This window comes from Haliotis rufescens, unplaced genomic scaffold (genome assembly GCF_023055435.1).
Source record: "Haliotis rufescens isolate VD_foot unplaced genomic scaffold, xgHalRufe1.0.p SCAF_1, whole genome shotgun sequence".
Classification (NCBI taxonomy): Eukaryota; Metazoa; Mollusca; class Gastropoda; order Lepetellida; family Haliotidae; genus Haliotis; species Haliotis rufescens.
In genome coordinates, this window is record NW_025963779.1 from 74,080,521 (window position 1) to 74,152,609 (window position 72,089).

A 72,089-nucleotide genomic window follows, 5' to 3' on the forward strand; every position below is an offset into this window, starting at 1 on the left:
ATTGCTGATATTTCGAAGGATGAGTGAATGAAAAACTCAAATTCTGCTTTTTGCCAGAAGGTGATGTCTTCAACAATAGAATGTGTATCAGCAGTTGGAATTAAAAAGAAGCACCATAAAATCACACGTTGTTACAAATATCCCCGCAGACTTCATGATCGGTAACGTACACACTGGGTTGTTATGAGACTGGAATTTAAATATAGAACAGGGACAGATACAACAGATTGTCTTGGATGGAATATCTGACAGTTTTGTTTCAACACTATCAGATGACATGGGTAACGGACTACCACAAAGAACTTTCGGAAGAAAACCACATTGGTGAGAAGAACTGCAAAATCTGTGGAACATTGTCTGTGCAAAAGAGAAAATATGGACTACAACTAAAACTGTTCCAATTTAGAAAAGAAGAAATAAAGAGAGATTTATTGTGATGTAAGAAATGAGTTTGACAGATAACGTAGAAGACACAAGAGAGTTTTTTCAAAACGAGAAACAGGATGAACCTACAAGTTCATCAACAACCATATCTATATTCTGGAAGGACAAAGGTAAATTGGGTATAAATAGAATAAAAGAAAAGTTTGTATTCTAGATGAAGTGATCCTTGATAATATTGATATCAATACAAAACATTCACTTGTTATGAAGAAGTGGAAAATGATTTTTATAAATTTTATAATCCTATCCATGAAAAGAACAGCCAGAGTACTTCCTCCATAAATGTAAAAGACTCAAGTGAAAGTCAAGTCAACTGTGATATCTTGAATCAATCCTTTAGCAAGTCAGAAGTATTAAATGCTATTTATTCATAGGAACTGAACAAAATACCAGGTGTAGACTGCATTAACTCTGAAGTAATAAAAAAACACTCCATGTGTAGATATTTTATGTAGGATGTTCACTGTCATGTTCAAACCAAGATTAGTCTGAAACATGTGGTAGAAGGTGTGAGTTATAAACCCGATACCAAAGTCTAGTGGAGATGTTACTGGAATCCATTCAAATTATATAGGTATTTTTTTTCTCTGTGTGCCCTACACAGCATATGCTAAAGTCCTCAATACAAGGATATCCAGACTGGATTATTTACAGACCGCCGTCATATAGCCGGAATATTGCTGAGTGCGGCGTTAAACAAAAAAACAAAAAAACAAACAAACAATACTAGGATACGTAGCTGTCAGGGAGCAAGTAACTACCTGACTCTGAAAATTACATGTAATCGCAAGATGGCATATTTATCTACCTGTACATGTTTTGTGGACATTCGTAAAGCCTTCGACTCTATGGTGGAAACTGTAACAGTTTGGATTACATGGAAATACCTTGACAGCGATTCAGTCTTCATGTCAGGATGTTAAATGTCGCGTTAAGGTGAATACAGAGAAATCACAGTGGTTTGATATCACTGTAGGCGTCAAGCAGGGATGCTGTTTATCGCCAACCCTGTTTTCTATGTACATTAATGACTTGGCTGATAACTTAAGTGACCTTCAATGTGGTATAGGTATTGATTCATTCAATATCTCACTCCTTTACGCCGATGTCATTGTTCTCATTGCACCGGGCGAAGAGAATCGACGAAAAGTACTTGACAATCTTCATGAATGGTCTGATAAGTGGATGTTAACAGTGAACAAAGATAGAACCACAGTACAGCATTGAGACCAGTATACATTCCTGGAGGACATTTCCAGTTTCAACGTGGCAACGTAAGTACTGATTTGTACAGAATATAAATATCTTGGCATGTGGTTGAACGAACACTGTGACTTTAAGAAAACCGTTAAAGAAATATCTAAAGCAGCTGATAGAGCGCTAGGAGTCAATATGAGGATGTTCAACAACCTCGGCGGCATAAGGCATTCAATTTTTACTCAAAACTATGTACAACCTGTTCTCAGTTACAGTGCTTGTGTGTGGGGCATCACTATGTACAACACAACTATATACAGAACAAAGCATCAAGATTCTCTTTGGGGGTACATCGCTGTAAGAGGCTAGATGAGCTAGCGATGTCAAGACACAAAGGTAAAGATTGAAGTTTTGAGAAGTTTTCATAAAATCATAGCTACAGATGACAACTCACTATGTGCTGTAGTCCAGAAATGGTCATATATTAGACACTCTTTGTGGGATTACAAAGTGTGTGAATTTGTGAAAAGTGTAATATTCAAGGTAATTGTGATCCTTTAGAGTATTGTGTAAGCGTGAACCGTGTCTTGAAGCATTGGATACTAAGAACAAGGAACAGTGATACTCTGAATTCTTCAACGACAAAGACGACCAAACAGGAAATGCATTCAGAACTTATAGGACTTATGAACAGGATAGTTAAACGTCTCACAATTTAAAATGTCTCTCCCCAGACAACGCAGAAGCATCAGTATTATGCTTAGCTTCACTATACTGTGGAGGAAACCTTCCCTTAAGTAAAGGAAGGAGCAGATATACAAGTATGTGACCCCCTTGGAATACAGATATCCGGAAACCTCGGTTCCCGGACGATTTTCATTCAAAACGAAATAATTACTATATAAATTTAACCGTATATACGGTAATTCAGTTTCCGGAACCGGACGGTCATTTTCATACACAAAACACTGAAATGCACACAAAATTGTCTCACTTACCCGGACAATACACTTCCGCTGGTGGTAATCCAAATGTATAAAAGTTATTTCTTACAGCTCGTCCACAACCATTTGTGTGTAATCATTTAAATCGTGTGGAGTTGAGGTGTGTGTGTGTGTGTGTGTGTGTGTGTGTGTGTGTGTGTGTGTGTGTGTGTGTGTGTGTGTGTGTGTGTGTGTGTGGTCGCAGAGCGGTATTCTATACATATGATAAAGAGTTACTCAAACCTATTAGTCGACAGTATATATTTTTGAACTCTGTGGTGACTTTTAGCTATAGATTCATCACCGTAGAGACTATTTTGTATTGTACATGTACATCCAGCTGTTATAATGTTAGCGAACAAGATATTTCTGGGAATAGTGTAATTAGGACGATCAAGAAAGAAGTGTATATTGTTTTCCCATTGATTCCCACAAGAGCAGGCCAAAGTATCCGACAAATTTACTTTGAAAATATCTGCATTTAGGAACTTTAAGAGTGTCTTATACGCGTATATAAAATCTTCGGAGGTGGAGCTGCAGTTTTTGTTTTAATCATCTGTTTAAAATTTGACAATGATGTTGCACTTGTGTATTCAGGGGGTAACTCATTCCATAGTTTGATTGAAGAAGGTATGAATGAATGCTGGTATGTAGCATGCGGCATATTGATATTGTTCTCATTTCGTAACTCATATCTACTAATGGTTGATACTTTGGGTGTAAATGTAAAATACGATGGACAGAAAGTATTAACAATATTGTAATCTGACAAAAGAAAGCATATATGTTTCTATGGAACTGATCTAGAATTTGCTGTCGAGTATAAGTATTTTGGGTTTTATTTCCAGAAAAAAACAATATCACAAAGTCATTAAAAGGCCTATGTGATCAAGCTACCAAAGCCATGTTCTACATTAATCACGCATACATAGCCTTTCACTTCAACGTCAACTTTATCTATGATACAATGGTAAAACCTATTCTCTTGTGGATGTGAAGTTTGGAGTTTTGAAAATATAAAAGATGATTAGAAAAAAGTCCATTTATACATTTTCTAAGAACCCTGATCCTAGTTAAAAAATAAACCCCGCTTAATGTTTTATGGCGAGCTTGGTAGAACTTCCCTTCTTATAGATATTAAAACTTTGGTCGAATGTTTTGTCTGCAAAATGCAGTAAACTGTCTCATATTTAATAAATGTTCATGTATAAAGATACAATTACCAATAGTAGAATGTACAAAGGCCCATGTTTGTTCAAACTATCTTAGATCAAACTGGCCTGAGCTATGTTTGGTTGACACAGAGTTTCGTATCATCCTCCTGGTTAAAAGTAACCCTTTAACAACATAATATAAATTGGCAAACTTGGAACGCGGGTATTGCAAATTCATCTAAATGTTCAACATATCCAATCTTAAAAATTGACAATAAGCTTGAATCGTATTTGATAAATATTCCTTTTCTTTTAGCCCTAAAATTAATTACTCTTCTATCGAACATCAGTCACCCCTTGCCATCTGAACCAGAAGGAAGGAATAACACATCAGTAAGTGATCATGTTTGTAAAGTGTGAGGTATGAAAGATGTTGGTGATTAATACCATTTTATTTTTAAATGTAATATTTTAACGATGCTCGTAACTTGTATATCCCATGTAAATATGGGAACCAACCAAATATGCTAAAGTTCATAAAATTGTTTAACTCCTCAAAAGTGTCTGTCCAGAAGAAACTTTGTAGACATACTGACATCATGGTGAAAGCTGTTAAAGCTCCGGGCTGATCCTCTGTTCACCTCACTATGTTGTCTCTGTTTGCACTTCATGTGACGAGGTCCTCGGCCTGAATGAAATAAACGTTTGTTCTGATTTGGAGACTGACAGAGAGTTACCAAACTATAAAGGATGTAAGTAAGTTTGTGTCTCTTGGCGAGGAGGAACAGTAACGTTTGTCATGGCATCAACTTCATCTGGATCAAATGACTTGTTTTGTTTGGTGTGTAAAGCCGCACTCGGAAAAGTTCCCGTTAATGAAGGTTAGACAGTGAACGTCAGGGAGCTGTGCGTTATGGCTTCCTGATTTTGCCGCTTAAGTTTGTCCCCTTTACGACGCCATTGGTGATCTACAGGGTATCAGTGAGTATAGTGTCAGTGTGGCTGTATTGGTTAGGAATAGGTAAAGAGTGAGTGAGGGGATGTTGCAGTCAGTAATACTCCAGCTACATCACCGCGGCTTGTACATACTGGAGATTGAGCAAAGCAATGGATGACAGTAGGTTAGTGTACACGTACCTGAGGGATGTGTGTTAAAGTGTTTCATATGACGTCTTTGGCGTGTGAATGTGTTTCATCTGAAGAGGGTGATGTGTGTCTGTGTGAAAGTGTTTCATGTGAAGCCGTTGGTGTGTGTCTGTGTGAAAGTGTTTCATATGAAGAGGTTGATGTGTGTCTGTGTGAAAAGTGTTTCATGTGAAGTCGTTGGTATGTGTCTGTGTGAATGTGTTTCATATGAAGAGGTTGGTGTGTGTCTATGTGAATGTGTTTCATATGAAGAGGTTGATGTGTGTCTGTGTCAATGTGTTTCATATGAGGCCGTTGGCGTGTGTCTGTGTGAATGTGTTTCATATGAAGTCGTTGGCGTGTGTCCGTGTGAATGTGTTTCATATGAAGAGGTTGATGTGTGTCTGTGTGAATGTGTTTCATATAAAGTGGTTGGTGTGTGTCTGTGTGAAAGTGTTTCATATAAAGGACCCGTGAGGGTCCGGGGTAGAATAGGTCTACAGCAACCCATGCTTGCCGTAAAAGGCGACTATGCTTGTCGTATGAGGAGACTAACGGGATCGGGTGGCCAGGCTCGTTGACTTGGTTGATGCATGTCATCGACCCTAATTGCTTGGATCGATGCTCATGATATTAATCACTGGATTGTTCGGTCCAGACTCGATTATTTAGAGACCGCCGTCATATAGCTGGAATATTGCTGAGGGCGGCGTTAAACAAAAACCAACCAACCAAATCATATGAAGAAGTTAATGTATGTCTGTGTGAATGTGTTTCATATGAAGAGGTTGATGTGTGTCTGTGTCAAAAGTGTTTCATAGGAAGTCGTTGGTCTGTGTCTGTGTGAATGTGTTTCATATGAAGAGGTTGATGTGTGTCTGTGTGAATGTGTTTCATACAGAGAGGTTGGTGTGTGTGTAAAAGTATGACGTATGAACAGGGTGGTGTGTGTAAAAGTGTGTCATATAAACAGGGTGGTGTGTGTGTGTAAAAGTGTGTCATAGGAAGAGGATGGTGTGTGTCTTTGAAGGAGCGTCACAAATAGAGACAACTTCATGTCAGCGTGACAGTGTATGTATGTAGCACATATATGGAAGTGTGTGCCAGCATATAAACCGGTGCTTAAAATGCCAGTAACATATTAAATTTATGTTAACAGTGAAATTAACGTGTTATCTGATATATGTGGGTTGGAGAATATCTTTGTTCCCTGTGCACCATACGTTACAGTCTGACAGATATCTTGACCCCACTTTCTGATCCCCACACAAATTAGATGTAACACAAGCTGTCCGACGCATCTCACTGTGCCAGTTTTTGAACACCGGCGGCCGTCATTCAGATGTGTCTGTCACGTGATGCCGGAGTGATGTCTGCTTCAAGGAACCCGACTTCCATTTTTACTTAAACTCCATCAGGTGAGTTCGTATCTCATATCTCGCATTTTGAGCGTCAAATACTGTCAATTCATCATCGAAAGATTTTGTCTATGATGTACACTGTAAACATTATTTTTCAAGACATACCATTCAACACATATCAATGCATATAAGAGCGCCTCCGTGGTCTAGTGGTAGAGCGTCCGCCCGGAGACCAAAAGACGTTAAAAAATGGTACGTGTTGCTACCATCGGCTCGGCATTAATGGGCTAAAACAAGGACTGGTCGGCTCGGAGTCGTATACTGTGTGTGAGTGGGGTATTCATGTTAAAGTGCGGCATGGTATCTCAGTGGGCTAGCACTATAAATCGGCATCAGCCCGGACTAGTACAAGCAGCCACACACAAACGTACGCACATGTGCATGCACGTCGCCATATAAGTGCAATAATCTTGGACGCGACGTTAAACCCCATTTCGCCTCACCTCAGTGCATATAACTGATATTGACACCTGGGGTATACAATATGATGGGTATCAGCACATATATCTAGGGGTTTGAACCATGCTTATAATCTGTATTTGATGAAATATTAGAGATAATGGTAACATGTAACTCGTGTACAATTAGGTTCTAATACTCGTAGAACGTCCAATGGCTTACGAAACACCTTCATTTCCATGTTATGTTGTATCACTATACATGTTAATATACGTTCTGCCGTGTGTTGCTTTTTGCAATTGTCCTAGATTGTGCCCTGTTCTTGAAAGCAGGATCTATCCATTAAAGAAAGATATTATTACATCTTAAGAAATATTTTTCTAAAATATTCACGTATCCTCTTTGATGTGTTGACGCCAGTCTGCTGTAAGCTGTAGGACAACACGCCAAGCCACTGAAGTGATATTCAAAATGTCACTAAAAACTCCACGTGTGCTTCCAAGCGAAATATCCTTGCAACGAATACTCAGAAATATTTCATAAACCGACGGGCAAAATAAGTAAACATTTGAAAATTGGATTTGACAAAAACATTACTAACGGAGGTCTTTGAAAGGCATTTAGAAGTGCTACTCATAAGGAAGAGAATTTATGGATGTCAACTTCTTTATTATGAGGAACACAACGTTTCGGAGTATATGCTTACTCCTTCATTAAGTTCACCTGTATATGCTTACACCTTCATTAGGTTCACCTGTATATGCTTACTCCTTCATTAGGTTCACCTGTATATGCTTACTCCTTCATTAGGTTCACCTGTATATGCTTACTCCTTCATTAGGTTCACCTGTATATGCTTACTCCTTCATTAGGTTCACCTGTATATGCTTACTCCTTCATTAGGTTCACCTGTATGTGCTTACTCCTTCATTAGGTTCACCTGTATGTGCTTACTCCTTCATTAGGTTCACCTGTATATGCTTACACCTTCATTAGGTTCACCTGTATATGCTTACTCCTTCATTAGGTTCACCTGTATATGCTTACTCCTTCATTAGGTTCACCTGTATATGCTTACTCCTTCATTAGGTTCACCTGTATGTGCTTACTCCTTCATTAGGTTCACCTGTATATGCTTACTCCTTCATTAGGTTCACCTGTATATGCTTACTCCTTCATTAGGTTCACCTGTATATGCTTACACCTTCATTAGGTTCACCTGTATATGCTTACACCTTCATTAGGTTCACCTGTATATGATAACTCCTTCATTAGGTTCACCTGTATATGCTTACTCCTTCATTAGGTTCACCTGTATATGCTTACACCTTCATTAGGTTCACCTGTATATGCTTACTCCTTCATTAGGTTCACCTGTATATGATAACTCCTTCATTAGGTTCACCTGTATATGCTTACTCCTTCATTAGGTTCACCTGTATATGCTTACACCTTCATTAGGTTCACCTGTATATGCTTACACCTTCATTAGGTTCACCTGTATATGATAACTCCTTCATTAGGTTCACCTGTATATGCTTACTCCTTCATTAGGTTCACCTGTATGTGCTTACTCCTTCATTAGGTTCACCTGTATATGCTTACACCTTCATTAGGTTCACCTGTATATGATAACTCCTTCATTAGGTTCACCTGTATATGCTTACTCCTTCATTAGGTTCACCTGTATATGCTTACACCTTCATTAGGTTCACCTGTATATGCTTACACCTTCATTAGGTTCACCTGTATATGCTTACTCCTTCATTAGGTTCACCTGTATATGCTTACACCTTCATTAGGTTCACCTGTATATGCTTACACCTTCATTAGGTTCACCTGTATATGCTTACTCCTTCATTAGGTTCACCTGTATATGATAACTCCTTCATTAGGTTCACCTGTATATGCTTACTCCTTCATTAGGTTTACCTGTATGTGCTTACACCTTCATTAGGTTCACCTGTATATGCTTACACCTTCATTAGGTTCACCTGTATATGATAACTCCTTCATTAGGTTCACCTGTATATGCTTACTCCTTCATTAGGTTCACCTGTATATGCTTACACCTTCATTAGGTTCACCTGTATATGCTTACACCTTCATTAGGTTCACCTGTATATGCTTACTCCTTCATTAGGTTCACCTGTATATGCTTACACCTTCATTAGGTTCACCTGTATATGATAACTCCTTCATTAGGTTCACCTGTATATGCTTACACCTTCATTAGGTTCACCTGTATATGCTTACACCTTCATTAGGTTCACCTGTATATGCTTACACCTTCATTAGGTTCACCTGTATATGCTTACACCTTCATTAGGTTCACCTGTATATGCTTACTCCTTCATTAGGTTCACCTGTATATGCTTACTCCCTCATTAGGTTCACCTGTATATGCTTACACCTTCATTAGGTTCACCTGTATATGCTTACACCTTCATTAGGTTCACCTGTATATGCTTACTCCTTCATTAAGTTCACCTGTATATGCTTACACCTTCATTAGGTTCACCTGTATATGCTTACACCTTCATTAGGTTCACCTGTATATGCTTACACCTTCATTAGGTTCACCTGTATATGATAACTCCTTCATTAGGTTCACCTGTATATGCTTACACCTTCATTAGGTTCACCTGTATATGCTTACACCTTCATTAGGTTCACCTGTATATGCTTACACCTTCATTAGGTTCACCTGTATATGCTTACACCTTCATTAGGTTCACCTGTATATGCTTACACCTTCATTAGGTTCACCTGTATATGCTTACTCCTTCATTAGGTTCACCTGTATATGCTTACACCTTCATTAGGTTCACTAACGCAATCAAAGTGTTGTAAGGATGAAAACAGTCGCCGAAACATTGAAAACTAAAAGAAACACAACCATGGCTCCGTTTTTGGCGCCATCAAACTGTCGTTTGTCCAACAGTTTATATTCATGAATATTGCAGACATTGACTGGCTTCTCTCTGTCTCCATGTACTCAAACAGCTGCTGATGTGACGGCAAGCTAGAATATACGACGTCATTATACAATCTATGATCATAAGCATTCCGCGACAACTCAATTGTCTGTACCAAGCTTTTCCGCAAGAGGGGTGATTTCAATTTTCAAATCGCTAATTCCCCCTTATGTCGAGCAGTACACCGTTAGCCCCAGGTTATGGCGTCTACATTTCCCAGTTATTTCTAGAGCATGTACATATTATTTAATTTCAAGGAAAGAGACGTTTTGCTTACAACAAATCTTGCCAATCAAGTTTCACCTTTAATGGCCGGGTTGAGTACTTCCAGAAATGTTATGGCAGACATTGATGGGTATTTCCCTTATTTAGCAAGTCGCTTGTCAACGTGATGCGCGATCCTATCCTATGCTAAGTCCGTTACAGGGAGTTTCAGTACCTCCTAACTCAGGGATTACCTTTTCAGTGCAACCGGTTGAGCAGGAATAATAAGTTAAACCCTTTTCTCGAACACCTCGTGCCATCATTTGCCATTTTTTGCCAATATTTATATAAAATTGGATATGTTGATTCTCCTATGTGTACTTTCTGTACAAATCAACCTGAAACTATAATCCATATGTTGTGTCATTGTGAACATGTAAGAAAGATTTGGGAGAGACTGTATATCTGGTTCAAATCCGTTGTGGAAGGAACCATTGATTTAAACAGAGAAAATGTTTTGTTTGGATTTCAAGGCAAACACAACAACCCATTGAATATTGTACTTTTAATAACAAAACAAGTAATGTACAGACAATGTAGGAAAGGATTAAGGCCACATTTTGAACACATACAGCATGAGATAAAAAGTTATAACAATGTTACAAAGGTAATTTCATTCACAAATTGTAACTATGCAAACTTTTTTAGTTTTTGGTCTTCCTTCCACACTTTGTTAAAAACTGAACATAGATACACTGATACAGTACGTGGACTTTACAGGCTAGAATTCATTGTATGGAAAGATGTACATTTTTTGAAAACCATGTACCACAACTGTATTGGCATGATATGTATATATAGATGCTGTACCTGCTGAGTTGAATAAAGAGGGAAAATAAAAAATAAATAAAAATCATTTGCCATTTTCGTCAAATATCTGCAGATAGTCGAGGCCGAGACTTGATTCTCTGGCTTTGACGTTTTGAATTTGCAGAATAAAGATACAAACGAAATTGTTCAGACAAAGTAGTAGTCATGTCGTCATATCGAGTGTTACTTGTTTTCAAATTTGGAATAGAAAACAATAAAAAGTATTCATGCACAGTCTAGTAGGATCGAAACATGTTTCATCGAATGAGATTGCACGAGGTACAGATGTTTCCAATATGCTTTGCAGGCGCTATGTCCGACAGCAGAGAACCGACCAGTCTCGACCACAGTGGCGAGACCTACTGCGGCGTGGGGAGCTTCAGGCCACGTATTCTGCAGCCATGCAAGCATATCCTGTCGTTCTCTTTGGTTTATGGCTTCGCCGGACTTATCTCCCAGAGTCTCAATTTCTACATCAACTCTCAGGTCACAGCCCTTGAGAAGCAGTTCCAACTGGACAGCACCACCACCGGCATCATCCTCAGCTGCAACGACATCGGCTTCCTCTGCACGGTCCTACTAGTCAGCCATTTTGGAAGCAGTCGCCACATTCCCAGAATTCTGTCTGCGGCCTGCTTCCTGTTTGGTATTTCCGGTATTCTTGTGAGTCTGTGTCAGTTTGTCGACCCGTTCTACTTACCACAGCTATCAGATTCTGCTGTTGCCAATTCCTCTACGAAAGTGTTCACTGCTCCGTTGTGTCGGCATGGCAACGTGTCCGAGATGGAAGAATGCGGAGCCGATGTGATCCAGTCATCGTTGGGTCCTCGCTGGGTGGTGTGGATGCTGGGGGCGGGGATGGTGCTTCAGGGGATCGGAAAGTCACCCCGGACGTCCCTCTCTACAGCCTACATCGACAACAACAACCCTATCAAGACCAAAACAGGACTGTATCTGGGTATGTTCTATATCTTGAGTGAGTGAATGGTTGCGGAGATGTTATTTTACGCCGCAGTCGGAATTGTCTAGGTGGTGGCATGAGGAACAACATCCTTGGGACACGATGGCAAACAATCAGCCAGGTCATAGTATGTGGTTACCCGATTCTCAGTGGTAGTAGCCGAAATCCCCTTGGAAATTCAGACGTAGAGACATAATCACATTGTCGTCACCATTATATGTAACCATGGAAATATCAGATACAACTCGGGTACATGCAGCTCGTAGAATTATATCAAATCACCTGGTGTCATCACTATTTAATTATGATTCATAGACACATGCTCATCATACAGTCGGAATCTTAGAATCGCAGAGATTTCTTATGAATAAGAAATGAGTTTTGTCGCTTTTTTCTATTAATGATGCACATTAAACTGATTGTGAGCAAGTTATCACAACTTATATCCCATATATTGCATGCATGCTTATTGACATGTGATACATAAGAGAAAGAAGAGAACAAGAGAAACCTGAACCTTTTTATGTTTCATTCCTGAATATGTTTTGTTTGTGTTTTTACCTAGGTATAAGCACAACGATGATTGTGTTCGGACCGGCGCTTGCAACAGCACTAGGAGGTGTATTCCGACAGATTCCCGTGGATCTACAAGGTAAAGTATCAGTCATCAGTACAGCTCGACTAGAGCTCTGCCTACGAACAGGTTTCATTCATCGCAAAGGTTATCGGGTGTGGTTAGCACCACGCTTAGGTTCTTTTCCCGAAGATAGCACATAACATGTAGCGTATTTAACCATCTCTTAACCTTATAAGGCTCCCAAATAAAAGAAGCATAAAAACTCACTCGCCACACCATGCCTTATTCTAGAGACCTCTATGGCCCCAACACACCCGAAATGGATAGGCGCTTGGTGGATAGGGTTCCTGCTGTTTGGATGTCTGGGAGTTATTCTTGGACTTCCTCTGCTGTTATTTCCTAAACGCCTACAACCATCGTCAAGCACGGCTACTGCCGAGGACGCAAACAACTCAGTTATCCACAGCATCAAAGGTATGTCATATGCGCATATTGACCATTTTGACCAATGCACTAGGTACACACATTGTAAAACTAAATAGCGACATATTGGTATTGCTTGCAAAGAAATGCAAGATTCGTGTGGCGTTCGTATACACTTCTTTCAAAGTATTCATACTCTGGACCCGTTTGACACAGCGATCATTTAGACGATAGTGAGTGAGTGAGTGAGTGAGTTGGGTTTAACGCCTTTTAACAGGTCAGTATTCCAGATAGTGTCAACTTAATGTGGGGGAAAACCCGAAGTGGTGCAAGTCTCAGACGTTTATCACTTCACACACATTCAGCACGGGTATGCTGCTGACAAACCGGGATTCAAACCCACAGCCATAGGTTTCTGACGTGCCCAAGGGACGCAACTTCGCACAGCGAACTGCGGCACCTTAGACGACTGGGCCACCCGTTGCCCCTACAACGATAGTACTTTAACATAGGATTACTGTAGTGGCAATGCTACGATCGCTTTGTTAAACGGCCCTAAGAGCCATACAATTATGTACATTGACGTAATGCTTTTTCTACTACACCCCCTGTCACCGCTGTGCAGATCTGCCCCGGTCCGTGTTGCGAGTGGTGCGGAGGCCCGTGTACACGCTTTGCGTCACTGGGCTCATGTTCCTCATCTTCGTTGTGGCCGGAACAGAGTCCTTCAGCTCCAAGTACGTGGAGAAGCAGTTCATGGTGCCGGGATACAAGACCAACATAATACTGGGTAGGCCAACATCATTCCAGGTAGGTGAACATCATACTGGTTAGGCGAACACCATACTGGGTAGGTCAACATCATACTGGGTACGTTAACATCATACTGGGTAGGTCAACATCATACTGGTTAGGCAAACATCATAGTGAGTAGGTTAACATCTTATGGCGGTAGGTCAACATCATACTGGGTAGGTTAACATCACACTGGGTAGGTCAACATCATACAGGATAGGTTAACATCATGCTGGCTAGGTTAACATCATACTTGGTAGATCAACATCATACTCGGTAGGTTAACATCATACTGGGTTGGTTAACACCACGCTGGGTATGTCAACATCATACAGGATAGGTCAACATCATACTGAGTTGGTCAACATCATGCTGGGTATGTCAACATCATACTGGTTACGTTAACATCATACTGGGTTGGTCAACATCATACTGGGTAGGTCAACACCATAGTGGCTAGGCTAACATTACACTGTGTAGGCCAACATTATACTGGGTAGGTCAACATTATACTGAGTAGGTCAACATCATACTGGGTATTTCAACACCATACTGGATAGGTTAACATCATACTTGGTTGGTCAACATCACACTGGGTAGGTCAACATCATACAGGATAGGTTAACATCATGCTGGCTAGGTTAACATCATACTTGGTAGATCAACATCATACTCGGTAGGTTAACATCATACTGGGTTGGTTAACACCACGCTGGGTATGTCAACATCATACAGGATAGGTCAACATCATACTGAGTTGGTCAACATCATGCTGGGTATGTCAACATCATACTGGTTACGTTAACATCATACTGGGTTGGTCAACATCATACTGGGTAGGTCAACACCATAGTGGCTAGGCTAACATTACACTGTGTAGGCCAACATTATACTGAGTAGGTCAACATCATACTGGGTATTTCAACACCATACTGGATAGGTTAACATCATACTTGGTTGGTCAACATCATACTGGGTTGGTCAACATCATACTGGGTAGGTCAACATTATACTGAGTAGGTCAACATCATACTGGGTATTTCAACACCATACTGGATAGGTTAACATCATACTTGGTTGGTCAAACATCATACTGGGTTGGTCAACATCATACTGGGTAGGTCAACACCATAGTGGCCAGGCTAACATTACACTGTGTAGGCCAACATTACACTGTGTAGGCCAACATTATACTGGGTAGGTCAACATTATACTGAGTAGGTCAACATCATACTGGGTATTTCAACACCATACTTGATAGGTTAACATCATACTGGGTAGGTCAACATTATACTGAGTAGGTCAACATCATACTGGGTATTTCAACACCATACTGGATAGGTTAACATCATACTTGGTTGGTCAACATCATACTGGGTAGGTCAACATCATACTGGATACGTTAACACCATGCTTGGTAGGTCAACATCATACTGAGTAGGCTAACATCATACTGGGTAGATCGACGTCATAGTGGGTATACAACGTTACACAGCTACCCACATGAACTTTCATCTACACAACAGCATACACAGTGGTTACATTAGCAGCCGCCACGAGTTATCAACACTACAGCTATATGGCGGCGGCCATGGGGTAGTCGGGCAAGGACCAAGCAAACGATCCATGCGATACGCTGACACACATTCGGTTGGCCAGGCTACTAGGTCTGTGTGTCAAAAGTACGTTTATATAACACCATTCGCCTTCGTGAATTATCCTACACAATTGACATTTACATTTAAACCTACTAAAACTGTGTTTGAACGTCACACGTGCTTCCCGTTGAATATACGTCATCATCTACCCTAGGTGTGCAGAAGTTGGTGTCGGTGACGATAGGGACGTTTACAGGGGGATTCCTGACATCACGGCTCAAGTTGACCCGGCTTGGGTGCAGCAGGATGATCCTGACATCGGTGTGTCTTTCGTGTTTCTTCAACTGTCTGGACTTCTTCCTTGGATGTGAAACTCCCCACATACGTGGCTTCAGTTCTGGAGAAGAGTAAGACTGATGTTAATGTCCTCATCACCTTCATTCAGACTTCACGATTGGAATAGGTCTTCACCAACCCATGCTTGCCGTAAAAGGCGACTATGCGTGCCGTAAAAGGCGACTATGCTTGTCGTAAAAGGCGACTAACGAGATCGGATGGTCAGGCTCGCTGACTTGGTTCATGCGTGTCATCGTAACCCGGTCACCTAGATCGATGCTCATGATGTCAATCACTGGATTGTCTGGTCCAGAATCGATTATTTACAGACCGCCGTCATACAGCTGCAATATTGCTGAGTGCGGCGTTAAACAAAAAAAGAGAGGAAAAGTTCATTGAGAAGGATGAGAAACTGATGCTAATGTCCTCTTTCCTACGATGTTGTTTATACTGTTTAGGGACGTTGTGTTTGAGGACGGCATCACTGCATGCACGTGCGACACCACCAACTACTTCCCAGTGTGTGGAGACAACATCACCTACTTCTCCCCCTGCTTTGCCGGTTGTACCAACCAGTCCCAGTCGGTGAGATCATAGCCGTGTTCCATGCATTAGATTCGCTGTAATAAACCCTTCTACTATGACACTCAAGAACCATGTTATGTCCTTCTAAGTAGTGCCCATGAAGATCCGGGGTAGAATAGGTCTTCAGCAATCCATGCTTGCCTTAAAAGGTGAGTATGCTTGTCGTAAAAGGCGACTAACGGGATCGGGTGGTCAGGCTCGTTGACTTGGTTGATGCATGTCATCGATCCCAATTGCGTGGATCGATGCTCATGATGTTAATCACTGGATTGTCTGGTCCAGACTCGATTATTTAGAGACCGCCGTCATATAGCTGGAATATTGCTGAGTGCGGCGTTAAACAACCAACCAACCAACCAACCAACCAACCTTCCAAGTATACCAGTGGAAACACTAGGAATGTGGGTTACTCAAAGCTTACATATGACTCTTCTTTCCTTTCTTTTCACTTACAGATACGGGGCGGTCGGGTAGCCTAGTGGTTAAAGCGTTCGCTCGTCACGCCGAAGACCCGGGTTCGATTCCCGACATGGGCACAATGTGTGAAGCCCATTTCTGGTGTCCCCCGCCGTGATATTGCTGGAATAGTGCTAAAAGCGGCGTAAAACCATACTCACTCACTCACTTACAGATACAAATCTTTACGATATGCCTTATTAGGCGAGGTGAGATAGAGTTTAAAGTCGCGTTCAAGATTACTGCACTTATATAGCGATGTGCATGCACGTGTGTGTGAAGCTGCCTGTACCTGTCCTGACCCCACTCAGACACATTATACTCCGAGCCGACTATTCCTTGTATTATCCGCTTGATATCGAACGCCAGGCATGGTAACAACAAGTACCTTCGTCAATTGGTGTGACGCGGTCGAGTATCGAACCACAGACCTTCAGCTCTCCGGGTAAACGCTCTATCCACTACACCACGGACGCCTCCCTGAGGCGCTGACGGTAGTAATTGGACGCCCATGAGTTGTTGGTTTATACAAACTGGCATCCAACCTGCATCATTTTCGGTTTCCCTCCACCGTTAGGTCGATACGCTGTGGTATTCCTGTTCAGGGTGGCGTTAGCCCCTACTCCTTCAATCCTGTGAAGGAACTTTTAGATAAAAGATATCAAGTAAGGTTCGCGTTAATGTAATTTATTATAGGTAAATTTAGAATGTAACTCTAATTTCTTCTGCACCAGCTTTATGGTGGCTGTAGCAAGGTGACCAGTGGTCAGACGACAGCTGGGATGTGTGCTACCGACTGCCCCTACCTCTACTACTACATCGCCGTCGACATGGCCATGAGACTGTGCGGCACGCTGTCTATTATGCCAATGTATATGCTGCAGATCAGGTAATCTACATAAATGATGCGCCGGAGTCTTCACGTTTCCACGGGAGTGGAGGGCTAGCCTAGTGGTTAAAGCGTTCGCTCGTCACGCCGAAGACCCGGGTTCGAGTCCCGACATGGGTACAATGTGTGAAGCCCATTTCTGGTGTTCCCCGCCGTGATATTGCTGGAATATTGCTAAAAGCGGCGTAAGACCATACTATCCCAGACGAGTATCAGACATCATGCTGAACGGCAGTTACAGCATGACAAGTACTGTCATGTTTTTTGTCACGACTCATGGCCAAACGCCATACTGATTGCACTAAGTCTGGACGCCAGGACTGGGTTCCTGGCACTTGTGTGTGATTACCAATATCGGAAGAGTAACTATGTCTGGTTAGTATGCCTGTCCAGTCAAGATGACGTCATTTATGGCTAAATGAGTATGTAATAATGCAATATTTGTTCTTTTCTTCAGGAGTGTTGACGAGCGAGACAAAGCTATGGCGGTTGGCCTGCTGTCCTTCCTGGCGTCTCTCTTAGGTTGGTAATGAACACACCCGTTGCAGCTCCTGTCAATCACGTACATTGTTTTAGAAGGCGGCCGAGCATGCAGGGGTACTGGATAATGGGAACCTTTTCAAAATTGTTTGAATCCGTATCAGATGTTAAAAATTAAAATGACAAAACATCAATAATCCCTTACATTACATGCATACGCGGATCCTGAGGGGTGAGCAGATGTGTAGTGAGTGAGTGAGTGGGTGAGTATGGTTTACGCCGCGTTTAACAATATTCCAGCAATATCCCTGCGGGGGAAACGAGAATTGGGCTTTACACCTTGTACCCATATCGGGAATTGAACCCGGGTCTTCGGCATGACGAGCGAACGCTTTAACCACTGGGCTAAACGACCGCCCCTAGAGGTGTAGAGACAGGCGGGGTTGCGCATCCCCGGTTTTCTGTAGTATGATCATGTAAGGGTATAACATATATAATATATACAATGTAATAAACCGAATTTACCATTTAAGTAACCCCTCTGTTTTAAGAAAACTGCATGTTTCCGCGCTTGACATCTGCACCATTTTTCAATTTTGAAATTATGTATTTGTTACCCACTTTTAAATTATGAAGGTATGTACTTGTTGCAGGGTTCTTGCCTGCACCCATCATCGCTGGCAATGTGATCGATAGCACCTGCCTCATCTGGGATGTCACGTGCGGCGTGAGGGGGTCATGTGCACAGTATGACCTGACATCACTGAGATTGAGGCTCAAGGCTCTAGAGGTCAGCGGTAAGGTCATGGCGATCACCTTCTTCCTGATCACCCTGCTTGTACTGAGACGCGAGGAAAGGAACGCTGAAACATATGGTACAAAAGAAGAGAAACCACAGAACTCGAACAACACGATACAAGCAACCAAATTTTGACATACACTGTGAAAAGGAATATTAATAAAATATGATTCAAGCTTATTGTCAATTTTTAAGATTCGATATGTTGAACATTTAGATGAATTTGCAATACCCGCGTTTCAAGTTTGCCAATTTATATTATGTTGTTAAAGGGTTACTTTTAACCAGGAGGATGATACGAAACTCTGTGTCAACCAAACATAGCTCAGGCCAGTTTGATCTAAGATAGTTTGAACAAACATGGGCCTTTGTACATTCTACTATTGGTAATTGTATCTTTATACATGAACATGTATAAAATATGAGACAGTTTACTGCATTTTGCAGACAAAATATTCGACCAAAGTTTTAATATCTATAAGAAGGGAAGTTCTACCAAGCTCGCCATAAAACATTAAGAGTGGTGTATTTTTTAACTGGGATCAGGGTTCTTAGACAATGTATATATGGACTTTTTTCTAATCATCTTTTAAATTTATATTTTCAAAACTCCAAACTTCACATCCACAAGAGAATAGGTTTACCATTGTATCATAGATAAAGTTGACGTTGAAGTGAAAGGTTATGTATGCGTGATTAATGTAGAACATGGCTTTGGTAGCTTGATCACATAGGCCTTTTAATGACTTTGTGATATTGTTTTTTTTCTGGAAATGAAACCCAAAATACTTATACTCGACAGCAAATTCTAGATCAGTTCCATAGAAACATATATGCTTTCTTTTGTCAGATTACAATATTGTTAATACTTTCTGTCCATCGTATTTAACATTAACACCCAAAATATCAACCATTAATAGATATGAGTTACGAAATGAGAACAATATCAATATGCCGCATGCTACATACCAGCATTCATTTATACCTTCTTCATTCAAACTATGGAATGAGTTACCCCCTGAATACACAAGTGCAACATCATTGTCAAATTTTAAACAGATGATTAAAACAACAACTGCAGCTCCACCTCCGAAGATTTTATATACGCGTATAAGACACTCTTAAAGTTCCTAAATGCAGATATTTTCAAAGTACATTTGTCGGATACTTTGGCCTGCTCTTGTGGAAATCAATGGGAAAACAATATACACTTCTTTCTTGATTGTCCCAATTACACTATTCCCAGAAATATCATGTTCGCTAACATTATAACAGCTGGATGTACATGTACAATACAAAATAGTCTCTACGGTGATGAATCTCTAGCTAAAAGTCACCACAGCGTTCAAAAATATATACTGTCGACTAATAGGTTTGAGTAACTCTTTATCATAAGTATAGAATACCGCTCTGCGACCACATACACACACACGCACGCACGCACGCACGCACACACACACACACACACGGGCCTGCAGGTCGCTGTAAGTGTAATAATCTTGAGCACGACGTTAAACCCCATTTCACCTCGCCTCGACAACGAGAGAGGTTTTCGACAAGGAGATCCAAATTCCCCATATTTGTTTCTTTTGAAGGCTGAAATACTAGGGATAATGGTAAGAAATATTAAGAACTATTTCTAGATGGGATTCGAACCTACAATCATAGGTTTCTGGCGTAGCCAAGTAATGCAACTCTGCACAGCGAATTGCGGCCCCTTAGACGACTGGGCCACCCGTACACACTGGAGTACGTAGTAGTAAATGTGTACAAGTTCTTTACACTTGAAAGAGAAAGTGGGAAACCATTTATTAGTTTAGATGGGGTGTATTACCGAACTGCACAAGCCCTGGGGGCTTTCATACCGACAGGTCTACGGTATTATAAATAAAAAAAGAAGGTAAAGGGTGGTCTAAAAAAAAATACCAGGACGTAAAAAAATACTAGACAGCTTTGATACAGGGGTGGTTAGGCGTACAGTGTGGGCATTTATGAGCAGAAGGTATCCCCGACATGTAGTAGAATTTTGGAGGAAAATAAGGACACAATTTATGTTCCCCGGACTACATTAATGTTTGCTGTTCGCGACATACACTGCTCCTGGCCATGACCGAGCATTTGTCAGGGGAAAATAATCCACCCTGTCTATGAGGTCACATTATCTCTGCACCATTCATGACTATCGCAGTCAGGGCTTCCAGATAATTTACCTTGATGAAACCTTGGTGAATAAGAATCATTCCACTGACTACATGTGGCTACCGTCAGATGGACGAAATGCACCCATGGTTCCATCGGGTGAAGGTTAATGTGTCATTGTTGTGTACGCCGGAACCTGTGATCTGGGTCTTGTTAGTGGATGTAAGCTAGTTTTCGAGGTAAAAAGCAAACTGGTGATTATCATTAGGAAATGAATGTTGATAATAATAATAGGCCATTTATTTTGCGCATCTTTCCACACCACTCCCTGGAGAGTATACAAATCAATCTGCCTGTGAGGCGCTAGAATGTAAACAACCACCATCTCATCCTACCGGGTACCCATTCACTGCTGGATGAACAGAGGCACATTTCGAAAAAAGTCACTTGCCCAAGGAGAGTGCTTCAGTGTGGGGCAGGACCGAAGCCCTAGAAACTCTCAGGAGCCGGGCTGCCGAAACGCGGTCACCCATGCAAGGACTCGCTGAGACCGACGTTGCTTAACTTCACCTGGGGCGGTCGGGTAGCCTAGTGGTTAAAGCGTTCGCTCGTCACGCCGAAGACCCGTGTTCGATTCCCGACATGGGTACAATGTGTGAAGCCCATTTCTGGTGTCCCCCGCCGTGATATTGCTGGAATATTGCTAAAAGCGGCGTAAAACCATACTCACTCACTCACTCACTTAACTTAACCTGATTTGTGGCCTATGCCCTGGGCACAGGACCACTTGCCACCATGTGTTTATAGACACGTGGTCACACATGCAAGGACTCTCCGCGACCGACGTTGCTTTACTTCACCTGATTTGTGACCTATGCGCTGTGCACATGACCACGTGCCACCATGTGACTGGATGGAACATCAGCTACTGCCCAGTCTAAACAACCCCAGTTTCATTGTCATGGATAACGCCAGTTATCATAACGTCTTGGAACCAGATACTGTCGCGCCTACCATGAGTAGTCTGAAGGCGACCATGCAGTAATATCTGCCGTCATACCTTCTGAAACCAAAGTTCATCTAATTGAGACAATTCACTTAAACAAGAAACCGCTAAGTAGAGTACATCCTAAAAAAAACAATAATGTTTTCGTAAAAACAACACTTTGGTTATATCAATGTTTATTCTGTTTGCGGAGTAGATGTCATCAAAGTCCTCACCCAAGCAATGGTAATACTACCGGATCTCCATTATGTGATTTCTAGTTTTTGGATGACATAGTGTTCTCAGTAACCGTAATGTGGAAATATATAGTTGATTGGTTTTATATTCAAGTTCGTATTTCCGCTATTCAAAGTGTGCAGTGAGGCCGTCTTATCGACAGTCATTTCTGAGACATAAATGCAAAGTTTAATTAATTAAGTCTACTCTAATTTTTTGCATTTATAAGTTATAGAACACCCACAATTATAAGATTGAATTTCTACAAAACAATCAGCCATGACTAATTAATTAAGTATATACTTCGATTTTAACCTGATTTATTGAGAGCGTATTGCCATGATCTGCTCGCGCTTTCGGCGTGATGGTCACATACAACTGAATAGGGCAGTAAATCAATCAATTACACTTTATGCAAAACTCTGTGGATTGTTTTAAAATCGCCTACGTCTGTACAGTTAAATTATGTTTTAAGTACATAGTGAGAAAAATTCAACATTCCCTCCCATTTGCAGCAGATATCACATGCGGCCCCTATAGTGGTCAAGAGGGGATATTGCTTAAGGGCGAGAAAGCGAGAAAGCGATGCCCCCTCTCGGCCACCATACAGTCGTCGTTTCGGCACCAGAACCGCCAGGGACCGGCTGAAAGCAGCAGGACTGAGGGCTAGACGATAGGTGTTTTGCGGTAGGTATTCCGTCCCCTCTGAAAGAAGATACGTCGCAAGTCAAGTCAAAGTCGGAAGGCCTGAAAACGCCCTCATGTTGCTCTCATATGGGTTCCGTCAGCCGTCTAGAAAATGCTGCCTTGAAGCGTCTCGAATATTGTTCTCGGAAGTTCATAACTGTTAACAAACCTCAAATACTGCGATACAATACTGCCACATAACAAATGTGAATCGTTGCTGAACCGCAGCTCTCCATTGCATGTTGACATGGAACCAAGTGGAGGATTATGGTCCGTCAAACTGACGCCTCAACAGGTTGTCTGGCGCGAAGACCTGCAACATGAGGAACTGATATTCTCGCAATCTGGACTGATATCCTCTCAATTTGGACTGATATCGTCGCAGTCTGGACTGAGATCCTCGCAGTTTGGACTAATATCCTCGCGGTCTGGACTGACATCCCCGCAGTCTGGACTGATATTCCCGCAGTCTGGACTGATTTCCCCGCAATCTGGATTGATATTCTCGCCGTTTGGACTGATATCCTCGCAGTCTGGACTGATATCCTACGCAAAAACCGGGTATGGCGGATGCCGTAGAGGTTACCATGATGGTCCTTCGTGGTAGGTGATGAACCCGTGTGTTGCCGTCTTTGTTTGTTTGTTGTTTTTGCTGTTCTCAGCAATTTCCAGCTATATGACGGCAGTCTGCACATAATCGAATCTTGACCAGACAATCCAGGTCGAGAATCGATCTACGCAATTGGGATACGATGACGACTTTACTGTGGAGGTCAAACATGGCCTTACCGATCTTGGAAACTCCCGTGTTGCCTCCCGTGTTGTTGTTGAGATACATGAAATGCTCTGGCTGAGGCTGAGCTGCATGTGTTTGCTGTTGTGCAATCGACCAGATAAAGAGGGCAGGTAAGTGAAAGTCCTGCACGTATAGATCGCGCACATGCAATGGTCACTTGGATGCGTTTTGGCGAATTTGCACGTTTATGATCAGATGTGTGTGAAAGACGCAAGGAGTATAAATGAATTTAACATACACACGCACGCACGCTCGTGCACACGCGCACACAGATCTACAAACATTCATTTCTGAAATTCAACTGTCAGGTCGTATACAAAGAATAAAACCTTTGAGTAGAATGAATCCATTTACTGGCAAGAACCTTCAGCTCAGTTCAGTTGGTAAGACTTCCGCCCGTAACCATTGCCTCGAATTAAAAAAAAATGATAAACCCTAAATAGAAGTATCAATAACCCATCTAAGTAGGGTTAGTGCTTGGATTGGGTTGCTCTAACACAGGCCAACTTCCCGAGGCAAGGGAGATAACTGACATTAAAAGTCAAGTTTCCACCCTTGCAAAACTTGACTGGAGGCTCTACTACATCAAATCAGAATCAATCGTTCGACAAGCACTGAGTCTTCAGTGCAGATTGAATCATCCGGAAGCGGTGGTTGTATGATTTTGTGTAAGATTTTAATGTTTTTGAATGTACATACATCCAGTAATTAAAACTGACCATTTTTTTCAAGATATATAGTGCTGTCGTTTTTAACGAGATGACTTGTGCTGAATGTGACCACAGATGTTTACAAGCAAGTGACATTTGGTGCGAAACTGGGGGTGATGTGTTTAGCTTCCTGTACTCGGAAAGGGGGTGGCTAAGCTAAGTCAACATTTTTGTTTTATTGCTGCTTTAAGGCCAGACTGAGCGCACATTTACATGTAATAGTTGTTGAATGCTTAACAGTTTAAAATATATATATAACGTTACTATAGAAGCCCATGGGAAAACATTTGATTGTGTGTAACCTGGAATTTCTGGGTTCGATTGTAGCGCCACCAGTGGCTATTTCGAGTTATGTCTCTTCTATGTCCCCGCTACTGAGCAATCAGATTCCACCTCTCATATCTCTTGTAATTTCTTCAAACTAAATGGCGGCGATAATAAAGATCGTTATTGTTTTCATGAAGTTCATCAAATTACTTGAGCACATTGATTAAAAACATAAAAAGAATTGGAAAATATCTGTCGACACCCAGTTATTGGTATTCATGCTCTGCAAATCCTGCAATCGAACGAATTCGTCACGGCGGTTGTAATGTTGTTTATGAACCGGATGTCGATTTCGTTACGGGGTTTTGATTGGACTATTGGACTATATCGTTAGTCCTCGCTCGGGAAGACGACCCAGACAAAAATTTGGAGCAGGAAATATTTCCGGTCAGGTTTTTTTCTCACAATTTTGTACCTCTCTCTGTTACCCGCCTTTAGTAAGGTAGGGAGTGGAGCGATTTGCGAAGACTTTCCCCGTTTGAAGGACTGTGTTCATGGTATTTCAACTTTAGAAAATTATCTTGAAAAGTAATCATAAACATCATCTTTTCTAAGATACTGATTGTTTTATGCATGCTCCGAAATGCTCTTTAATCCATTCAATGACTTTTCAATGTATTCCTTTCCAATTAATCCAAGGTTTCAATTCGTAATAACATACCTGTAACATGGCAAATTTAACACGTAGAAATTCGTGTAAAACAGCATCAGTGTTGTTTTATACTGTTTCAAATGCTATAATATTTCTGGTTCCCGCTGGTGCAGGAGAGATGATTTAATTCGACTGTTGATTGTGTGGGAGGGAGACTATACAACGGCTAATATTAGCATAGACTGCCTGATAATAAAATCATTGTTTAAGCGAGAAGATAGTGAGGCAGTATATCTAAACATATACGTGTGCACGGGTGACTGACGCAATCGACACAATTTGCTGAACAGATTTGTCTCCCTTACACGTGCCAGGATCTTTCCCGACCAAGGTCCTTGGTCTATCAATACAACGCACCTGCTCATGGCTTAAGTCTACTTACTTCTTAACATTGGACTTTCCTCCTACACTTAGGTCTCGTGCCGTGATAGACTTGACATAATGTTAAAAAAGGTGGGAAAAGGGAATCGCATTAAGTGAATGAAAAATCAGTCTCAGATTTTGTATTTGTAACAGGTATTGATGTGCCATGGGGTGTGAAGTTGAAAAACGTTTTGGGACGCCTCCGAAATCGACTTGACATCGGCATAGCATCCTCTGGATCAAGGTTTTGACGGTAGCTCTCGTGATCCGGAGAGTTAAACCTCTAGCAAGCTGTAAATAGCTGGTCCACATTGGCCTGCAGTCCGATATCACCCACAATTCTTCCTACAGATATTTAATGGGTTTGTGTCAGCACTTGAGGCTGCCTAGGCAGAACCCTTTCGAAATTAAAAATATCAATCTTTTGTCTGAAGAGTACCACGACTGGCGTCAAACCCTGTTCATCCGACCATCCTGACGACTGTCCTGTGCTGGTCTTATCAGGCAACACTACCACTGTATCACAACCATATCAGACCCGTGACGATTCCGGGGTATAATAGGTTTTCAACAACCCATGCTTGCCGTAAAAGGCGACTAACGGGATCGGGTGGTCAGGCTCTCTAATTTGGTTGATGAATGTCATCCATCCCAATTGCGTGGATCGATGCTCGTGATGTCAATCACTGGATTGTCTGGTCCAGACTCGATTATTTACAGACCGCCGTCATATAGCTGGAATATATTGCTGAGTGCGGCGTTAAACAAAAAAACCAAACAAACAAACAACCAACCAACCATATCAGTCGGGCTGTGCGATGGTATGCTGCTGAAGACACAAAAATGACTCCGACTATCTGTCGTGAAGCAATCTTAATTCGTCACTTAACATGCAGTGACGCCAAAGACGCCGTGGGCATTTTGGGATAATATACGTCCTCACAAACCTATGTCTGTCGCAAGATACACCATGGATCAGGTAGTCACGCTTTGGTGACTTGGTTGATTGCTTGTCTTTTCCTGGGGACAACTGTCAAATGTAAGCTAGATTATACAGAGGCCGCCATCATATAACTGAAATATTGCATCATTGAATGTGACCACCATATGAACTGTTGCTTTTCCATAAGTATATATCCATCTTTAAGAGGTGATTTTAGTAGTATTAATTTGTAGTCTTTGCTTGTGCGAATAATCATTAAAATGGTATCTGTACCACACCTCTCATTTTGATAATTAGCAGTTTTGTACTGTAGATGGAGTGAGTATGGTTTTACGCCGCCTTTCGCAATATTCCAGCAATATCAAGGCGGGGGAGGCCAGAAATGGACTTCCCACGTTGTTCCTATCACGGGAATCGAACCCAGGTCTTCGGCGTGACTAGCCAACACATTAACCACTAGGCTACCCTACCACCCCTGGGAAAATATAAAAAACACATCTGTACAGATATTATCATATTACTTATCATGGCATAATTTCTCTTCCATGTTCTAATGTAAAGTTGAAAGTAAACGTCTTTTCAATTGTTTCTTATGCACCATGGGATACGAAAGGTCCTGAGGAAATATTTTCCCTGAAAGGTGAATGGCGTCTGAGCGGATCAAAACGTGCATAAAATGATCCTGACTAAGTTTGACCAAACCATATTTCTCTGTGTTGATCCCCGGTGAAAATTTTGTAAAGCAATCTAGCCGAGGAAGGCAGTGGTGACGCCAAACATGTCACGTCATAGTCAAACTTTAAAAACATAACAATGGATATATGTAGAATATAAACGTATGTGGTTATACTGTCATATATGTACATGGCATTATAAAAAACAGATCATTCCAGGAATAGTTAAATAGTCTTACAAAAACACCTTTGATGCTCTGAATACAAGATATATTTTCATTTCGCTGGTGGCCATTACTTAACGAAAAACGAGGTGAGTGTGGTCCAGCTTAATACATACATGCAGTCAGACGTATTGTTAGTGAGATATTTGTACAGTAGTATATTGTCACAGGTAGGTAGAGCTTGTTTCCTTGTTGAGGTGCTGTGAATGTCTCTGTCTGATGGCGAGTGCGCAGAAAGCGAGGCCACATGAGGCCATGGCGGCCATAGTACTGACCACTACCCCATCGTATGTGTTGGTGATATCCTTCACAGTACCTGGAACATGGAGGGAACTGTTTTAGGCATTTAGGTTGGTTGGTTTGTTGTTTTACGCCGCACTCAGCAATATTCCAGCTATATGACGGCGGTCTGTAAATAATCGAGTCTGGCCCAGACAATCCAGTGATTGACATCATGAGCATCGATCCACGCCATCGATCCACGCCGATCACGGGTCTAGGCATTTAGGCTTTACAGCAGATAGATTCTCTAGGTTTAGGGAATTTGAAGATATCCCAAGTTTGTGGTAAGTGACATAATGAATGCTTACTACTGCTTCTAGAAAGGATAAAGCGAATATTTGTGATGAAACTTTAACAGTTTCATAGTGTAAAAACCAAGACACAAGCGTTGACGGATATCCTTCAAATTTGAGAATTTCAATTTCAAGAACAGCATAAACTATAACTTCATAACAATTCCACAAATCAATTATTAAACCACATCATGACAATATCCCACATGCCTTACCTGCTATAGGGCCTCCCAAGAACGCCCCCAAACCGCATATCGTCTCACCATAGCCTACAGCTGATGCGTAGCGTTTGGGTCCTGCTATTTCGAACATGAGGGAAGGGTAGGCCACTGAGCAACACCCAAGGGGGATGCCATAGCACACGACAGCGGCGACCAGGCTAGGGTAGGTGTTCGCCCATACTAGGGGTAGCAGGCTTACGGAGAGTACTATGCACATAGTGGCAAACAAAGTCACTTGTGATACCTTCACCAATGGTCTGACGAAGAGGTAGAGGAATCGCCCTCCCAAACTGCTCAGCCCAATAAGGGAGAGCAGATAGGACCCGGTTTTGGCGTCAAGTCCTTTAGAAATAGTCATATCCACAAAGAAAAAGTTTATTGACGGCAGAAGACTCATTAGAATAAACAGGCATATTCCTAACACAACGAACCCAAAGTCTTTAAATAACCCTAAGTTAAGGGTTTCTATGAAAGGCTGTTTCTTCGGTTTTATGTCTTTTATTTCAGAAGCGGTGGTGATTTTCCGCTGGCATTCTTCAGTATTGGTCATATGTAAACTACTCATTACTTCTCCATTGTGGTCTTGTTGGCTGTTGCTATTGTTCCCATGGTCATCAACGTATGTCACATTGTCATAGGCTAGCGAATTGTTCTCTGTCTGTGGTGGTACCCGTGTATCAGTGACAACGGTGTTCCCGTCCCTTATGTCACTAATGTTGCTATTTTCAATCTTGAGTTCCTTGTCCTGTTTGATGTCCCTGCTAAGCATGGTCAGGACCATTCCAATAGGACATGCTTGGAGCATGATGCCGCCCAGGATGAGGAAGCTGCCTCTCCATCCAAACATATCCATCAGAGCTGAGTTGAGGAAGGGGAAGATGAGAGAGCCAAAGCCTGGACCTATACTGACAACAGTGAGCACCTGGTGCCGTCTTTTGTCAAACATCAGTCCTGTCACTGTGTAGGGTACCACAGTGAACGTACACAGACCACATCCTGCAAAAGGTGAGAGGGCGAGTGAGTGAGTATTCCATTTATATTATCAAGTGTCAGCTTAATATGGGAGTAAAGCCCGAACTGAGGCAGGTCCAAGACGCTTACCACTTTGATGAATCATACGAACACGGGTATGGTGCTGACAAACATATAGTCCGTCAACCATCATTTTGGAACCCGTTTTTTTTACCATTTTCCCCATTAAACACAAAATCATGGTCGGTTATTATCGAATAATAACCACTGACCTAACTTGAAATACCATTTTTTATAGAAACATCATCAATCGAAACGGGATTCGCACACCCGATCATCGGGTTCTGGCATGATCAAGGGGCGCAACTCTGCACAGCGAATTGCGGCGCCTGAGACGACGGGGCTACACGTGTCACCGGTAGGGCGATTGGAGTGAAAGAGGTAGTATTATAGCTATGACACGGTGACTGAACAAACTACGGCTTGATAAAGCAAAGCATCAGCCAAGAGACTATTAATCGACCTCAAAATTACAAAAAAAGGAACAATTGTTTTAATCAACCCTTCAGTTCAATCAGTTATGTTCTTAAATGTTATTGTAAAGTAATTGTTTGAGATACGGGCATTCCAAGTTGCTGTGAAAATATTCGAATTTGTATAACACGATGTTTTCTTTGTTTGTTGTTACGCCGCACACAGCAATATTTCAGCTATATGACGGCGATCTATAAATAATCGAGTCTGGACCAGAGAAGCCAGTGATTGACATCATGAGCATCGATCAACGCAATTGGGACACGATGGTATGCATCAACTACGTCAGCGAGCCTGACCGCCCGATCCCGTTAGTCACCTCTGAATTTAACTATCCACTCAGACACTAACATGTAAGGAGATTTTACTAACCAGTTAGTAAATATTTGCTAAGTAGACTAGTATAAGTGGCCTATTATAGTACAATTTACTAATAAGTTAGTTGAGATTACTATCCATCTTTCAAAGTATCTTCTCATAATTTACGAAATGCAATTATAGTATATTTACTAAGCTTGTAGTCAGTTTCACTACACTTTAATAAATAATCACTTCTTGGTCATTTTGCGCACCTTGTAAACAGCAGCTGAATACAATTTGCAAAACAAAAATTAAATTACAGATGACATAAACAGACCGCTCGGATCCGATGTTTAATCGTTGAAATGGTCAGTTAAACAACTAGGCTGGGAGGTCTAACCTATTTAAACCATGGCTAACATTCATTCAAAGAACCCTAGCACCTGCAATATTTAAACAACCTTGCTTTGATAACCGTATTCAAAAACATAAAAACATACTCAAGAACGATTATCCCGCTCCGTTCAAGATATCAGCATGTACACATAACAACATGGTAGTTTCTTAAACAAATTTTTACAGTGATGGGAATAAAGATAACAAACAGCAGATATTGTTGGATACAGCGTATCCATTGCCGTGTATGACATTTAATAATAGACTATTCCCGATTTTGAGTTATTTTGCAATTCATCGTTCTCATTTGGCGCCAAACGGACTGTTGCTGCGAGAACACTGTGTGAGTCTGCCCTGCGTGATGCACGTGATATATGTCCCGGAACAAGGGCCTCGGTGTGAACTTCGCAGGTTCCCGAATCCCCCTGGCGAAATTGTTCTATCATCAAGCCATGGTTTAAGTTTGGTTACGCAATACTACAAAAAGTAATTGACAGGTTAATAATAGACAATTCTGGTTTTACACTGGCAAACTAAACTCGACTCCCTTATCATTGGGAGCATGCATTGAAGTTCGTAACTGTGTCAGTCATGAAAAAATAACATTAACAACGTTATTAAGCCAGTATATTGCTAACACTCATTATCATCTCCTTGTTTCCTCAAAATGGCGAGCGCGACACTGACCAAAGCGGAAGCGATCAATGTCACGTGGTCTTGACGCCGAAACTGAAATATGATACCCCGTCGTAGCGTACAGTCTATCAGGCAGGATAGTAAATTCAATGTTACACCCCCACACCCACACCCCGACCACGCCACCCCCTCCCTTAATTCACTGGACTCTTTCCTCAGTGCACAGGCAAGGGTGAAAAGTAGACTTTGACAAAGGCTAGTGGTCGCCCTTACGCCGTAAAGATGACCATGCAGAAACTCGTCAATCTCTTTTTTATAACGCGAAAGCTGAAGTACTCAAAAACTGACCTGTTATTACTCCGACGGTGAAGACAAGGATCGGCAGAGAAGGGGCGAAGGCGCTTCCCACACAACCAATTCCCGCTAAGAGACCGCCGATAGTGGTCACATGACCTGCTCCAACTTTCTGAATGACTATCGTGGCCACCACACCTGAAACATAGATTTGTAAATGTATCATAATTAACCAAATGTCAGACAGATGGGGTGAATTATGTTTTCGGTGATTTTTTAGTTTTGAAAATATCACTTTCCAGCAATGTCATTGGTCTATAAATGAATGACGACGGAACTACTATATTCACATATCCATTCCCAATTAGACGATGCAATCTGACCGTGCAATCTTTTCACAGGGAAGTGCTACCATCAGAGACCATATCATAGTCTATTATATGGTCTCTGCTATCACACATCAACATTGTTATACATATTTGGTACTTTCTTATAGGTGGTCTGGCGAACAAGTGCAAACATTATTCTATCCTGCTGTTTTAAATAAATGCAAATTCAAAAACATGATGTTGATCATGATGTTGAACTTGCATTTATTTAAAACTTATATCAAATTAGATTACTCTATGAATACACCTACTACTATTCAATATAATATCATTATCCATATTTGACTTATTACCAAATTATAATTATGTACTTTTTTAAAACATTTGTTTAAACATGTTCAAATTCAAGACATGTTCAAACGTTTAAGATGTCTCAGTTCTAAAATGTTTAAACGTGTCTTAATTCTAAACATGTTTAAACGGATTAAAATTCTCAACATGTTTAGATAATGGGGATGTTGTGCTAGGCGGTGTTTGGGCTGTGATAGCCCATTTCATATGTTTAGATCCTAAACGTGTTTAGATATAACACACCAAATATGTACGCCGTTAAGGATGAAAACAAATCCCTAAACATGTTTAAACTTGTCTTGTATGTGCTTACTTTCTAAAAACATTTTTTGAGCAACTTCAACGTTGTTGACAAGAAATTGACAAACATGGAATTGTGTGCTCTATGTCTTACTTTTAGATAATGAAATGTGAATGTTTAAATCTGCATAATGTACGTAGTTCCTTTGGAGTGTAACGTCAAACACACATGTTTATGATTTGCCACTTTCATTTGATCTTTTAATTATACGTGAATACTTTACTTGAACAATATGGAATATATTTGCATTGATAATGACGCCTCACGTGCGCGCGTCCTGTCATATTAAAATCTACGAATAACCTAGCTACTTTTATATCAAATCAAGACGTTATTTACATGGTTAAACGGTTTCTTATGATACAACTTCAAATTATGTTGAACAAAATATTTCATGTCACTAACGAAAATTAGTTGAGATTTAATATTAATCACTACAGCCATGTCGTCTTTCCTCGACGTCGTGAAAGACAAATACAAGCCTTAACGTCAAACCAAACACTGTCACATTTTCTTTAAATAATTTCAGGATAAGACTATCATACTGGATGAATGATGGTGCAACATGAGGCAAATCACAGGGGAATTTGGGAATCTAAATTTACATGTTAGTAAGGCCACCCATTTCTCTATTATTTTTTTATGTGGTACGATTTAATAATTTATAATGATTTGTGATGATACCTAAAGGTATATGGCTGAATATCAATATCATCTTCCCGAGGCAAAAGAGTTAACTGACTTTAAAAGTCCAGTTTCCACCCTTGCCGAACTTGGCTTGAATTCCTCGGCTCGATCGTAGCACCACCAGTGGCTATTACCAGTTACATTCCTTTTAAGCCTGTCCTATGGAGCAATCAGATTCCACTTCTCATATAACTTGTGTTTGCTTCACACAAAATGGTGGCGCCCAGAAAGGGCGATCTGATCGATAATCAAGATCTATATTGTGATAAAACGGGTCTTACATCGCGAAATGCATCAAATCACGTGAGCACCTTGATTTAAAACATGAAACGATTTTGAAAATATCTGCTGACAACGAGTTGGCGGTGCACATGCTTTGCAAATCCTGCAATCGACCGAAATCTGCATGACAGTTTACGAAACGGATTTCGATTTCGGTGCGCGATTTTGATTGGACTATGCATAGACTCGTTAGTCCAGCCAAAATGTAACTACATAATACCAGCCTAGTTCGGCAAGGTTGGGGATTGGACTTTTAAAGTCAGTTAACTCTCTTCCCTCGGGAGGTGTATCAATATTTATGTTGGAACAGTTTGTTTCCTCATGAACAAACAAAAACGAAAATGTATAGTGAATTATCACCAATCGATTTGAGTTACTGTAGTTCTAAGCATAGCAGAGTTATGCCTCCCTTCCTTACTGCATGTGTGTCTCTGTCGTTTGACGCCAAAGATTATGCCAAGACATGTTTCGTATCAAATGTTAATATTATTCGTAATCATACAAATCCATTTCGCTCGCTCACAGTTTTTTCAAAATACTGTCACCCAATATATTTAGAGGCATACGATAAAAAGTGGCAACATTTATTGTTTTTTTCAACGTACGACAAAATCGTCGACAACACTTAGCGCTGCCTGTATGTCAAAAGAGTTTTTTATTTGCAATTACTTGCACACCCTCAGATAGAAAGTTAAATATTCTTGCACAACCTTTACTTTTCAAAACCCTTTAAGAACGTGCATCAAAATAATAACTAGGCACCAAGAGGGGTAAAATCCCTCGACAAGGCTCGTGACCGTAAACGTTAATTTCACTCGGGACATATACTATGCAAATCAAGAAACGCAAAAGTAGCAATATCGTAAATAGAGTGTTGCAGACAGTCATACAAAATTAAAACCAAAACTGAATCGAACGTCATTTTCCAACAAGACAACGTCCGACCCCACGGCAAGACTGACAACAGCCCTTTGCAGGAATCACAACGTCCATGGCCCTCCAGATTTAAACCCAATCGAGCATTTGTGGGATGCACTGGATAAACGACTGCCAGCCCGTCAGCAACAACCGCAGAACCTCCGACAGTTGGCACAGGCACTGCAGGCAGGATGGGTGATCATTCCCCAGGCCACAATTCGGGATCTGATTGCTTCCACGGGACGACGATGCAAGTCAGTTTTGGACACTAATGGTGGCCACACAAGATATTGAAAACAGATTACCTTGATCTACTGTTCTTTGTGTGCCATATGGATCCTGGGTCAATGAAGATTATGTGCGCCAATTTTGAACAATCAATTATCATCTGCTGATTATTTATATGATATATAAAAATACATCTGAATTCATTTTTGCGTGTCTTTTTTTTGCAGAGTATACAATCCGCAATTCCTCGTAGTTCGTGAGTTATTTTATTATTACGCATTATATATAATGTTGAACAAAATCTTTCTCATGTCATTAACGAAAATAAGTTAATCACTACAGCCATGTCGTGTTTCTACGACGCGAGTTATTTTATCGTTACACATGATAAAATCTATCTTACTGGCCAGTCCCGTGTTGTGAAAAAACCTATACCGTCGGTCGACCAGCCTGTACGAACATGACGTCATAGTGTTTTATATGACGTCTTCTGCTTGTCACGTCATACTGGACCTTGTTCAATGTTCATGCCAAGCCCTCTGGTCACAGCGCCTCCATCGATTTGGACATGTTATATTTGCTGTGTATCTCGAGTTAATGCGCTTCCTCTAATTTGTTACTAAATTTGCCTTCAGAATTTCGCACCATGAGTAAGATTGAATACCAAGGTGAGACCTCAAAACTCCTTCTGCCACGACTCAAAATTAACTGTTCTCGAATAATCACTATTTATCCCACCGTGCAAACTTTTGTAATGTTCTAACTTAGCGCTATTGGAGTGACTGCATCCGTTGAATAATCTCCCACCTGTTCCAAACACAAGTCCGGTGCACACAGACTGGAAGAGGGATGCCATGGCTCGTGAAGACTGGAAGGTGTCCAGGATCTCCACAAACAGAACCCCCAGACCCACTAGGAATCCAAAAACTAGGAACATCATGAAGACGAGACATCCCGCCACCACACACTTCTTGACATCGACGGTCGTGAGGCTTCTTTTCCTGGATCTGTAATCAACACCAGTATAACTATTTACATAATATCATCAGTGGGTCCAAAGGTTTTAAGAATTGAGTGAGTGAGTCTGGTTTTACGCCGCATTTAGCAATATCCAACAATGTCATGGCGGGGGACACCATAATTGGGCTTCACAAATTGTACCCATGTCGGGAATCGAACCCGGGTTTTCGGCGTGGCGAGCGAACGCTTTAACCACTAGGCCAGTTTAGTAAGTGAAACCATGCGAGTCATGCTTTGGTCATAACGACATTATCCTTCACCATGTGGACCGTCTGCTTGGTCTTGTTGGTAGAACGTTTGCCCGTTGAGCGGAAGGTAGGTGGTTTGATCCCCGTCTGAGTCATACCAAAAAGACGTTAAACGTTGGTACTTGTTGTTACCCTGCCTGGCTTGAAGGGTATAAAACAAGGAGCGGTCGGAGTCAATATTCGGTGTCTGCTAGGGATATCCATGTTAAACTACAGCATGGTATCTTTGTGGGGTACCCATGCTAAACTGCGGCATGGTACGTATCTAAGTCGGCTAGCACCATAAAAATGGCATAAGCCCTGATTAGTACAAGCAGCCATACACACGCGCATGTACGTCGCTATGTAAGTGTAATAATATTGAAAGCCACTTTACACCCCATTTCACCTCACCTCATCTGTCCGCACCTCATCCACCTGCGCATATAATAACGGAACGTCACGATATGGCTGAAATACTGCCGATGTGACTTTAAATTTTAACACACCAATTTTAACATGACCATATATTACTCAAAAGAAGTTAAAGAAAACCCTATTTTGCATATCCCAAAAGTTTCTCTGCCATGGCTGATTGGTATTGCAACACAGCCTTCCAATTACGGTTGTTCTGAGCTTGTTTTGAGAAGCATACTTTGCTCTAGGATTTGACTCTCAATCACTTACCCTTCTTGAGGCCTTGTTGTCATTTCGTCGGGTGGTTTCGGTGTATAATCTGCTCCGGTTACCGAAGTGGTAACATTCAGGTTGCTGGTGTGTCGTGGACCTCTTCCGGAGTCGTCTCTATGTGACATACTCGATAGCAACTACGCCCTCCGCCACTTGTATTATATACCTTCCGTTCACATCGTTGCACAAGAAGTAGTAACGTTGACTCAGTGCTCATTACAGAGAATACATTCATGGCGGTATGCGGGGGACACTCGCGCGTGTGCGACAATACCACCATCCACGTTTAAGTGAAGCAGGTGTGTCACAGCACATCCTAGCACATGCTCCCGTGTGTATGTCAGCATTACACACGAGGCGTTAAGGTTCTAAAGTGAATACAAATTCCAGTCTACTTTACAAAACCGAAACTACAAATGTCGAACTTGAAGCAAGTATTATGTGACATTCTATTACACCCATATATACTCACCGCCAAAAAACCACGAACCATAGAAACATATAGAGAAGTATGTACGTTAAAAAGGGATGTTTCCAATGTGTACCAATTAATGACAAAACTAACAGTCAGTCATGTGTTACCACAGAGTGTCCTTATTCTTATCACTATATGCTGCACGTGATTTCCAAATGTGAGACAAATGGTGCATCTCGAGTCATAGATCTATTACGTCTCATGTGATACATTCATGAGCGTCGGTTCTCGCATCATATCTGTATGTTCGTTTGTGCATCGAACCAATCTTTTGAATATGTGCACTTATACATATATTAACCAACATATATGGTATTCGCGTTTCCGTTGTGGGTGAGTATATACTCTAGCTCAACAATGACACAGCACAGTTCCTGTTGGTCTGTTGGTCTGATAGAGGGCTCGTGTATCCTCAGTAGGTATACACAGACCTCGGACTTACTACATGAGAGAGCACAGTTCCTGTTGGTCTGATAGAGGGCTCGTGTATCCTCAGTAGGTACAGACAGACCTCGGACTTATTACATGAGAGAGCACAGGTCCTGTTGGTCTGATAGAGGGCTCGTGTATCCTCAGTAGGTACAGACAGACCTCGGACTTACTACATGAGAGAGCACAGTTCCTGTTGGTCTGATAGAGGGCTCGTGTATCCTCAGTAGGTACACACAGACCTCGGACTTACTACACGAGAGAGCACAGTTCCTGTTGGTCTGATAGAGGGCTCGTGTATCCTCAGTAGGTATACACAGACCTAGGACTTACTACATGAGAGAGCACAGGTCCTGTTGGTCTGATAGAGAGCTTGTGTATCCTCAGTAGGTGTACACAGACCTCGGACTTACTACATGAGAGAACACAGGTCCTGTTGGTCTGATAGAGGGCTAGTGTATCCTCTGTAGGTACACACAGACCTCGGACTTACTACAAGAGAGAACACAGGTCCTGTTGGTCTGATAGAGGGCTCGTGTATCCTCAGTAGGTACAGACAGACCTCGGACTTACTACATGAGAGAGCACAGGTCCTGTTGATCTGATAGAGGGCTCGTGTATCCTCAGTAGGTGTACCCAGACCTCGGACTTACTACATGAGAGAGCACAGTTCCTGTTGGTCTGATAGAGGGCTCGTGTATCCTCAGTAGGTGTACCCAGACCTCGGACTTACTACATGAGAAAGCACAGGTCCTGTTGGTCTGATAGAGGGCTCGTGTATCCTCAGTAGGTGTACCTAGACCTCGGACTTACTACATGAGAGAGCACGGGTCCTGTTGGTCTGATAGAGGGCTCGTGTATACTCAGTAGGTATACCCAGACCTCGGACTTACTACATGAGAGAGCACAGGTCCTGTTGGTCTGATAGAGGGCTCGTGTATCCTCAGTAGGTATACCCAGACCTCGGACTTACTACATGAGAGAGCACAGGTCCTGTTGGTCTGATAGAGGGCTCGTGTATCCTCAGTAGGTATACACAGACCTCGGACTTACTAATGACACGAATAATAAATAATGACACGAAGTATTGAAACTCCAAGGGAACACTTTCCAAGTCAAGTTTATCTCATCTGAGGGTTTTTCAAAAATTGCAGTCCGTATGTTATTTTCAAATTGAAAATGGGTTATATATTGAGAATGGTCATATCAAAATAACACATACAGAAACATTAAATATGACAGTATCCAAAATTTTGGATATATTTATAAGAGACACTTACACAAATCAATGGCAATAGTTTATCATCAATTTGGATGGACAATGTATACGTGAAACAATGAATGTGATGGAGTTCAAGGTGCCCTATATTCATATAGGTTAACGACGAGTATATATATATGATGGAGCTCAAGGTGCCCTATATTCATATAGGTTAACGACGAGTATATATATATGATGGAGTTCAAGGTGCCCTATATTCATATAGGTTAACGACGAGCATATATATATGATGGAGCTCAAGGTGCCTTAACGACGAGTATATATATATATATATAGTAAGTTATAGTGAGGGTGTATGTTTTTTCGCCGCTTAAGCATTTTTCCAGCATAATCACGGCGGGGGACACGACAAATTGGTTTCCCACATTGTATGAAATTGAAAAAAGCAGCGTCTGAAACAGTGTCTTGAGGGCCAGAATATTTCCAAAACTGTAGGCCCCGTGGAAAAATATCTGTAGGACCAAACATTTTTGCTGAAGCAGGGAGACAATATAAATTACAAAACACAAGCAGTCAACCAGAAGCTTTAACTGCTTTACTATCACATCGAGTTCCCAAAGACTCTGTGGTGCGACATGAAGCTCGCAATTATCAAGGACATTATCAGCTTGTAAAACATCTTTGCTACCACATGTTATGCACCATTTGAAAGGTCTAATCCTCCCACTGTTTATAAATATGAAATTTATGTTTATCACATTACTTGAATAATGCTTAATAAATAATTACATAATAAACTGCAATCCGTAAGGGCTTGCTGGAATTTAAAACTATCGGCCCGAGAATGAATCTGTCGGCCTCGGGCCTACGGGCCGATGTCTATTTCGAACAGCGCTATATCTTCAGCGCTGATATATCTACATGATTAAAATGACCTATATGGTATATAGGTATGGTATATAAACTATACAAGCCATCGATCATGGTTTTGATAATGATTGCTTTGTATTGCCTTCCCAGCGCAAGAGGTTTCTCCTCAAATCACATATTTACAATATCCCAGGTAATGAACAGGTCACAAGCAGAAATCACTCTCTACAAGAAGTCATCTTTCTGTACAAGGTGGTATGTCCGTCCTCCCAGGTGGATGAAGGATGCACACGGAAGTCTTATCACTGTAAGCGAGTATGGTTTTACGCTGTTTTTTGTCAAATATTCCAGCACTATCACTGTATCATATGTGAGTTTCCCCCTTTCCAGTGTTCACACGGAACTAAGCACCATCACAGTTCAGTCGTAGGTCTGTTGGGATCGTCGGCAAAGCGGACAGTCAGATCGACGGTCCTTGACTTTGACCTAGTCACGGCTGCTGATATGAAGAGTGGCACACTGGCGAGGACGAGTGCACCCACTGCTCCACACTCCAGGTAGAAGGCCCACCCCAGGGACGTGGAAACACTCCACTGCTTCACTGCATAGATGAAGGCTCCGACGCCGATCTGGATAGCTAGGAACATAACAGTTGTATGGGATAACCCTTCTCTGAAATGAGGGAATGTAGTGAATGTTTTACACCAGTCAGCAATATTTCAGCTATATCACATTTTCCCGAGGCAAGGGAGTTAACTAACTAAAAAAGTCCAGTTTCGACCATTGGCGAACTCGACTGGAATTATGGAGTTATATTTTGGTTGGACTAACGAGTCTATGCATAGTCCAATCAAAATCGCGCAACGAAATCGACATACGGTTCGTTAACTGCCGTGCAGATTTTGGTCGATTGCAGGATTTGCAAAGCATTTGTACCCGCCCATTCAGCGTCAACAGATATTTTCCAAATCTTTTCATTTGTTTTATCAAGGTGCTCATGTGACTTGATGTACTTCGCGAAGTGAGACACGTTTTATCACAATATAGATTTTGATTATCGATCAGATCAGCTTGACTGGGCGCCGCCATTTTGTTTGAAGCAAATGCAAGTGATATGAGAGGTGGAATCTGATTGTCAACAGGAGGGCCAGAGAAGGGACTCTGGTGGCGCTACGATTGAGCCTAGAAACCTTAGCCTAGTCCGGCAAGAGTGGGAAATTGACTTTTACAGTTAGTTAACTCCCATGCATCGGGAAGATGGCTATATCACAAGGATATGTTAATAGTCGAGTCTGGGCCTGGCAAACCTGTCGACAGCTTGAGCACTGTGAGAACGTAACCGGCTCACCCTCATTCGTCGACTCTTAAGACAAACATTGGGTACATCGGGCCATTTCGCCCCGGAATCAAAGCAGGACAAAGAGTGAAAATCTATTTATTTAACTTCAGCGCTGCTTCCGCTACCCAGATATCTAAGCACATCCATTATGTGCAGGTCACCCCAGAACGACATTTCGCGAACTTTGAACGACCAAAGAAATGTCTAACAGGAAGTCGACATTAGCCAATCCAAAAGCAGCTTCCCTTAGCTTTACGTGACATGTTTGACGACTTCCATTCCGAACTACGCTTTGAAAAATATGTTGACAAAGTTCTCGATTCAAAATTTGAATACTGAACAAAAGAAAATTCTGGAAAGTTTAATACATGGTCGAGACTGTATGTCAGTTTTTCCCACGGAATATGGAAAGTGTGGTCCTTGCAGCATTAATGTGTCGGTATGTGAACTGACAGCTGGTCCAACACGTATGTGTCGTGGCACGTACCAACAGTTGGTACAAGACGCATGTGTCGGTAAACGAACTTACAGCTGACACAAAACATATGTGTCGGTGAACGAACTTACAGCCGACACAACACACATTTGACGGTAAACGTACCAGCCAACAGCTGATGACCAATTCGTCAGTGTCCATCTACACTTCTTAGTATTTCTCAAACTGAGTAAAAAATATGCACCACAAAGTAATATCTGACTTCGCTGAAGGGCCTCGACAATAACTGTTTAACAGAGTAAACGTTGTTACAGGTGGATAGCCCAATTGATGCTGTCCAGGATAACAATCCTGCCTCTCAACGGCCAGCTCCGTTAACGAAGCCTATGACGAAACGTAAGGTAAATGTTGGGTACCTGCTATGAGGACGAAGGTTCCAGGAACGAGGCTGAGCCTGGGACGGGGAGCCCTGGCGTTGATCACGGACGTCACAAAGGCCACAATGGTGAACAGAAGCCCGGAGGCTGTAGTGGCCTGAACGGCGTGGAACCAGCCTAGCAAAACAATCCAAGAAAGAACAGGGGAGGTGAAATGAGGTTTAACGTCGCGTCAAATATTATTGCATTTCTATAGCGACGTGCATGAACGTGTGTGAGTGTATGTGTGCGTGTATGTGTGTCTGTGTGTGTTTGTGTGTGTGCGCGTGTGCCTGCGTGCGTGCGTGTGCGTGCGTGCGTGCGTACGTCCGTGCGTGTGTGTGTGTGGCTACTTGTACCAGTCCGGAAAAAAGAACAGCGTGCATAAGGACACTGTGCTGAACAATCTAACGCAAGCTACTTATTTTCTAACAAACTATGTGTGTAATAATTTTTTATCGCAATACCACTAACCTACTGTCCCAGGTTTATCTTTATTTGTACCACTTCAAAACCTACTTCGTTTACTTCTACCACCACTACCATGATGGTTGGTGGGTTGGGGAACATGGACTCGACGAATCATGGAACAATCTAGACACACGCATGCACATCGGTATAAGTGTTGAACGCGACGTTAAAAGCTTTTTCTCATACTAACCGAATACTTTTTGTCTCTGCTTTTGGCAGTGGTGGACAATTCGACGTCATATCCAATGCCAGCCTTTTTTTCCAATTCAAAAAGTGTATATATGTACGTACAGTAAACTACGGTTATAACGAACCAAAAGGGACCATTAATTTTAGTTCATTATAACCGTAGTTCGTTATAGGCACATGCATATATACTTCCTATATACAGGAAATGGACGGGACCCCAAAAAACAGTTCGTAATATCCTTAAGTTCGGTATAAGCGTCTTTGTTATAAACGTAGTTTACTGTATTTGTTATAGCGAATCGTCAAACAGTTTCTTTTGAAACGATGATCGACTTTATACATTACTCGTTTATCTCTTTGTCGTGTTTTTCTCGGACTTGAACAAATCTGCAATCCAAATCTCTAATCCTCTATAACGACACTGTGGTAAGTTACCCTTTTGATGCCGCAAAGGGGCGTTTTGTATGTTTTCTTGAACCTTCTGTTTTTTTATCGCGTCTTTCTCGTAATCTACAATTTCGTGAAAATAGGAATCTTGCATGTCAACATTTACAGCTGTTGCTTCTTTCTCTCTGCAACTACGGCGCGATGGAGTCTTGTACGTCAACAGTTTATATGTCGTCTGCCCCTGATCTCACAACTCAACAACCCGCATAACGGACACTAGTATATATAACCCATGTTTTCTTTTGAGCATACACTTCCTTTACAGTAATGCGGAGTCATGCGCTTTACAACCAGAAAATTATGATGATGATGATGATGATGATGATGATGATGATGATGTTATTATTATAATGTGTCAATCTAAGCAATAAAATGCGTCAACTTTACGGGAAAGATACTTTCCAGATTAACGAGGGTAAACTCTAATTGAAACTGTGGATGATGAAGACCTTTGAAAACTTACCAGTGAGCTGCACCTCGCCCACCAGGAAGGACACACACGACCTCCGAACACAGACCTGCCACAACCCGAAGTCCACTCCACTGACCACCAGCCAGTATGGGCTGCAGAAGCTGACGATGTGCGCCAGCAGGCCAGCAAGCAGCATCACACTCCCCACCGCAGACAATTTGGCCACCATCGTGTAATGTCCGTCAATGTGTGTGAGAGTTCAATATTCAGATATCGATACCAGCGACTCTAGGGAGTTACATTACTCAGGTATGTGGGACGCTGGGTGTAGGTCCACTCGGGATAATGTTTCTGTTTGTTCTTCATCTTGATGTAAGGAGATACACACAGGTAGGCCGCCATCTGCATGTGCGTGACTGTCTCCGTGACATGCCACGCCTAGTACGTGTGTTAAGTAGGTACATGTTCCCTTATGTCACTGGAATAGCTAAAATAAACGTGACGTGTCTTGTCAATAGACATTTCACTGAGGGCAGTCGTCTAAGGTGCCGCAGAGTTGCGTCCCTTGGGCATGTCAGGAACCTATGATAGTGGGTTCGAATCTTGGTTCGCCCCGATTATGTTTCTAGGTTTGTCAGCAACATACCCGAGCTTGTGGTTTCCACCATAGTGTTAAACGTCGCACACTTCGGGCTTTCCTCCCACATTAAGCTGACACGCCGTGATTTAGATGGAATACTGTTCAAAGCGGAGGTAAGCCCAACTCACTCACTCACTCACTCACTCACTCCAGCAGTATATTTATATTGCGTTGTGTCGCCGATATACGGACTGAGTAGTACATACTGTAGGTCAAATTAGCAGTCGAAGCAAATGTGATTAAAGTTGTTCGGATTGTTAGTCTGCTTACTTCAAATAAATTTGAAGATGTTTCCAATTCAATTTGTTAATGTTTACCTTAATCACAGAGAAGCAGTTTCTTTTTCACACGTTACCTTATTACAAGGATGGGCCCAGCACTGGAGGCACAGGGTCAGTCAGCTAAGTCCCTCTTTGAAAAAGCACGGAGGTTGAAAAATCACGTTGACGTCTTATTTTGAGTCATTTAGGCTACAGTAATAAATCGTAAAAGATTGTAACTGGGGGTAAGTTCAACAATGTTCTCAATAATATTTGACAAGTCATCAATTAGAAATATATTAAGTATATTTAATGTTACATTTTAAAATGGAAATAGTTGAAGCGGGATAATAACTCTGAAACGTCAAAGATTAAACCTTTTTTACGTTTTAATTATTGAACAAGATTATTGACATACTATGCATCTGATTTAATACAGGGTCAAGGCTGTGGAATTATAGCTTTATCGGTATGTTCACTGAATCATTGGACCCGTGAAGATTCCGGGGTAGAATAGGTCTTCAGCAACCCATGCTTGCCGCAAAAGGCGACTGTACTTGTAGTAAGAGGCGACTAACGGGATCGGGTGGTCAGGCTCAATGACTTGGTTGATGCATGTCATCGTATCCCAATTGCGTGGATGATGCTCATGATGTCAATCACTGGATTGTCTGGTCCAGACTCGATTTTTTACAGACCGCCGTCATATAGCTAAAATATTGTTGAGTGCGGCGTTAAACAACAAACCCAAACCAAAAAACAAACACTGAATGATTGCACGCCACAGTCACGCTTCTAACAATAGATACCCACGTGTCTGGATTGACACAACTCATCATTTGCTTGAATCATTACAGTGTTAGTCGCAAAGTGTTTGATTTCGTGTTTGATAAACGAGGGACACAGTGTTGCTTGTATCAATGTCTTTGTAGATGTGAAGGTGGTGACATACACCACCATCCCACTCCTGCTGTTTGTCAGCCAAGTGACGTCACTTGGTGTTGAACAGACAACGCTCATTCTGTTGTTTCGTTACATATGCATACGCTTCACGTACCACGAAAATAAATGTATTGCTAGCTGTAACACCCTATCCGTCAGAATGCCGGCTGTTTTCAATGTATTACGGTCCGAAGCCATTCGTGACCAACTCGTGTTATTCCGGGACAAGCCGAATAGCGAGTTACGGAAAGGGGCGAGTGGTGACGATTGGGTCCGAAGCGGGTCGCCATTGTTTCTGGGATAGCTCTACTACTACTACTATCCTGTCAGGGCGATGCGGTGTTGTCGTAGCAGGATTATACGGGAAGACAGTGTCACGTTTCAAAGACCGGGTCATCCGTCACCTGATAACGAGGCTAGATGTGAACAATCGACCAGGGCCCACTTGCACAAAGCGATCTTAGCGCTACGACTATTGTAAGCCAATGTTAAAGTATGGGAGTTACGATCATCTTAGCGCTAAGATCGCTTTGTGCAAGTGGGCCCAGGTGTGTTCGGATAACTGTACTGCAGCATGCAGTCCTGCTGTATTCATGCAGACAATACAGGTTTCCTTCTCCGTTGGTGCGAGGTTTGCTTGGTACTTTTGTGTTCAACAAGATGCTCCATCCAAGCTGTTTGTTGTTTAACGCCGCACTCAGCAATATTCCACCTATATGACGGCGGTCTTTAAATAATCGAGTCTGGTTAGACGATCCAGTGATTGACGTCATGAGCATCGATCAACGCAATTTGGATACGATTACACGCATCCATGTCAGCTAGCCTGACCACTCGATCCCGTTAGTCGCCTGTTACGACACGGATTGTCACCGTTTACGATAAGCATGGGTTTGCGGTGTGTGTTTGCGGTGTGTGTTTGCGGTGTGTGTTTGCGGTGTGTGTTTGCGATGTGTGTTTGCGGTGTGTGTTTGCGGTGAGTGTTTGCAGTGTGTGTCTGCGGTGTGTGTTTGCGGTGTGTGTTTGCGATGTGTGTTTGCGGTGTGTGTTTGCGGTGAGTGTTTGCAGTGTGTGTCTGCGGTGTGTGTTTGCGGTGTGTGTTTGCGATGTGTGTTTGCGGTGTGTGTTTGCGGTGTATGTTTGCGGTGTGTGTTTGCGATGTGTGTTTGCGGTGTGTGTTTGCGATGTGTGTTTGCGGTGTGTGTTTGCGATGTGTGTTTGCGGTGTGTGTTTGCGATGTGTGTTTGCGGTGTGTGTCTGCGGTGTGTGTTTGCGGTGTGTGTTTGCGATGTGTGTCTGCGGTGTGTGTTTGCGGTGTGTGTTTGCGGTGAGTGTTTGCGGTGTGTGTTTGCGGTGTGTGTTTGCGGTGTGTGTTTGCGATGTGTGTTTGCGGTGTGTGTTTGCGGTGAGTGTTTGCAGTGTGTGTCTGCGGTTTGTGTTTGCGGTGTGTGTTTGCGATGTGTGTTTGCGGTGTGTGTTTGCGGTGAGTGTTTGCAGTGTGTGTCTGCGGTGTGTGTTTGCGGTGTGTGTTTGCGGTGTGTGTTTGCGGGAATGTGTTTGCGATGTATGTATTGGACGAGTATATTACCATGACGTCCACACTGTACGCCGGGCACTTGAAGTACGTGAGTGGTTTACTCCACAGGCAGCAATATTACTAATATTCAATCATTGCGGCATAAAATCTTTAGCACGTAGACCACTGGTTGATAGCATGAGCATCGATCCTCATCTGAGGTACGATGACGCGCATTCGCCAGGTCACACAAAGTGACCCCTATTCCACCACGCGACATTAGTCATTTCTTATGACTAGCACATGACATAGCATCTATGATATCATCTATGAACCTAACTGTCATACCATTCATTTATTACATCTATCACATTTCACAATGTCTGAAATACGTATTCCATTTCAATTTATCATTTTTTATGGATAGATTAAAAAATTATTCACTATTTCCCGCAATGTTATTGAAAATAAAATTCTCGGACACACACTTCGACAACGGGTGCACATCGAACATGTCAAAGAGCAAAATTAGGACGTTTCAAGCAAATCTTTGAACATATTATACAAAGTGATAAATAAAATCAACAAAAATATATCTAAAGGTTGTTATTATTTCAATCTTTTCGTGCGATCGCGTGTAATGTTAGTCAAATGACATCTCGGCTCTCGTTGCCTCGAAATTCTCGGCTCGGACACGATGTTCGATGCCAACATATATGCATGAAAAATCTTTGTCACACCTTGTAAACCAGCACGATACATCCACGAAGCTCCATATTTTTAATATAGATCGCGATTTCCTGCTTAATACATTCAGAATAACACGATTTAACCAAAATATTTCGTCAAAATCTGAAATTCATCACACACGAGGACGGTACAATAGCTGTAATTTGATTTGATGCCTGAGGTCACGTGCTCAAGTTTGACCAATCACGAACCTTGTTGCAGATTTCGGCAAGAAAGCGTCATTAGAAACTAATTTTTATCCAATGAAATCATATGTCTATTATATGGTCTCTGGTTATAGCTAAGAAAAGACTCCAGGCGATGTTACGAGCGTGTAGATGAAAAAACCCCAAGCTTTCTGGCGATGTGGCATACGTCAGTCTTCGACGAACGTGTTATTCATACGAAGCCTCGAAAACGGAGATAATTCTTCATGTTACTGAGTGGGCAGCCGCTGTAATCGGGAAATGGGTGAAAACAGATACTATTTATAATTCTTTTTAAAATAGTTTTCCAATTACGTTTACAATGAAAATAAAAAAGAAATAGAATTCAGGTAAGTGGATCTTATGAAGTCTTATATTTGCCGATCATTTAATCTTATCGTGTCCTTGGTCCTTAACCTGGACGTTATGAATGTGTTTGCTTACATTTTTGTATTTACAACGAACTTATTTAAGTTGCAAATGCATTATTTAAATAATGTGATAACAATAACTTTCATATTTATAAACAATGGCATTAGACCTTTCAAATGGTGTATAACATGACTGTTCTGTTTTTTGCAATATTTGTTTTTAATTGTTTTTGTGTTTTTGCCTTTATACATGAAAATGGCAAATCATTAGTTACTCGACACTGGTCCATTTGTATTTACTCCTACTATCTAGCTATAGTCCTACAATATAGAGGACTGTTACTGTTGTGTTTGCTGGCCATTACATGGAAATGGCAGATGATTCATTAAGTTAAAATACTCATTACAGTATATATTTTATGACTCGTGAACATTCATTCACTTTAATTTAATTTTTCATTTTAATTAACTAAATTTTATTCATTTATCTCTGGTCTTCTCTTGTCACTATGTGTATCGTAGCGTATCGAGATACGTATCGAATCGTGTTGTAAGTATCGAGATACGTATCGCATGGTGACCTAGCTGTATATAGCGACAGAACACAGGGTTTCTTAACTGTAAATTGTAATTGAAAAGAGACGTAGTCCACACAGTACACGTTAAGTGATTCACAAGGACAATAAGCAAATTTAGAACAAAACTGGATCGATCCACTGATGGTTATCGATGTTAGCAAAGGGCCGGCTGCAACACAATGTGGCACAAAATCGACTATATCCTGTTACAGGTAAGCATGCGTAGCACCCCCAACTGCCAATGAAAGTAAGCACGGAGTTATGTCTACACCTCGAAGGTTTTAGACACATTCCGATGGATCCATTTCTTCTTTTGTTTTACAATGTCCAAAGTATAGGTCACAATACATCCAATATATAGTCGAACCCCATTAATTTGAACTTCGTTAATTCGGAAATCCGCCTTCCCGACCATTGCTGGAACGTCTACACATAAACAATGGACATTATCCGATGCCAATGATCTGCTAATCTGAACACTTTCCTTTGAAACAATACAATCCGGATGAACGGTGCACACAGATTGCAACATCGCTGTGAACTAGGGTACCAAGACCGCAATACTTTAAACCTAATTTGATCTATGCTTCGGTTTCAGTCTTGTGGCTGAGATCCTTAGAGAGTTCCATAGTCTCAACATCCCCGGACGGGTCATACACAGCTGAGACTTTGTCCTGGGTGGGCCTGAACCACGTGACCCACCACGCCCTTCCGGTTGACCCTCGACACGCCGAGATGATGACGAAGTACGACACTGTGACGAACATGAGGGAGGCGAGGATCACGGCGACGATGTTGTCGGTGTGGGAGTCGTGGGCCTTCACACTCACACCCGGCCTTAAGCTGCCTGGAAAAGCCGCCAAAAAAGGTAGGTAAATGTGCTTCAACAAAGGGGGATCAATCTGTAATATAATGACAACGCTAAGGTCGCTTTTGGGAATTTGGAACTTGAGATGACTTTCTTGGAGGAACTGTGGCGTATTCTTTTTATTCTGATACTTACCTTTGCCGGGTTTGGGTGAATGAGTTTGGGTTTAACGTAACGTAAAACACAATTTCAGTAAATTCATAGACTTACGAATGGTCTATGAAGTATATTTCATATCGCAATACATTTGTCTTTATTTTCTTCCCTAGGTTTAGATGAAATGTGGAATAGAGCTTGCCAGAATTGCTTTGATTTTGGATTCATAAGATACATATTATATATTCCACAGTCATTGTTCAGGACTGGTTAATTCACGGCGAATCAGGCTAACAAGGGTCAAGAAAAAGTAGTGATGAATGGTGCCAATATATTGAGGAGATAGACATTTATGAATATTGTCGCTGCATGTCTACAGTGAATCTATTGATCAAATTGAAACATAATTATTTTGAGGCGTTGAAAACCTCTTCCATATATGAGGTAGTATATATTTTGCTGCCAAATCGCTGTCCCCGCCTCCAGCATATTGAGGGGCTGTCGGGTAGCATAGTAGTTAAAGCGTTTGCTCGTCACGCCGAAGACCAGGGTTCGATTACCGACATGGGTACAATGTGTGAAACTCATTTCTGGTGTCCCCCGCCGTGATATTGCTGGAATATTGCTAAAAATGGCGTAAAACCATACTCACCCACTCACTCACTCCAGCATATTGAAAAGGTGATGACACTTACACCAGTATTTTATCTTGAATCCGGCGTAGTTGCGGGTGTCGTCAGTGATGAAGTTGATGGTCATGTTCTCGCCAGAGGAGGTGAAGATAGGTCGCGAGTAGCCACAGAACCTCCCAAGTGGCGGACTGTTCGTTGAGGGGCCTGGTAAGGAGGCAAACAGTGTATAGATGGACTCATATCGACTCACAAGACGTGAAGATTGATCAGACTATGGATGCACAGCAATTTTGCAATTTGTTTAACCACAACAATCATAAATTGTAAAACCCATCATCCGCATCTGTACAGCTGAACTTTCATTATGACAAGGTTGATCAAATTAACTGATTGTACCCACACAGCTATACTTATGTATCACAAAAAACAACAATTGCGTACAATCACACGTTGTTGGAGCGGCCAGTCAACCTCCACGCACCCCCTTGCACCTGCACCTGCACATACCGTCATGCGTCTGCACGTGCCGTCAGACACCGACACGTACCGTAATGCACCTGCACGTACCGTCAGTCAACTCCACGTACCGTCAGACCCCTCCAACTCCACGTACCGTCATGTACCTGTACGTACTGTCATGCACCCGTCAGACACCGCCACGTACCGTCATGCACCTGTACGTACCGTCATGCACTTCCACATACCATCATGTACCTGTACGTACCGTCATGCACCTGCACGTACCGTCATGCACCTGCACATACCGTCAGACACCTCCACATACCGTCATGTACCTGTACGTACCGTCATGCACCTGCACGTACTGTCATGCACCTGCACATACCGTCAGACATCTCCACATACCGTCATGTACCTGTACATACCGTCAGGCACCTGCACGTACCGTCATGTAACTGTACGTATCGTCATGCACCTGCACATACCGTAATGCACCTGCACGTACCGTCAGTCAACTCCACGTACCGTCAGACATCTCCACATACCGTCATGCACCTGTACGTACCGTCATGCACCTACACGTACCGTAATGCACCTGCACGTACCGTCAGTCAACTCCACGTACCGTCAGACACCTCCAACTCCACGTACCGTCATGTACCTGTACGTACCGTAATGCACCCGTCAGACACCGCCACGTACCGTCATGTACCTGTACATACCGTCATGCACCTGCACATACCGTCAGACACCTCCACATACCGTCATGCACCTGAACGTACCGCCAGGCACCTGCCCGTACCGTCATGCACCTGTACGTACCGTCATGCACCTGTACGTACCGTCATGTACCTGAACGTACCTTCATGCACCTCCACATACCGTCATGCACCTGTACGTACCGTCATGCGCCTGTACGGACCGTCATGCACCTGCACGTACCGTCAGTTAACTCCACGTACCGTCAGACACCTCCAACTCTACATACCGTCATGCACTTGCACGTACCGTCATGCACCTCCACATACCGTCATGTACCTGTATGTACCGTCATGCACCTGCAGGTACCGTCATGTACCTGCACATACCGTCATGCACCTGCACATACCGTCATGTACCTGTACGTACCGTCATGCACCTCCACATACCGTCATGTACCTGTATGTACCGTCATGCACCTGTACGTACCGTCATGCACCTCCACATACCGTCATGTACCTGTATGTACCGTCATGCACCTGTACGTACCGTCATGCACCTGTACGTACGGCCATACACCTCCGCGTACTGTCATGCACTTGTATATACCGTCATGCACCTGTACGTACTGTCAGGCATCTCCATGTGCTGTCATGCACCTGTACATACCGTCAGTCACCTCCTCGTGTCGTCAGATACCTCCACGTGCTGTCAGTCACATTCACATGCCGTCATGCACCTGTACGTACCGTCATTCATCTGTACGCACCGTAATGCACCTCCACATGCCAGCATGCACCTGTACGTACCGACATACACCTGTACATACCGTCATGCATCTGTGCCTACTATCATGCACCTGAACGTAACGACAGTCACGTCCAAATATCGTCAGAAACCGTCACGTACCGTCATGCACCTCCACATGCCGCCATGCACCTGTACTTACCGTCATGCACCTGCACGTATCGCCATGCACCTGCACATACCGTCAGACGCCTCCACATACCGTCATGCACCTGTACGTACCGTCATGTACCTGAACGTACCTTCATGCACCTCCACATGCCGTCAAGCACCTGTACGTACCGTAATGCACCTGTACGTACCGTCGTGCACCTGTACGTACCGTCGTGCACCTGCCCGTAATGTCATGCACCTGCACGTACCGTCATGCACCTCCACATACCGTCATGTACCTGTACGTACCGTCATGCATCTGCAGGTACCGTCATGTACCTGCACATACCGTCATGCACCTGCACATACCGTCATGTACCTGTACGTACCGTCATGCACCTCCACATACCGTCATGTACCTGTATGTACCGTCATGCACCTGCAGGTACCGTCATGTACCTGCACATACCGTCATGCACCTGCACATACCGTCATGTACCTGTATGTACCGTCATGCACCTGCAGGTACCGTCATGTACCTGTACGTACCGTCATGCACCTCCACATACCGTCATGTACCTGTATGTACCGTCATGCACCTCCACGTACTGTCATGCACTTGTATATGCCGTCATGCACTTGTACGTACTGTCAGTCGTCTCCATGTGCTGTCATGCACCTGTACATACCGTCAGTCACCTCCTCGTGTCGTCAGATACCTCCACGTGCTGTCAGTCACATTCACATGCCGTCATGCACCTGTACGTACCGTCATGCATCTGTACACACCGTCATGCACCTGCACATGCCGTCATGCACCTGTACGTACCGCCATGCACCTGCACGTACCGTCATTCATCTGTACGTACCGTCATGCACCTGTACGTACCGTCATGCACCTGCACGTAATCCCATCTGCACGCCGCATCCTGCTCGATGTGTGTAGCCACAGCCTGAACTACGATGACGTAGATAGAGTCAATCGACCTGAACGTCCACGTCTCCTGGTGGTTGCTGGTATACAAATACATGTATGTTACAAACCACTGCCTACCCAGACACATGCTTGTTTACTGCTGTTTCTATACGCTGGAGATACTTTTTGCTCACGTACAGTAAAATATATTCCAAATCAAGGAAATCTGATTTGGCCTTTTGTGTATCGTACCAGAAAGATTACATTTCATGGATTGCGATTTGGCTTGATTTTTATTGAAACATCCAACATCAGGCGTAATGCGAGCAGTAGAGTGAGATAGAATAGGTTGACCTACTGTGGGTAGTTGACTGGCCAGGAGGGAGAGGTTATGTACCCAGGGGCGGGCCCCGCCACCAGAGACGTGTGTTTGTTGACCCCTGCTGCTGCCACGCCTATACCTAGAGTAGAGCCTATTACTAATGAGAGAGAGAGGGAGAGAGACAGAGAGACAGAGAGACAGAGAGGGGAGGGATAGAAAGAGAGAGTGAGGAGGTAGGGAGAGATAGAGATAAAAAGAAAGAGAGAGAGAAGGAGAGAGGGGGGGGGGGGGAGAGGAAGAGAAATGTCATAACATATATAATATATATATATTCTATACATGGAACATTCATCAATCACGCACATGTTCTGAAATTATTTTTATTAATGTGATATTACAAATCAGAGATCAATTATCAGAAAAATACATGTAGTTAGCTTCAGGATTATAATGATATATAAAATTAAGTTGCTGTACATGCTGCTACCGTATATCACCATACATAACAGTAGTTACCATATATAATTGTATTTAAGGAGAAGTGTGATTTACATCAACTATTGTTTGTTTGTTTGTTGTTTAACGCCGCACTCACCATTGTACCCATTGCAAATAATAGGCTAATAATATCACATGCCTCACATCACACAGGGGCATGCGTAAAGCGCTATTATTACCCCGGTCACTGGATCAGTGTGCATTTAACAATCATTCTCAGCTCCCAGGGAAGTATACAAACCAAGCTGCCTGTTAGGCGCTAGAAGGTTAACAACCACATTGCCATCTCATCCTACCGGGTACCCACTCACTGCTGGGTGAACAGAGGCACATTTCGAACAGAGTCACTTGCCCAAGGAGACCCCACATGTGTTACATGTGCTTCAGTGTGGGAAACTTTCACCAGCCAAGCGGCCGAAACACGGTCATCCGTCCAAGGACTCTCCGCGACCGACGTGTATTAACTTTACCTGGTTTGTGACCTGTGCGTTGTGTATACTATATATATCTTCATAATATACAATCTTCACTGGATGTTATTACACCGCATGAAGAATACTAATTTTCCAACTGAAGATAGTTTCCTAAAGTTATTTACACTTTGGAGAGAGATGGCTGTATCAAAGTTACCACAGACTTCATGACATATCGTTGTGTATGTTGAGGTGTGGCGTCATGGCGTCACCATTTTTCACAAATGAGTCGTTAGGCAGTCTCACCCATTGCTCCATCTCATACCCCCCCCCCCCCCCCCCCCCCCCCTCTCATTCATTCTCTGAACTTACCTAAGAGAGCCAAGGTGTAAGCGAGTAAGGCCCGGAAGCCCATCACTGCCGTGAGTCAGTCAGGTGATCTGTACGCGGGAATTCACTGAAATACATTTAATATAGTTAGCATAGCTTACCCACTTAATAAATCATCAAAGCCTTGTATGGTAGAACAGTAGGTGAACATCCACAGTTTCCTCATCCCGAAACTGTTTGACTTATTACATTAGAAATACATGGTGATTGTCTCTTAGTCAGAGTGTACAGTACCTTGAGTGTTCCCTACCATGATATAACAAGACAGTCGTCACAGGCGCCATGTACTGCAGAGTACGGACAGTGCGTGCCAAGGTTGCACACATCTCACATCTATTCACCTGGATTGCTCAGGGCGATCAAGTCGTAGAAACCCACAAGAGGGATCGATACGCGTTGATAGAGAAGCTATTCTGGAACATTGATTCTTCCGTACAAAAGTCGGGATGGAAACAGCACTGGAATACAAACTTAGATGGAGAGGTATTGTTGACGCCGTCCTGTCCAGACCGGCAAGGCATGGTTTATGGGGCAACCGTTGCCGTTAGGTTTCACGTCGATGTACTCACGTTCTCGGTGGCAATATCGTCAATGCTGGCACTCAGAAAACGTGCTTGGTACTGTGTTTCAATAACAATTAATCACCATGTCACTGATGATGTAACGTAACTGTCATCTTGTGTTGATACCATACATGGCGCGGTGAGCGCTATGCTTGTTTCCCAATCAAGGCAGTACGAGGTCGACCGGGACACCAAGACGGCCCTTTGCATTGATCATTTCCTTTATGTCTAGGTGTGGTTAGCAATTTTGACTTCAAGGCATCGTGTTAATTAGTACCCATACACACAAATAATAGTTTTGAATGGCAGCTGATTAAATACGTCCTTGATGTGGACCGATTTACCAGGAGTTTTAATGACACCAGGACACATGTATCTGAAAAGGGGGCGACTGTAGTCGCCTACAGCGCATCCATATTAAAACAACTCGGCGATATAGGACTATGAGGGCAAATAAAAAACTGCACAATTGGATCACTAGTACATGCATGTGGACTCCAAGTTGGCAGTGTGGAACGAATAGGGACAAGGCTTTATATACTGAGAGTAAAGCAGAGCTGCCAAACCACTGAATGATAGTGTGAGCACTACAATGATATACTACACTATAAAGTGTATACAATGCATACACGGATGCACATCGACACCGTTCGAAATTAGAAATGGGTTTTTCACACCTTCCATCCAAAACCTTTTCAACAGTTTGATCAATTCTAGTTGAACTTCATCAATACATGTATATTAAAAAAAATAGCATGAATGTAAATATTTAAGTTTTATCGATGTTGGCTACCAGTTGCAGGCATTAGAGATGTCTAGCATGGTGTCAGGTGAACATATCTATTTTCTTATTGACGAAATGAACAAACACAGAAATGTTTGATTCAATAACACAACATCCTCCGATTCCCGGGACGTTTACAAACTATAGCTGCCTACTCAGTGATTTTGCATTCATATTGCCATTTCGCTTTAATGTGTGTTGTGGGTGGATAGAGATTGTCCGGATGTTAAGCTGGAGAATTAGTTTTGTTTGTCTCAACTATTCCACAACAGTTAGTAGTTGTTTGAAGTGTGTTTCTGTTAAAGTAGAAACTAAAAGATCGATGACCTTGTGATTTTGAAAAATCTGAGGAAAAATATTTTATTTTTGTTGACGTCTGAGGTTCAGGTAGGATGTGTATTTAGTTATAATGAGTGAGTGAGTGAGTTGGGTTTAACGCCGCTTTAAACATTATTCCAGTTATATCACAGCGTGTCAGCTTAATGTGGGAGGAAAACCCGAAGTGATGCAGGTCTAAGACGATTACCACTTCGGTGAAACCAACGAGCACGGGTATGGTGCTGACAAACCTAGAAACATAATGGGGGCGAACCGGGATTCGAACCCACAATCATAGGTTTCTGGCGTGCCCAAGGGACGCAACTCTGCACAGCGAATCGCGGCGCCTTAGACGACTGGGCCACCCGTGCCCCCCTATTTAGTTATAAAGGCAAGGTCCGTGTCTCCCTGTCATGTGCAACATTGATACACAGTAAGAAGTGTGTAGGATACAGACCGAATAAGGAATAAAGTCCCCTTTCTACTTGTCTCAAATACTTTCTTTGAATTTAGAGAAAGCCATTTCTGGATTGTATCACAAATTATAGTTTATCTCTGAAAGAGGGATTTGCTGGATGTCTCGTTGTACGGATTTGCAAGGAACCTTGGAATAGGCATGTTTCATGTTTCCGAGTCCAACCAAACCTCGATAGTACTGATGCGTGTTGTTTCATCTGAAAATTTTGTCCCGTCAACATTTTTTGACACCGGAATCACATATTAGCCCAAGGTTGGATCTCGTTGCAGTAAGATCCTACATTTATCCCCATCGTTGGCTGAGAGGCACTCCTCACCAATGTAGGTCTGGCAGCTGTGCTCTCCCAGCTGTACACTAACTCCGTTCACCAGCTTCGGGATGCTCTTGTGTCTTGTCCTGTACATAGTTGTGTCAAATATAGGGTTGGTTGGTTGGTTGGTTGTTTAACGCCGCTCTCAGCAATATTCCAGCTATATGACGGCGGTCTGTAAATAATCGAGTCTGGACCAGACAATCCAGTGATTAATATCATGAGCATCGATCCACGCAATTCGGATCGATGACATGCATCAACCAAGTCAGCGAGTTTGACCACCCGATCCCGTTAGTCGCCTTTTACAGCAAGCATGGGTTGCTGAAGACCTATTCTACCCCGGATCTTCACGGGTCCAAATATAGGGTCTGAGGGTGGTGAGGTAGCCTAGTGGTTAAAGTGTTCGCTCGTCACGCCGAAGAACCAGGTTCTATTCCCAACATGAGTACAATGTGTAAAGCTCATTTCTGGGTCCTCGGTCCTGATATTCCTGGAATCCCTCTTAAAGTCAAACTCGTTCACTCAGGGCCTGACCACTCAGAAGAAATACAGTCTGTCCATGTGGCTTGGGTGCACCTTATTCTCATATCCTGCTCGAGTGTAAATAAAAGCTTGTCTTTTGCCTTTCACACATGCATATGGCTGGTGCCCCTGGAGTGAGCGCTGTTGACATCTGGTATAAGCCCATTCATATCACTCGCTAATACAGACAACCCCGTGGGGGCCCGGGGGAGCATGTGTCTCCAGCGCCCTATTGCTTGTCGTAAGAGTTGACAACATTAGCAACCCGTGGTGATTCCGGGTTAGAATGCCTCCCTAACAAACCTATGCTGGTGGTCAATCAATGACCTTGTTGATGGAGTTGTGCTGATAGACAGATGGAAACGGTTTTTGACTTTGCGTGTGTGAGTGTCGCGTAAATAAATAAATACCCACAAACAGATGGAAACTGTATATGACTTCGCGTGTGTGAGTGTTGCGTAAATAGATAAATACACACACTCATACACTCCCACATACATACAGACACATACACAGAGAGAGAGATGGAAACAGTTTGTGACTTCGCGTGTGTGAGTGTCGCGTAAATAAATAAACACACACAGACACATACAAACACACAGACACACACACACACACAGACACACACAGACACACAGACACACAGACACACACACACACACACACACAGAGACACACACACACACACACACACACACACAGATGGAAACTGTACATGACTGCTGCCAATGCTGCGGATTGCATATTGAGTAACGTATTGAGTGACCTTCATGTGTGGAGCGAGGGACACATATAATCCGCCTTAGAGATTAACGCTGATCTTAAATCTGTTAACACCTGTACCTGTTACATGCACAACGTGTGTGTCCGTGTTTGACTGTGGACCAAGACGAATGTGGTGAATAGCATTCAATGACTGTGTTCTACCATGGTTTACCTCACAACGAACAGGTAATACCATATTCCTGAAATTACTTGAAGACACTTGTCAGTTTAAGCCAATACTATGTCACTCTATCACCCGCTCTGTATACCTTGTCATCTGCTACTCCTATTCCATCATACAACTGTATACCTTGTCATCTGCTACTCCTATTCCATCATACAACTGTATACCTTGTCATCTGCTACTCCTTTTCCATCATACAACTGTATACCTTGTCATCTGCTACTCCTATTCCATCATACAACTGTATACCTTGTCATCTGCTACTCCTATTCCATCATACAACTGTATACCTTGTCATCTGCTACTCCTATTCCATCATACAACTGTATACCTTGTCATCTGCTACTCCTATTCCATCATACAACTGTATACCTTGTCATCTGCTACTCCTATTCCATCATACAACTGTATACCTTGTCATCCGCTACTCCTATTCCATCATACAACTGTATACCTTGTCATCCGCTACTCCTATTCCATCATACAACTGTATACCTTGTCATCTGCTACTCCTATTCCATCATACAACTGTAAACCTTGTCATCTGCTACTCCTATTCCATCATACAACTGTATACCTTGTCATCTGCTACTCCTATTCCATCATACAACTGTATACCTTGTCATCTGCTACTCCTATTCCATCATACAACTGTATACCATGTCATCTGCTACTCCTATTCCATCATACAACTGTATACCTTGTCATCTGCTACTCCTATTCCATCATACAACTGTATACCTTGTCATCTGCTACTCCTATTCCATCATACAACTGTATACCTTGTCATCTGCTACTCCTATTCCATCATACAACTGTATACCATGTCATCTGCTACTCCTATTCCACCATACAACTGTATACCATTACTCATGTCTCTGCCATAGCAGTCATACACTGAGCATATTAGCTATGTCGGACTATATACCTGTATAATTACGATGTCAAACGCTGTGGCTATCATCACTCTTCCATTTACATAACATCATTCCGCCGATAAACACCACAATATGACATCGCTACCAATACCGCGTCACTGGGTCTTCCCTGCCTACATGATATTACTTTATCTACATTATCTATATCACATCACGATGTCGTTGCTACCTGCGCCATATCAATATTCCGTCCCTACCTATGTCATATGAATATTCTACCCCTACCTGTGTCATATCCATATTCCATACCAATCTATATTATATCACTAACATAACTACATGTACATCATATCACTATACCAACCCTACTTAGAGCATAGATATCACTCTGCCATTGCTATGTATATGATACCACTATGTCATCGGTACATCTCTATTTATATGACATCACTGTCATCCCTACCTGAATCATACGACTGTGTCATCCCTACCTGTGTTATACCACTGTGTCATCCCTACCTATGTCATACCACTGTGTCATCCCTACCTGTGTTATACCACTGTGTCATCCCTACCTATGTTATACCACTGTGTTATCCCTACCTATGTCATACCACTGTGTCATCCTTACCTATGTCATACCACCGTGGCATCCCTACCTATGTTATACCACTATGTCATCCCTACATATGTTATACCACTGTGTCATCCCTACCTATGTCATAACACTGTGTCATCCCCACCTATGTTATACCACTATGTCATCCCCAACTATGTTATACCACTGTGCCATCCCTACCTATGTTATACCACTGTGTCATCCCTACCTATGTCATAACACTATGTCATCCCCACCTATGTTATACCACTGTGCCATCCCTACCTATGTTATACCACTGTGCCATCCCTACCTATTTCATACCACTATGTCATCCCTACCTATGTCATACCACTGTTACATCCTTACCTATGTCATACCACTGTGTCATCCCTACCTATGTTATACCACTGTGTCATCCCTACCTATGTTATACCACTGTGTTATCCCTACTTATGTCATACCACTGTGTCATCCTTACCTATGTCATACCACTGTGTCATCCCCACCTTTGTTATACCACTGTGTCATCCCTACCTATGTTATACCACTGTGTCATCCCTACCTATGTCATAACACTGTGTCATCCCCACCTATGTTATACCACTATGTCATCCCCACCTATGTTATACCACTGTGCCATCCCTACCTATGTTATACCACTGTGCCATCCCTACCTATTTCATACCACTATGTCATCCCTACCTATGTCATACCACTGTTACATCCTTACCTATGTCATACCACTGTGTCATCCCTACCTATGTTATACCACTGTGTCATCCCTACCTATGTTATACCACTGTGTCATCCCTACCTATGTCATACCACTGTGTTATCCGTACCTATGTCATACCACTGGGTCATCCCTACCTATTTCATACCAATGTGTCATCCCTCCCTATGTTATACCACTGTGCCATCCCTACCTATTTCATACCACTGTGTTATCCCTACCTATGTCATACCACTATGTCATCCCTACCTATGTTATACCACTGTGTCATCCCTACCCATGTCATATCACTGTGTCATCCCTACCTATGTTATACCACTGTGTTATCCCTCCCTATGTCATATCACTGTGTTATCCCTACCTATGTCATACCACTGTGTTATCCGTACCTATATCATACCACTGGGTCATCCCTATCTATTTCATACCAATGTGTCATCCCTACCTATGTTATACCACTATGCCATCCCTACCTATTTCATACCAATGTGTTATCCCTACCTGTGTCACACCACTATGTCATCCCTACCTATGTTATACCACTGTGTCATCCCTACCCATGTCATACCACTGTGTCATCCCTACCTATGTTATACCACTGTGTCATACCTACCTATGTTATACCACTGTGTTATCCCTACCTATGTCATACCACTGGGTCATTACCACCTATGTTATACCACTGTGTTATGCCCTACCTATGTCATATCACTGTGTCATCCCTACATATGTTATACCACTGTGTCATACCTACCTATGTTATACCACTGTGTTATCCCTACCTATGTCATACCACTGGGTCATTACCACCTATGTTATACCACTGTGTTATCCCTACCTATGTCATACCACTATGTCATCCCTACCTATTTTATACCACTGTGTCATCCCTACCTTTGTTATACCACTATGTCATCCCTACCTATGTTATACCAATGTGTCATCCCTCCCTATGTTATACCACTATGTCATCCCTACCTATGTTATACCACTGTGTCATCCCTACCTATGTTATACCACTGTGTCATACCTACCTATGTTATACCACTGTGTCATCCCTACCTATGTTATACCACTGTGTCATCCCTACCTATGTTATACCTCTGTGTTATCCCTACCTATGCCATACCACTGTTTCTTCCTTACCTATGTCATACCACTGTGTCATCCATACCTATGTTATACCACTATGTCATCCATACCTATGTTATACCACTATGTCATCCCTACCCATGTCATATCAATGTGTCATCCCTACCTATGTCATATCACTGTGTCATCCCTACCTATGTTATACCACTATGTCATCCCTACCCATGTCATATCAATGTGTCATCCCCTTCCCATGTCATATCAATGTGTCATCCCTACCCATGTCATATCAATGTGTCATCCCTACCTATGTAATATCACTGTGTCATCCCCACCTATGTCATAACACTGTGTCATCCCTACCTATGTTATACCACTGTGTTATCCCTACCTATGCCATACCACTGTTTCATCCCTACCTATGTCATACCACTGTGTCATCCCTACCTATGTTATACAACTATGTCATCCCCACCTATGTTATACAACTATGTCATCCCTACCCATGTCATATCAATGTGTCATCCTTACCTATGTCATATCACTGTGTCATCCCCACCTATGTCATAACACTGTGTCATCCCTACCTAAGTTATACCACTGTGTCATCCCTACCTATTTCATACCATTGTGTCATCCCTACCTATGTCATCCCTATATATGTCATTCCAACCTATGTCACCATTGTGTCATTCCCACCTATGTTATCCCTACCTGTGTCATTCCCACTTATTTCATACCACTGTGTCATCCCTATCTATGTCATCCCCACCTATATCATACCACTGTGTCATCCCCACCTATTTCATACCACTGTGTCATCCCTACCTATGTCATCCCTACCTATGTCATACCACTGTGTCATCCCTACCTATGTCATCCCTATATATGTCATTCCAACCTATGTCATCCCTACCTGTGTCATACCACTGTGTCATCCCTACCTATGTCATCCCTACCTATGTCATACCACTGTGTCATCCCTACCTATGTCATCCCTATATATGTCATTCCAACCTATGTCATCCCTACCTGTGTCATACCACTGTGTCATCCCTACCTATGTCATCCCTACCTATGTCATACCACTGTGTCAACCTTACCTATGTAATCCCTATCTATGTCATACCACTGTGTCATCCCTACCTATGTCATCCCTATATATGTCATTCCAACCTATGTCATCCCTACCTGTGTCATACCACTGTGTCATCCCTACCTACATGTATGTCATGACGCTGTAAAAACACTACCTATAAAAACGTTGTAAAGCCATACTCACCAATGATGTTTGGGTAGTGACACACTGTTTGATCGACGTTTTGGTGTTCTTTGCCTGCCTGCATGTAGGATGACATTTTGTTTGTCTGTATTTCAGAGTTCTTGGGAGTTTGCTGATGCTGTTATGGACAGGTAGATCTTGCTATTCTGGAGTCCTAATATAAAGAATCAAATCAACTACTACATCTTATACTTCTGAAATACCTCAGTCCCTACAAGACTATCACTACTCACAACGTTCAATTATTCTATTCTCCTATGTCTTTTTACTCTTTGTTAGACTTGGGTTGGTGCTACGAGATGTGCTATTAAATGTGATAAAAAAAGGCCGTGTGAACCCAAGGAGACCATGTGTCTTAGCGAACGAAGTTTTTGATGAGGATGGTTTTACCGTGAGTCTTTGTTAGTGAAATGTGATGTTTCTGATGCAGATGGTGTTGCCGTGAGTCTTTGTTAGTGAAATGTGATGTTTCTGATGCAGATGGTGTTGCCGTGAGTCTTTGTTAGTGAAATATGATGTTTCTGATGCAGATGGTGTTGCCGTGAGTCTTTGTTAGTGAACTATGATGTTTCTGATGCAGATGGTGTTGCCGTGAGTCTTTGTTAGTGAAATATGATGTTTCTGATGCAGATGGTGTTGCCGTTTGTCTTTGTTAGTGAAATATGATGTTTCCTATGCAGATGTTGTTGCCATGAGTCTTTATTAGTGAAATATGATGTTTCCGATGCAGATGTTGTTGCTGTGAGTCTTTGTTAGTGAAATATGATGTTTCTGATACAGATGGTGTTGCCGTGAGTCCTTTTTAGTGAAATATGATGTTTCTGATGCAGATGGTGTTGCCGTTTGTCTTTGTTAGTGAAATATGATGTTTCTGATGCAGATGGTGTTGTCGCGAAAAAAAGGTACAGCGAGGGGAGGACCACAACTGAAATTGTTGTGGGGTGCTGCATCCTGGCAGTGTTCCTGCTGGTCGTGGCTGTCTGCAGCTTGTACTGTAAGTTTTGCACCAAGCGGAAGCGGGAAGAATGGAAGGAGCGCAACAAAGTCATCCCATCAGAGATACTCTGCAAACCGGAAGCGAAGGTGGTGGAAGAAAGAGTTCCTGCAATTGACGTCATTCCGCCACCAGTGGCGAGCGGTGAAAAGACCGACAAAGATCCCAATAAGGGTGCACCTGATCAGAAGGACACACACTGGAGCGATAATATTAGCGACACATCGAACATATCTTTGTCGACTGATCGAAAAGTGTTGAGTCCGATTGAGGTAGCATGAATAAAATTGTACATGTTTTTATGTCATACGTGTCTTCAGGCATTTCGGGAATACCTTGCGTCATCACTGATTTTCAGTTATCCATTCATATACTTGTCATCGCTATTTTGCCATTTATGCAAAAGGGAATCTGTTTCGGACGATAATCGAGACTGTTTTTCTCTGAGGTTGACGTTTGATATTAACTAAACTCACCTAATTCTATTTTTCCCCAAGTGCTGAAATAAAATTAATAGTTAAAATGGCTGTTACTAATTATTTGTGTAGCATCATATCATATTGGGGGCGCAGTGGTTAAAGCTTTCGCTCGTCACGCCGAAGACCCGGGTTCTATTCACCACATGGGTTTAATGTGTGAAGCCCATTTTCCGGTGTCCCCTGCCGTGATAATGCCGAAATATTAGTGAAAGGGGCTTTAAACCATTCACACTCACTCATTCACTCATCTCATATTGCAATTGCTCCTTGTCTCTCCTGCAGGAAGTGCTTGCACCTGTTTCGTCTTTGTTTTGTATGTTGTATAGATATGCTCAATTTGAAACATAAATAAACTATCAACTTGTCTGTTTCCATGTCCAAATCCTTATGACTGCTTGTTTGGTGCAATGTGTGCAACCTGTCAGTGTTGTTCATCCATAAATTCTTATCCTTACTTAGTACTCCGATTTCTAAATGCCTTTTAAAGAAGCTGTTAGTGTCGCCAGACCCCAAACAAAATAGAGGGGTAAACAAAGTACACCGAGTTTGTTTTATATTTAATTGAAAATTGAAAGGACTGTTGATAAATTCGATTATGCCATTAAATCACCAATCATTCCTGCAACTGATTGTAAAGTAATCTGTGGCTCGGGAAATTGGTATGAAAATAATGGTTTAATGAAAACTGGGGTAAGAAATGAATTTGCAACCACATGACCTCTACCATGTTTAAGATGTGAATGTATGCCAAGAGCGGCTAATGTGTTGCTTTTCAAAGATAACTGTCTAGGATATCCATCAGCAGTTGTGTACTATGCGAAAAATGTCTTTTCAAGCTTCTTAAGCGTTCAAAATCAAATTATATTCTAAAAAATACATCCATGTAGAAGTATTCTTCGAGTGTTGACCAAGGGCTAGTACAGTTCATTGTTTGGATAAAATATCGCTGACTTAAAATGTTTCTGAAACTCAATCATATGATACAATCAACTGAGAGGTATAGTTTCTTTTGCCCTACAGTTTAATTGTGCATTTGGTTTGCATGAACTAATTTAAAGTTGTCAGCAACACAATCTCATTAAAATCACATAACCACCGCCATAGGAAGTCACGGCAGGTAAATCCAGAGCGAACTTTGACCGCCGGCTCAAGGTGAAGGGTGCGAGAGTTTTTGAGCCTATCAGATAACATATACTACACATTCTTATTTTGTTACCACGATCCGTTGCCAGTCGCAGTTTCTGCCAGGTAAATCTCTTTAACACCTCAATCCCCGATTCCCATAAGACACAAACGTGGCCTTTGTAGGTGTGTAAATGAATCAATCGACAGGGTTTTGTTTATCCACAACATAGTGGAAATAGTAAAATTCTCAATTTGGAACTGCCCGTTTACGTTCGTTTTCACATATCACATATGCTCCAACGAGTACTCATGACGCTGTCTGAATATATGTGAGCTCTCCTTGAGGAAGACATTAAGATCACTTTTCCGTTAACCTGCATTGAAAACATTTTTATACAACCTGATATTACACGGAACCAAAGTGAAAAATTATGCTCGAAACATTGTTCACCTTTGTTTTAAAAGGCACATACAGAGATTTCACACGGCTTTTCACTTTACACTTATCATCATAATGTAACTTAAGTGAGTTAGATTCAAAAGACAGATCGACAGTTTTGTTCAGCCACATCGTATGGAATCCAAGAAGGGACATTGTCCCGTTTTCGCCATTTCAAAAAACAAGTAAAAAATGTCAAATCAACCAAAGCCCGACACAGGCACATTGTCCTCATGTCGCGTTATCGTACGTTCTAAAACCATTTTTTTTTTTGCATTTTAGATTGGGCGCAGGTCAGTGTACGAGCAAAAATAGAAAAAAATATAGAATTTACAATTCCATATATTTAAAAAATCGCCATAATTGTTTGTGGTTCGATTTCTTCAGAAACGTTTTCAACAGTGTTAATTATTGTATTTTAATACTCTATTTATATTGATAGCGGCAGTAAATAAGTTGGTTTTATTAATATTTTACTAATTTCTGGCGAAATAAAAAACAACTGAGTCAACGGATTCGTAAACCATGGCCTAAAACATCTTATGTACATCTCACGTCTGCATATTCAGCATAATCTGCATACATCTGCATTATAAATTGTACGTATGTGACACATGTCGCATGTGGTATCGTTGCCCTGGGGTAAGACATTGCTCTGCTGTCTTTCCAGACTGACATAGAAATCCTTGTACTTGTTCTCGTTCCTGACCTGGAGCATCTTCCCAAGGCAAGAGAGTTAACTGACTATAAAAGTCGAGTTTCCAGCCTTGCCGAACTAGGCTGGTATTATGGAGTTGGCTGGACTAGCGAGTCTATGCATAGTCCAATCAAAATCGTGCACCGAAATCGAAAACCGGTTCGTAAACTGTCATGTGTTGTTTTACCCCTCCCTCTTGTGTGTTGTTGTCCCCTCCCTCTTGTGTGTTGTTGTCCCCCTCCCTCTTGTGTGTTGTTGTCCCCCTCCCTCTTGTGTGTTGTTGTCCCCTCCCTCTTGTGTGTTGTTGTCCCCTCCCTCTTGTGTGTTGTTGTCCCCCTCCCTCTTGTGTTGTTGTTGTCCCCTCCCTCTTGTGTGTTGTTGTCCCCTCCCTCTTGTGTGTTGTTGTCCCCCTCCCTCTTGTGTGTTGTTGTCCCCTCCCTCTTGTGTGTTGTTGTCCATTCCCCTCCCTCTTATGTGTTGTTGTCCCCTCCCTCTTGTGTGTTGTTGTCCCCTCCCTCTTGTGTGTTGTTGCCCCCTCCCTCTTGTGTGTTGTTGTCCCCTCCCTCTTGTGTGTTGTTGTCCCCTCCCTCTTGTGTGTTGTTGTCCCCTCCCTCTTGTGTGTTGTTGCCCCCCTCCCTCTCTTGTGTTGTTGTCCCCTCCCTCTTGTGTGTTGTTGTCCATTCCCCTCCCTCTTGTGTGTTATTGTCCCCTCCCTCTCTTGTGTTGTTGTCCATTCCCCTCCCTCTTGTGTGTTGTTGTCCCCTCCCTCTTGTGTGTTGTTGTCCCCTCACTCTTGTGTGTTGTTGCCCCCCTCACTCTTGTGTGTTGTTGCCCCCCTCCCTCTTGTGTGTTGTTGTCCCCCTCCCTCTTGTGTGTTGTTGTCCCCTCCCTCTTGTGTGTTGTTGTCCCCTCCCTCTTGTGTGTTGTTGTCCCCTCCCTCTTGTGTGTTGTTGTCCCCTCCCTCTTGTGTGTTGTTGTCCCCTCCCTCTTGTGTGTTGTTGTCCATTCCCCTCCCTCTTGTGTGTTGTTGTCCCCTCCCTCTTGTGTGTTGTTGTCCCCCTCCCTCTTGTGTGTTGTTGTCCCCTCCCTCTTGTGTGTTGTTGTCCCCCTCCCTCTTGTGTGTTGTTGTCCCCCTCCCTCTTGTGTGTTGTTGTCCCCTCCCACTTGTGTGTTGTTGTCCCCTCCCTCTTGTGTGTTGTTGTCCCCCTCCCTCTTGTGTGTTGTTGTCCCCTCCCTCTTGTGTGTTGTTGTCCATTCCCCTCCCTCTTGTGTGTTGTTGTCCCCTCCCTCTTGTGTGTTGTTGTCCCCCTCCCTCTTGTGTGTTGTTGTCCCCTCCCTCTTGTGTGTTGTTGTCCCCTCCCTCTTGTGTGTTGTTGTCCCCTCCCACTTGTGTGTTGTTGTCCCCTCACTCTTGTGTGTTGTTGTCCATTCCCCTCCCTCTTGTGTGTTGTTGTCCCCTCCCTCTTGTGTGTTGTTGTCCCCTCCCTCTTGTGTGTTGTTGTCCCCCTCCCACTTGTGTGTTGTTGTCCCCTCACTCTTGTGTGTTGTTGTCCCCTCCCTCTTGTGTGTTGTTGTCCCCCTCCCACTTGTGTGTTGTTGTCCCCTCCCTCTTGTGTGTTGTTGTCCCCCTCCCACTTGTGTGTTGTTGTCCCCTCACTCTTGTGTGTTGTTGTCCCCTCTCTCTTGTGTGTTGTTGTCCCCCTCCCTCTTGTGTGTTGTTGTCCCCTCACTCTTGTGTGTTGTTGTCCCCTCACTCTTGTGTGTTGTTGTCCCCCTCCCTCTTGTGTGTTGTTGTCCCCTCCCTCGTGTGTGTTGTTGTCCCCTCTCTCTTGTGTGTTGTTGTCCCCTCCCTCTTGTGTGTTGTTGTCCCCTCCCTCTTGTGTGTTGTTGTCCCCTCCCTCTTGTGTGTTGTTGTCCCCTCCCTCTTGTGTGTTGTTGTCCCCTCCCTCTTGTGTGTTGTTGTCACCTCCCTCTTGTGTGTTGTTGTCCCCTCCCTCTTGTGTGTTGTTGTCCCCTCCCTCTTGTGTGTTATTGTCCCCTCCCTCTCTTGTGTTGTTGTCCATTCCCCTCCCTCTTGTGTGTTGTTGTCCCCCTCCCTCTTGTGTGTTGTTGTCCCCTCACTCTTGTGTGTTGTTGTCCCCTCCCTCTTGAGTGTTGTTGTCCCCTCCCTCTTGTGTGTTGTTGTCCCCCTCCCTCTTGTGTGTTGTTGTCCCCTCCCTCTTGTGTGTTGTTGTCCATTCCCCTCCCTCTTGTGTGTTATTGTCCCCTCCCTCTCTTGTGTTGTTGTCCATTCCCCTCCCTCTTGTGTGTTGTTGTCCCCTCCCTCTTGTGTGTTGTTGTCCCCCTCCCTCTTGTGTGTTATTGTCCCCTCCCTCTTGTGTGTTGTTGTCCCCCTCCCTCTTGAGTGTTGTTGTCCCCTCCCTCTTGTGTGTTGTTGTCCCCCTCCCTCTTGTGTGTTGTTGTCCCCTCCCTCTTGTGTGTTGTTGTCCATTCCCCTCCCTCTTGTGTGTTATTGTCCCCTCCCTCTCTTGTGTTGTTGTCCATTCCCCTCCCTCTTGTGTGTTGTTGTCCCCTCCCTCTTGTGTGTTGTTGTCCCCCTCCCTCTTGTGTGTTGTTGTCCCCTCCCTCTTGTGTGTTGTTGTCCATTCCCCTCCCTCTTGTGTGTTGTTGTCCCCTCCCTCTTGTGTGTTGTTGTCCCCTCCCTCTTGTGTGTTGTTGTCCCCCTCCCTCTTGTGTGTTATTGTCCCCTCCCTCTCTTGTGTTGTTGTCCATTCCCCTCCCTCTTGTGTGTTGTTGTCCCCTCCCTCTTGTGTGTTGTTGTCCATTCCCCTCCCTCTTGTGTGTTGTTGCCCCCTCCCTCTCTTGTGTTGTTGTCCCCTCCCTCTTGTGTGTTGTTGTCCCCCTCCCTCTTGTGTGTTGTTGTCCCCTCCCTCTTGTGTGTTATTGTCCCCTCCCTCTCTTGTGTTGTTGTCCCCTCCCTCTTGTGTGTTGTTGTCCCCCTCCCTCTTGTGTGTTGTTGTCCCCCTCCCTCTTGTGTGTTGTTGTCCCCTCCCTCTTGTGTGTTGTTGTCCCCTCCCTCTTGTGTGTTGTTGTCCCCTCCCTCTTGTGTGTTGTTGTCCCCTCCCTCTTGTGTGTTGTTGTCCCCTCCCTCTCTTGTGTTGTTGTCCCCTCCCTCTTGTGTGTTGTTGTCCCCTCCCTCTTGTGTGTTGTTGTCCCCTCCCTCTCTTGTGTTGTTGTCCCCTCCCTCTTGTGTGTTGTTGTCCCCTCCCTCTTGTGTGTTATTGTCCCCTCCCTCTCTTGTGTTGTTGTCCCCTCCCTCTCTTGTGTTGTTGTCCCCTCCCTCTTGTGTGTTGTTGTCCCCTCCCTCTTGTGTGTTATTGTCCCCTCCCTCTCTTGTGTTGTTGTCCCCTCCCTCTCTTGTGTTGTTGTCCCCTCCCTCTTGTGTGTTGTTGTCCCCCTCCCTCTTGTGTGTTGTTGTCCCCTCCCTCTTGTGTGTTATTGTCCCCTCCCTCTCTTGTGTTGTTGTCCCCTCCCTCTTGTGTGTTGTTGTCCCCTCCCTCTTGTGTGTTATTGTCCCCTCCCTCTCTTGTGTTGTTGTCCCCTCCCTCTCTTGTGTTGTTGCCCCCTCCCTCTTGTGTGTTGTTGTCCCCTCCCTCTTGTGTGTTGTTGTCCCCCTCCCTCTTGTGTGTTGTTGTCCCCCTCCCTCTTGTGTGTTGTTGTCCCCTCTCTCTTGTGTGTTGTTGTCCCCTCTCTCTTGTGTGTTGTTGTCCCCTCTCTCTTGTGTGTTGTTGTCCCCTCTCTCTTGTGTGTTGTTGTCCCCTCTCTCTTGTGTGTTGTTGTCCCCTCTCTCTTGTGTGTTGTTGTCCCCTCCCTCTTGTGTGTTGTTGTCCCCTCTCTCTTGTGTGTTGTTGTCCCCTCTCTCTTGTGTGTTGTTGTCCCCTCCCTCTTGTGTGTTGTTGTCCCCTCTCTCTTGTGTGTTGTTGTCCCCTCTCTCTTGTGTGTTGTTGTCCCCTCTCTCTTGTGTGTTGTTGTCCCCTCCCTCTTGTGTGTTGTTGTCCCCTCTCTCTTGTGTGTTGTTGTCCCCTCTCTCTTGTGTGTTGTTGTCCCCTCCCTCTTGTGTGTTGTTGTCCCCCTCCCTCTTGTGTGTTGTTGTCCCCTCCCTCTTGTGTGTTGTTGTCCCCCTCCCTCTCTTGTGTTGTTGTCCCCCTCCCTCTTGTGTGTTGTTGTCCCCCTCCCTCTTGAGTGTTGTTGTCCCCCTCCCTCTTGTGTGTTGTTGTCCCCCTCCCTCTTGTGTGTTGTTGTCCCCCTCCCTCTTGAGTGTTGTTGTCCCCTCCCTCGTGTGTGTTGTTGTCCCCTCTCTCTTGTGTGTTGTTGTCCCCTCTCTCTTGTGTGTTGTTGTCCCCCTCCCTCGTGTGTGTTGTTGTCCCCTCCCTCGTGTGTGTTGTTGTCCCCTCCCTCGTGTGTGTTGTTGTCCCCTCTCTCTTGTGTGTTGTTGTCCCCTCCCTCTTGTGTGTTGTTGCCCCCCTCCCTCTTGTGTGTTGTTGTCCCCCTCCCTCTTGTGTGTTGTTGTCCCCTCTCTCTTGTGTGTTGTTGTCCCCTCCCTCTTGTGTGTTGTTGTCACCTCCCTCTTGTGTGTTGTTGTCCCCTCCCTCTTGTGTGTTGTTGTCACCTCCCTCTTGTGTGTTGTTGTCCCCTCCCTCTTGTGTGTTGTTGTCCCCTCTCTCTTGTGTGTTGTTGTCCCCTCCCTCTTGTGTGTTGTTGTCACCTCCCTCTTGTGTGTTGTTGTCCCCTCCCTCGTGTGTGTTGTTGTCCCCTCTCTCTTGTGTGTTGTTGTCCCCTCCCTCTTGTGTGTTGTTGTCACCTCCCTCTTGTGTGTTGTTGTCCCCTCCCTCTTGTGTGTTGTTGTCACCTCCCTCTTGTGTGTTGTTGTCCCCTCCCTCTTGTGTGTTGTTGTCCCCTCTCTCTTGTGTGTTGTTGTCCCCTCCCTCTTGTGTGTTGTTGTCACCTCCCTCTTGTGTGTTGTTGTCCCCTCCCTCGTGTGTGTTGTTGTCCCCTCTCTCTTGTGTGTTGTTGTCCCCTCCCTCTTGTGTGTTGTTGCCCCCCTCCCTCTTGTGTGTTGTTGTCCCCCTCCCTCTTGTGTGTTATTGTCCCCTCCCTCTCTTGTGTTGTTGTCCATTCCCCTCCCTCTTGTGTGTTGTTGTCCCCTCCCTCTTGTGTGTTGTTGTCCCCTCCCTCTTGTGTGTTGTTGTCCCCTCCCTCTTGTGTGTTGTTGTCCCCTCCCTCTTGTGTGTTATTGTCCCCTCCCTCTCTTGTGTTGTTGTCCCCTCCC

General features: G+C 43.0%; 5 protein-coding genes across 11 annotated transcripts; 2 read left to right on the forward strand and 3 right to left on the reverse strand.

Moving 5' to 3' along the window:
- The first annotated feature begins 6,184 nt into the window (after positions 1-6,184).
- Positions 6,185-19,047, forward strand: LOC124139775 (solute carrier organic anion transporter family member 2B1-like). Its single transcript, XM_048400776.1, has 10 exons — positions 6,185-6,321; positions 11,083-11,733; positions 12,302-12,388; positions 12,605-12,787; positions 13,362-13,526; positions 15,344-15,536; positions 15,924-16,050; positions 17,241-17,395; positions 17,853-17,917; positions 18,529-19,047. Exons 2-10 carry the CDS (start codon positions 11,088-11,090, stop codon positions 18,807-18,809), a joined length of 1,902 nt encoding a protein of 633 aa, XP_048256733.1. The 5' UTR covers positions 6,185-6,321; positions 11,083-11,087; the 3' UTR covers positions 18,810-19,047.
- An 8,454-nt stretch (positions 19,048-27,501) lies between these two features.
- LOC124139805 (monocarboxylate transporter 2-like) lies at positions 27,502-36,582 on the reverse strand. Its single transcript, XM_046507136.2, has 5 exons — positions 36,370-36,582; positions 35,243-35,442; positions 31,394-31,537; positions 28,202-29,203; positions 27,502-27,727 (listed from the first exon to the last, which is right to left on the reverse strand). Exons 1-5 carry the CDS (start codon positions 36,495-36,497, stop codon positions 27,576-27,578), a joined length of 1,626 nt encoding a protein of 541 aa, XP_046363092.2. The 5' UTR covers positions 36,498-36,582; the 3' UTR covers positions 27,502-27,575.
- Positions 36,583-38,442: 1,860 nt separating this feature from the next.
- On the reverse strand, positions 38,443-43,376 carry LOC124139806. Its single transcript, XM_046507137.2, has 3 exons — positions 43,130-43,376; positions 41,560-41,697; positions 38,443-40,005 (listed from the first exon to the last, which is right to left on the reverse strand). Exons 1-3 carry the CDS (start codon positions 43,305-43,307, stop codon positions 39,782-39,784), a joined length of 540 nt encoding a protein of 179 aa, XP_046363093.1. The 5' UTR covers positions 43,308-43,376; the 3' UTR covers positions 38,443-39,781.
- A 4,976-nt stretch (positions 43,377-48,352) lies between these two features.
- LOC124139776 (tolloid-like protein 2) lies at positions 48,353-55,204 on the reverse strand. Of its 7 annotated transcripts, none has more exons than XM_046507102.2 (6): positions 54,855-55,204; positions 54,496-54,580; positions 53,249-53,351; positions 52,864-52,988; positions 49,980-50,120; positions 48,353-49,167 (listed from the first exon to the last, which is right to left on the reverse strand). In XM_046507102.2, the coding sequence occupies exons 2-6, from the start codon at positions 54,536-54,538 to the stop codon at positions 48,902-48,904; spliced, it is 678 nt and encodes a 225-aa protein (XP_046363058.1). In that variant the 5' UTR covers positions 54,539-54,580; positions 54,855-55,204; the 3' UTR covers positions 48,353-48,901. The 7 variants fall into 7 exon arrangements, with proteins under 7 accessions (XP_046363058.1, XP_046363055.1, XP_046363054.1 ...); XM_046507099.2 differs by having other exon boundaries at positions 53,249-53,363; positions 54,764-55,204; XM_046507098.2 differs by having other exon boundaries at positions 53,249-53,369; positions 54,855-55,203.
- Positions 55,205-58,342: 3,138 nt separating this feature from the next.
- On the forward strand, positions 58,343-64,543 carry LOC124139807. Its single transcript, XM_046507138.2, has 3 exons — positions 58,343-58,442; positions 63,123-63,157; positions 63,907-64,543. Exons 1-3 carry the CDS (start codon positions 58,420-58,422, stop codon positions 64,299-64,301), a joined length of 453 nt encoding a protein of 150 aa, XP_046363094.2. The 5' UTR covers positions 58,343-58,419; the 3' UTR covers positions 64,302-64,543.
- Positions 64,544-72,089: the final 7,546 nt, after the last annotated feature.

Bases quoted from the DNA above. Each gene is read 5' to 3' on its own strand.
- LOC124139775 (XM_048400776.1), top strand. From the start codon at position 11,088: ATGTCCGACAGCAGAGAACCGACCAGTCTCGACCACAGTGGCGAGACC. The intron at 12,788-13,361 runs GTATGTCATATG...ACCGCTGTGCAG, and splicing joins AGTTATCCACAGCATCAAAG to ATCTGCCCCGGTCCGTGTTG. The intron at 13,527-15,343 runs GTAGGCCAACAT...CATCTACCCTAG, and splicing joins CAAGACCAACATAATACTGG to GTGTGCAGAAGTTGGTGTCG.
- LOC124139805 (XM_046507136.2), bottom strand. From the start codon at position 36,497: ATGTCACATAGAGACGACTCCGGAAGAGGTCCACGACACACCAGCAAC. The intron at 31,538-35,242 runs GTGGGAGATTAT...TCTATGTTTCAG, and splicing joins CGGACTTGTGTTTGGAACAG to GTGTGGTGGCCACGATAGTC. The intron at 29,204-31,393 runs GTCAGTTTTTGA...CACCTTTTGCAG, and splicing joins CACCGTCGGAGTAATAACAG to GATGTGGTCTGTGTACGTTC.
- LOC124139806 (XM_046507137.2), bottom strand. From the start codon at position 43,307: ATGGTGGCCAAATTGTCTGCGGTGGGGAGTGTGATGCTGCTTGCTGGC. The intron at 41,698-43,129 runs GTAAGTTTTCAA...TTGTTTTGCTAG, and splicing joins GGGCGAGGTGCAGCTCACTG to GCTGGTTCCACGCCGTTCAG. The intron at 40,006-41,559 runs GTACCCAACATT...TTATGTTCCTAG, and splicing joins AACCTTCGTCCTCATAGCAG to CTATCCAGATCGGCGTCGGA.
- LOC124139776 (XM_046507098.2), bottom strand. From the start codon at position 54,538: ATGGGCTTCCGGGCCTTACTCGCTTACACCTTGGCTCTCTTAG. The intron at 52,989-53,248 runs GTAGGTCAACCT...TTTGTATACCAG, and splicing joins TGGCCAGTCAACTACCCACA to CAACCACCAGGAGACGTGGA. The intron at 50,121-52,863 runs GTACGTACAGGT...CCTCCTTACCAG, and splicing joins TTACGTGCAGGTGCATGACG to GCCCCTCAACGAACAGTCCG.
- LOC124139807 (XM_046507138.2), top strand. From the start codon at position 58,420: ATGGTTTACCTCACAACGAACAG. The intron at 58,443-63,122 runs GTAATACCATAT...TCTGTATTTCAG, and splicing joins GTTTACCTCACAACGAACAG to AGTTCTTGGGAGTTTGCTGA. The intron at 63,158-63,906 runs GTAGATCTTGCT...TTTCTGATGCAG, and splicing joins GCTGATGCTGTTATGGACAG to ATGGTGTTGTCGCGAAAAAA.